General features: G+C 28.0%; 3 protein-coding genes across 10 annotated transcripts; 2 read left to right on the top strand and 1 right to left on the bottom strand.

Moving 5' to 3' along the window:
• Positions 1-2,015: 2,015 nt before the first annotated feature.
• Positions 2,016-49,743, bottom strand: LOC107444026 (pre-mRNA processing factor 40). Of its 8 annotated transcripts, none has more exons than XM_071178816.1 (27): positions 49,591-49,655; positions 47,912-47,992; positions 46,301-46,508; positions 43,119-43,225; positions 41,293-41,334; positions 39,987-40,097; positions 38,427-38,547; positions 36,600-36,630; positions 33,626-33,823; positions 32,741-32,840; positions 32,289-32,426; positions 32,005-32,096; positions 31,164-31,272; positions 30,175-30,325; positions 29,562-29,695; positions 29,368-29,482; positions 29,184-29,275; positions 25,784-25,900; positions 25,649-25,705; positions 24,387-24,467; positions 22,242-22,337; positions 21,115-21,198; positions 17,982-18,108; positions 16,847-16,908; positions 16,604-16,750; positions 6,623-6,658; positions 2,016-2,341 (listed from the first exon to the last, which is right to left on the bottom strand). In XM_071178816.1, exons 2-27 carry the CDS (start codon positions 47,933-47,935, stop codon positions 2,252-2,254), a joined length of 2,670 nt encoding a protein of 889 aa, XP_071034917.1. In that variant the 5' UTR covers positions 47,936-47,992; positions 49,591-49,655; the 3' UTR covers positions 2,016-2,251. The 8 variants fall into 8 exon arrangements, with proteins under 8 accessions (XP_071034917.1, XP_042901273.1, XP_042901272.1 ...); XM_043045339.2 differs by having other exon boundaries at positions 49,411-49,601; XM_043045338.2 differs by lacking the exon at positions 49,591-49,655 and adding an exon at positions 49,288-49,451.
• A 5,659-nt stretch (positions 49,744-55,402) lies between these two features.
• LOC107444034 (crustacean hyperglycemic hormone) lies at positions 55,403-61,844 on the top strand. Its single transcript, XM_016058081.3, has 3 exons — positions 55,403-55,427; positions 59,252-59,462; positions 61,608-61,844. The coding sequence occupies exons 2-3, from the start codon at positions 59,260-59,262 to the stop codon at positions 61,720-61,722; spliced, it is 318 nt and encodes a 105-aa protein (XP_015913567.1). The 5' UTR covers positions 55,403-55,427; positions 59,252-59,259; the 3' UTR covers positions 61,723-61,844.
• Positions 61,845-65,203: 3,359 nt separating this feature from the next.
• LOC107444060 (ion transport peptide-like) lies at positions 65,204-71,248 on the top strand. Its single transcript, XM_016058126.4, has 3 exons — positions 65,204-65,565; positions 67,801-68,011; positions 70,994-71,248. The coding sequence occupies exons 2-3, from the start codon at positions 67,809-67,811 to the stop codon at positions 71,106-71,108; spliced, it is 318 nt and encodes a 105-aa protein (XP_015913612.1). The 5' UTR covers positions 65,204-65,565; positions 67,801-67,808; the 3' UTR covers positions 71,109-71,248.
• The last annotated feature ends 841 nt before the right edge of the window (positions 71,249-72,089 follow it).

Genomic DNA, 72,089 nt, shown 5'->3' on the forward strand with positions numbered 1-72,089 from the left:
GAAGTTTCATTAACCATATGTAGCTGCAAAGTATATAAAACCTGACCTGCAATGTAACACAATACAAAGTAATGCAATTGTAAAATACCTCCCAGGAAATATAGTTTAAAAGGAAAAGAAATTATTAGGTTAGATACATAAAAAAATTTATTATGCAAAGATATTTTTCAACTCACATTTGTGTTACCAAAAGGAGCCTTCTGACATGGTATCAACATTGCCAAAGCCACAAATATTAACATTTATGAGAGAAACTTAAAGGTAAATTAGTTATAAATAGAGATCCTTAGCTATTCATGATCGAAGTTTTTTTTTTTCAAGTAACATTTGTAAGCAAACTATTATAAAATTATGGCAATATAACATATATTTAATTTTTGTACTAGTTTTTTTTTTCTCCAATGCCTGCTCGATTGACACTCGTCATTCAGGTATCGGTAGGGCAGACTTGTTGGCCACTTGTTCAGGGGCTTCATATTAGGTGGGCCAACCTTGCTCCATAGTAAAGACAGATAGTATAGAGAATGAAAGAACACCCATGTCTTGCCCGGGATTCAAACCCAGAACCACTACACAGTCCGGTCGGCTGTGACCAGTATTATATAGTTATAAATTTAGATGGTGCTTTTCTATAATTCTTGAAAAATTGCAATTTTTGTTTTACATACAAGAAAATTTTAAATGACTCTTGTTAGCACAGTCATTTTGTGTATTAAAATGATAGGCACTGCTCCAAAATATTATAGAAATTCACAAATAGTAATTGTGTCTACAGAAATAAATACTCCTCTTCATACATCAAAACTATATTTTTTTTCAAGGTACTTAAATTTTAGTATTTAAAGGGGAAAAAATTCTGGCTCAACTTGCGCACATTGTCTGTTTTTTTTTATATGAAATCCCAACTTTTGTAATTAGAAAGTATTTGGCTTCGTTATCCTACATAAATAACTAGTGGATTAAAATTTCATTCTTGCTGCTACCAAAACAACTCTAATCAATGTTGTTGTTAGTAGAAAAGTTACAGAAATTTAACGTTGTAACCAAAGTACTTAAATTTTGCCTACAGCTATATCAACCACATTAAAGTATATTAAACAAATATTTTTACATAGCAATACTAAAAAAATATATCGCTCTGCAGTTGTAATTATAAGGCAGTATTTGGATTTCTGAATTTTAAAAGTTTTTAGAAATATTTGTATAGTTGAATAATTTAATCATACCATAATAGACAACAAAATATCCTCTCGTATCCTCATAAACTAATGTACATTGATATTAACTGAATGTAAAATTAGTGTTGTGGAGAAAGCTGTGTTTTTAATTAAGTAACACTGGGAAACAAATTTTTCATTGCATTTATACAAATACTTGATCATATATGATCGTGTGGGGATTTTAAATCAGAAATTAGTTTTGCTCCTAAAGTTAGATTTTTTTTAAATGACATATTTAGTCTATTTTTTGTTGAAATATAAATTGTTGCTACAAACTTCTAAAGGATTTAGAGCACATCATCATGGTTAAAATGGCATAGAAACCCATGTCAGGAAATGCTGTCAGAAGAGGTTAGGAACACTTCCCTATTATAACCTGTTCAGAAGCACGCAAAAAGCAGTTCATGAGAAAGCACCCAAAGTGGCATAGGACAATATTCCCAGGCGTGGGTTCCTATGCAATTTTAATCCTGGCAATGTAACCTAACTCTTCTAGAAGTTTGTCACAGCATTTATGTGATCATCTGTTATACATAATATTTTTAAACTAGTACATTTCGTAAAAAAAAGTAACTAAAAATTTCATTTTAATAAAAAAAAACTGTAGCTTGGAGAGAAAAATCGATTGCAGATTTAAAATCAACTACATGAAACTATCTAAGATCAGTAAAAAAAAATTTAGTTTTTAGTATTATCTTTAAACGTTTAAGAAAAGGCTTTATGATAAAAATTAGTAATAGTGTAATTACAAGCCTAATGATTTAATACTACAAAAGATTCAACACAAAAAAATAGTTACAGAAACCAAAGATCATACAGATTTAATGATTCATCACACACATCTTTACATAATTTCCAAAATTAGGAAAAAAAATATGTTCAATTTGTGGAAGTCAGTAATATTTAAATGAGAAAATGATAATTTTAAAAAGTAAATTCTATAATTTTAAATGAGTTATTTTCTTAATGATTATGTAAGAAAAAAAATGATAGTCTTGCTTGCTATTAATTTAAGCATAAGAATCAAATGTTTATGGAATAGGGTGAGCAGCTAACTGTTGAAGCAGTAGTCTTCTACGATGTTCTAGCTCTTCTTCACTTGCATCACTTTCTGAATACTTCTAAAAAAGATTTTAGATAGTTAGAACAGATTAAACACAAGTTTTAACTCTTCATATGAATGCAAAAGGAAAAAAAACTTTTTAAAACAAAATTACACAATACTCTGTTTAAATATATAAAATTATGTACAAAAATAATCCATTTATAATTTAAAACTCTTATAGAATAAGATTGCTAACAAGGATAACACCAGTGTGTCAAGTATAGTTTTTCATTTTTGTAAACTTCGATTCCCTCACTAGTCAGAGAATTAATGTCCTATTTATTTTATAAGTATTGCTTTAAAATGTAAAGAGATATGTAGAAGCATATTTCTAAGTGAAAGAGAGTTAGAAATTCTAATATTTTATGTCACTTTTTTCTTTGAAAATAAAATATCAAAGTGTTATAGAAGCTTTTGTTCTTAACAGCAACTGGTTTAGAGTTATCTAAATTATAACTGTTTTTATAGATATCTGTTCTGACAATCTGTTTTTATAGATTAAAAAAAAAAAAAACATTAACTGTCCTAAAACTTAAGCTAAAAAGAAAATTATAAAACTGTGTATAATGTTAGCCTAAACAAATAGGCAAATTGAGAATTATTTTTAGACAAAATATTCATGCCTGCCGCAAACGTCCTGTACAAAAATGTTCCAAGAGTTTATAAATGCTCATAAATAGTCTAACAATGGTTAATTTAGATTAAAAAACAATAAGATAGAGTTGTAATTAGGAGAGTTATTAGAATTAGATAGAGTTATAATACCACCTTTAAACTATGTTTTTTATAAAATTTGAAAAGCAAACTTATTATTTTGCATCAAATATTGTTTAAAAATAATGAATCAAGGATGATTAATATTGTTTTAGCAGCCAAGAATTTTTTTGACAAAAAATACTCTCTATGTTTACATTCAGAAGCCTTTTATCTACCACTACTTTTTTGAATGAGCTTAAATTGGGTCCATTGGATATAACATTAGACATAAATCTAAACTTTCAAAGTTATTTTAAATCTGTTCAATCAGAGAAAATAAATAAATAAATACTGCAATTAACAAATTAAACAGTATAATATGACTCAATTAGGAAAAGAGCTATTGTCAAAAANCATTGGATATAACATTAGACATAATCTAAACTTTCAAAGTTATTTTAAATCTGTTCAATCAGAGAAAATAAATAAATAAATACTGCAATTAACAAATAAAACCAAAAATTTGAAGAAAATTAAACAGTATAATATGACTAAATTAGGAAAAGAGCTATTGTCAAAAAATATTGATGCAGTCTTTAAACATTAATGCATGCAAAAGATAAATTAATGGCATCAACAAAACAACTTCAATTTATACTATTAAGAACAGAAATTTGGTGCCTTTCCTTAAAGCTTTGCATGAACAAAAGATAACCATAAATTAGATCAAAAAGAATATATAGGTCACTAAATAAATTTAGGCATTCAATAAATTAGCAAGGCAACAGAATTTTGGTTATTAGATGGAGCACTCGAAATCAACCCACCAATTAAGAAAAAAATAATTACTCATTGTTTAGAGTGAAGAGCTAAACAACAGTGATTAAAACCAAGTGTCAGCAAAATTTCTAAGAGATAGATTCAGTTTTTAGGAGCCAGGATGTTATGAAATAGAAAGAAGCACAACAGCTTTTTGCTTTAGTATTAAATTTTATTAAAATATTGAGCATCGGCTATAGTGTTTTAGGAACTGTTATGTCCAGGTGTCAGGGAATTGTAAATACCAGGTCAAAAACCACTTTGTTTATTTCTTTTATCATCATGATTTACGAAAAGGAAACAAATTTTGAAAGTGGTGTGCTCTTAAATGGGGTATAAATGACATATGCTTAAAATTTCTTGAATTATCTTAACTCCAACTTGAAGATATTATTTTAATATAGATTTCACTTATGAAATTTGTCTTTCTATTCACAATATGTGTAATCAATTATTTACTTTCAACATATAGCAGAAATAAGACTAACATATACAAGTAGTTGTTTTTTCATTTCTAAATAAAAAGGAGTGATCCTAAATTGACTTAACAAGCATCAAGAGATAAAACAAGCATGATGATGATAGAACATTATTAACTTCTTTATTTGAATTTTCTTTATATAAATTTCTAATTATTCCTGATTTTAACTAAAAAAAAATTTCCTTTTATAGAAATACAACCGGTTCTCACTAAAACACCAGCAAATTTTTTTTTGCAAAAAGTATGTTTTGTTAAGACAGCGAAAAAATTTTTAAAAATATTTCAGATCTCAAAAAAAAGATCCATAATTTATGTTAAATAATAATAATGAATACTAGAAAACAGCCTAAATTTTTGGTAACTTTTATTGCTATATTATAATGAAAAATAGCACATTACTTAAAGAACTTGCTGCTCTTAGATTATTTAAATTTATAATCATGGCACAAAATAGCAGGAAAATTAAAATTGTTGCTAAATCAAAGGCTCATATTTGCACTAATCACCTAATAGAGCCTCAAATATTAGCTCATATTTAATTTAACCAGTTAATACAACTTACATGAGCTAACCACAGTTGCTATCAACTCGTATAGGGTGCCACTTAAAGGTATTATAATTAGTTTTTAAAAAATTGTATAAGTGAAAGGAAAAAAGTATTTTTGTGTTAAAATACATTTTTTAACTATTAATGAGAATTAATTTATCTCAAAAGTTTTGAATGGGGGAAATAATAATGCTTCTATGTTACTGCTTCACTGTTTCTAAGAAATACTAACAATTTTGTGCTACACAAGTGAAATAAATGCTACTCAAAATTATCAGTTCACCTTAGGCAAGCAATAACACAGGAAATAATTAAGATATAAGCTTTCTTTCTTTATAACATTTTTAACAAAATGTATCTTTATGTATCACAATTAAATAATGAAATACTTATTTAACTTTGGTTTTAGTAATTGCAAAATAAAAGCTTAACTATATAATTCATTTATTTTTAAAAATAAGAGAAAATGCAAGGCTAGTGAATGAATTTGAATAAAATACTTGTATCAAATATGCTGTATCTAACTTAGAAGATTTCATGTGGTATTCTAATTAATATTATGTTACTACCCGCCTAACAACACAACAAGGGTGCTGCCAGATGTCCACTGGAGATGAACTCTGGCTCGCTTCCTCACATCTAAATTTACCAAAACAACCTTGCACATATGAATAAATTACGTTTAATAAATACTGTTTCGGTTAGAAAGAATTTCAACATATAAGAAAGATATACTAGGGCGCTTTGATTGCTAATGCTTTGCCAACCCCTAAACAGTGCTCACTTAGTAAACATTCATGATACATTGAATATTACTTTTTACTACCAGACTAAATAAAATTTATCACTCTGTCAATTGAATGCCATAGCCCTAAGTTCGCCATACTAACTCAATTTGCATTTCGCTATCGTCAACCAGACAAGGAGTGACATCCAATGCCGACTATGTATGGACTGAAACTCCAGAATGATTAAAACAAAAATTAAAAAAAGAAAATCAAAATCTTAAACTCAATAAAAGTCATTTGACAGAAAGTTTTAGCCTCATAAAGCAAATGCACCGACACAGATTGTTATTTTTTATTCTTAATAACTGAAGCAAATGTTCGTTTAAAAGTAGAAAAAATTTTATGACGAGTTTGAGCCTGAAACTTTTTTTCAGTAAACAAGTACATCTCATCTCTAATGCCCACTCATGCACATCTGATTCCGTTCCATGGAGAACTATGGTATACAATAAGCCTGTGGAGTCAGCAATGAACTCGTATACACAGTTGCTACAATCAAAGAAACTCTCAAAGTGCAGGGATACACTCAAAATGGTGTAAACTTCGAACATCTCCTGTCACTTCCTTAATCTAGAACAAGTATCCAAACACGTACACGTGTTTTTACATTTTCCATTTATTACTCGTGTCCTAGCAGATCTTCTATCGCTATTGCCATTTTCTTCCACTCACTTTCTAGTCATGGATAGCTAAACAATTCTCAATTTTTATTATGTATCCTAGTTTGCCTACAAGCTTGTATGGCAGTTTTAGAAAACTTGCATGTTTTATCAATGATTTGTTTTCATTTTCTATAATAGCAATTTATAAGTAAAGTGCAGTGTGATGTTAGTGACAAGTTTTTGCAAGCAAATTCACATTTTCCATTGATAAATATAATGGGGAGAAATTATACTTAGTCAAAGTGTAGTAAAAAAGAAAAACAATAGACTTTCAATTAAAAAAAGTTAAGTAACATTAACTCACCCTGTTGGACTTACGCATATCAATGGAAGGTCCAGCCTAATGAATGCATGAAGGGAGAATCAATATAGAATGAATGTAATAATGAAGTATTTTGTAAGCATTAAGAGGACAAAGACACTATTCGTGTAACTAAGAAAACAAACCTAATATTTTTAAGTAATTATGCTTTTTAACTAGATATTAATGCTGAATGTAAATTACCAATTTTTTGTTGCTCTATATTTTACTATTCCACTTCTTCTGGTAAGTTTACTATATTGAATTAATAAGCAATAGATAAATTAAAAACTATTTCTAAGATTTATTTTGTTGTTACACTGACAGAAATGCCAACCTATTGCAATACTTTTCTGCAGTTTTCCATAGATATGGAGTTTATTTTTAGTTAATATTTTGAATGAAATATTATTGCACATTGTGTTAAAAAGAATACTTCGAATTTAACATACAAGCAAAAAAAAGTACGTTTGCAGAGATAAAATAAAGTTTTCTTTCAAAAATTAAAGGGTCATTCACATGACACTTTAACATGACCCTTTCACATGAGTGAAAAAATATACTAGAGTGTATAAACTGTAAGAAACCATTAAAAAGAGAGAGAGAGAAAGACAACTTTTCTATCATTTTTAAAAGTTTTTCATAAAATATTTGCAAAATTACAATCAATAGAAATTACAGAAAATGTCGTAAATAGGTGGCATAACTGCAATGAAATTGTGTTTTATGAGAATATCAATAATACCTAAGCTTCTTTGATTTTATTACAATGTTTCATAAAAAGTGTTTAATGTGTATTTCTTTATAATTGACATGTACTGCTCTAATAATGTGAAACTTAATTTCTTCCTGCAACTGTAAGAAATAGAATAGTATAATATAGTATAGTACAACCTATGTATGTATTACTACCTGTGTCATTTTTGTATTTGTTTGCACGCTTAAGTAAGAAATTGTAAAAATAAACTATTTTGAGAAAACTTTAATTCTATAGTCTCAAAATTGGATATAACGCTAGTTCACTTTTTGGAAGTCAGTGAAGTGATACATAGTTTTCAATTAAAAAAAAAAAAGCATAAATCTCCAAAAGCTTTTTTTTTTCTTTTCGTTTCATAACAGAATATTAGTTTTTGTCTAGTATTTAATATTTTTACAGCAATTTCAGAATGTCTAATTGGAAATATAATAAAGCTTTCCTATTAATGTTTATGTGTCTTATGTAAAGTTATATTGAAAACAATCAATATCAGAAGTGCAAGAACAATTCTGTTTCTGTTTTTTTCACTGAATTTGGAAAAATGAAGAATATTTTCAAGTTTAAAAGAAAAACAAGCTGGGAAATTTCACCCCATGTTTTAAATAACGTGAACCTCTTAGATTAATCAGTATATGTTGCATTGTAAAAGCCAGAGTTATTTAATTAGAAACAAAAGAAAACTGAAAGGTAACATTTTATCTTATATAGAATATGTAAACCACTTCTCTTGTTTTTCAGAGTCTATGGAAGAGCTTCTTAAACTGTTAGTTGTGCTTCAGATCCTATATGAAGTCACAAGGAGTCTACACCATAACATATATTACTAACTCGCCATACCTGTAATATTTTTTATGTATGTAGGATCACATAATAAGTTAAGTAAGAAGGTATCTCAAGTATTAATTTTAAAAAAATTTGTAAAAGCCCTAGCCTAGTGTTTTGCAACAGTTCACAAACTATGGTAACCTTGGAAGCCTCAACTTCCAAGCTGGAACATTGAATAACTACAAATCGAGAACATTTTCATTCCCATTTAATTTTTTGTGAAGTTTTCTGATTACAAATCGCCATGAGCCTGTGATTCAGAAAAAGTTAAAGTTTGACACTCGTGAAGTAGTAATTCTGATGCAAGCATTTTTAAAAGTTTTAAATGCCTTCTAGTATTTGAAACTATGGAATTTTTCATAACCTGCTTTTACATAGACTTTCTTTTCAAAGAGTGTTTGGTTTGAAATGATTTAAACACACAAAGATATAAGAATATTATCACTATCAAATATTTAAAGAAGGCTGAAATAAATGGAGAAAACAATTTTCAATAGTTATCTCCCAACTTATGTCTCAAGTAAGCAATAAATAAGGCAACAATGAGGGTTCTTTTTAGAAAATAAGTATATAATGTTAGTTTATATGCAAAAGTAAATGGGAAAAATTGAACGAGTTTTAGTAGTGAGGATAAAATAAAATTTCAAGGAATATCTCTGTATTAAAAATTGCATTAAGGTCTGTATTAAAAAATTTTTAATAATCCAAACAGATTCCATCTATGGCATAATCTAGAGAAGGAGAAATTTTTAATACAAAAAACAATGGTTTTGCTTAACATATGTGTTACATATACGTTTAAAGAAAAATTAGATATTTCAAGAAGGGATAAACAAAAAAATCTACAATGGCTCATAATATATATTTACTTAACCACTTAACTCTACAACCACAATTTGAAGTATTAGAAAAATAGAAAGAAAGAAAAAAAAGTTGGTCTAAATTTATAATTATTTTCATCATTTATTTATTGCGTCTTTCTGTATAATATTTTGTAAATAAACAAATGTTGCAGATTGTTTGCAGGTTGACCAAGAAATGTTAAACTAAAAGCAAAAGCCAGTTATTTTTTACAAGTTCACATGCCATGTCTTGAATGAAATAGGCTTAATTTCTCTAAATATAAACACCAGGTAAAGTTTTAGGTATCATGATTTCTTAATCAGTATGTACTGGTATGCATTTTAATGACAAACAATATAAAAAAGAGGATTCAAACAGAAAGTATTAATATTAAATGCAACTTGAAAACTGCAGAAGGCTAGTTTGACAATAAATACTAAAATTTCAACCACTATTGCTTTCATCAATCTATCATATTCTACCAATAATTTCTTCCTTACTAAATGTTTCTTTAGGGTTCTTGATAAATCTGGGTAACTAAGTAAACTAAAACTTTCTGGTAGTTAGTCAAGCATTTGAAAGGCTAAGTCATAATGCCGAACAGGCATTTTCTTCCAGCACAGGCATTATAAAATATTTATATTAAAAAAATGCAATTTATCAAAGCCAGCAACATTTTTAAGGTAATCAGAGAATATTATTTAGTTAACATACATTATGTTTTTCCTTTTATTCAAAGACAAAAATGTTTAGATACTCAAGGTCAGCAACAACTCAAATTACTGAAAGCTCAGATGAAGGTAATTAACTAATTAATTCATAAAAAGTGTTATTTAAAGGCACAGTGAGTTGAAAGGTAAAAAAATCTACTCAAAGTATTACAATCATAATTTTTTTATAATTTATATTTTATCATAATTTTCATTAGTATTTGTTTTTGTGTTATTTTTTGGCAAAGGTTTCTAATCAGCTTTTCAATAAAAGACACCAGCAAGTTATTTCACAGCACAAAATGTGTTAAAAACTGCAGTTCTCTGTTTCAGGGGAAAAAATTTCTTTTTTATCATTCAAACCTTAAAATTTATCAATATCTGATTCTTTTTTTTCTTTATTTTTGTTACTAAGGCAAATTGACAATTGATAATTTATTATTTTATAATTAAAAAAAGCACTATAAGACACAAGATATTGCATCAATTTAAACTTGTTGCACAGCCTTAAAGTATAAATATCTTTATATATTTGAATCACAGTTTTCCTTCTCTTTTTCAAATATCGATAAACTTCAGTAGCTATAACAAAAAAAGAAATCGTACACTTGGATTATCAGAACTTAAAAGAATTTTAAGTATTTTTCAATGGAAAATTACACATAAAACAATTATTTATTGCAAGTTATAAAGGAAGCTATAGTTTAGTAGATATCGCTCTAACAAAAAAGTTTGAACCACTCAATGATAACTTTATGTGCTAAAAATTACTTTTTTATTGTATAATAATAACTTATGAATTATAATGTATGTACAATTAATTAATAAAAAAACTTATGAATTACAATGTATGTAGAAACAGTTCAAAATTATTTTAAGTCATTATTAAATTAAATATTAAAATAATAAATAAATAAAAAGTATTTTTACATAAAAGTTTTGAGTTGGGTGTACTAACATTTTAAATTGCCTAAAATTTGTTCCAAAGAACTAAAGTAAAATAACAATAAAGGCTTTTGACCATTTTCCTGACTACACTAATGGGGTCACACCTGCAAGTTTACTATTATCATCCATAACGTGATTGTCAAAAATCTGAAATGGTCAAAAAAAAATTTATGTTTACTCTGAGAAAGTTAATTTTTGTGTCTCTGAGTGACTTCAAATGATACGACTACATATTAAAAGTAAAGTTTGATATGACCATTAGGTCCACAGTTATTCAGTGTATAATGAATTTCATTTGTGGACTATACACCATAAAATTTTAAAACAAAAAAATTTCATAGGACTGGTGACTGGAGATGCATTACATAATAGTGTTACTACCTGTGTCAATTTGTGATTAACATATTTTAAATAGGGTTTTTTTAAACTTATTTTATTGCAGCTGTTATACATGGAGGATAAAAAAGATATTAAATGAAGATAAAACTTTACCTTGTATTTAATATAAAAGTTCAACACAATATTAGACTATTAAATTTGATTAAAGTTTAAAAAAAATATCATAGAGAAAGTTAACTCTTTAAGATTTTTTTCTCAAAATTTTAAAGGAGTTTTTGAAACTTTTTTAAAAGGAATTTAAAACAACAACTTATGTTTCGGGCAGGTAGGATACAGTAATTTACTGTCAGCTATTTGTATGTCTGGGTTTATATTGATTAGAATTTTGATATAGAAACATGATTTTATTAATATAAAATTAGCAAATCATGAGAAATCAAAACTGTTAAATATCTTTTACATTGTTATTGAAAAACTTCATTATTAACTAATTATAGTGTTACTTAGAATATTTGATAGAAATCAATTAAATATCACTGCTGCCTTTATAAATCAAATGCTATGTAATATATAGATGCTAATTCACTACTTCTAACTAAATATGAGATGCAAACTCTATTTAAGGTCAACTTACTTAATGAGCAAAATGGTTTGTCATAAAAAAATTTTTTTAGGAATATGTGTTTTTGAAAATGTTTTGTTTTAATGAAATGTTATATTATTTAATTCCCAGAGTCCAGAGATATTAATCCCATGATATGTTTATTCTAAATTTGCTTTTTAAATTTGTCAGTCAATAATTCATTTTAAAATGGACAAAAGAATGAATTCACAATTTGTTAATAATGTTTATTAGCATGTTAAAATGAAATGCAAACCAAAAAAATTTGCATATAATTTTTAACCAATTTTTTTTCCACTGCATAATCATTATTATTATTATTATTATTTTATCAATTTATAATACTTTTAAAGTCTAAAAATTGAAAGGCATTTATTGATAAGAACATTTGTTTATAATTTGAAATTGCTCAGAAAGATAAAGAACAAATAATTATAATGTTTCTATTTAATAGAATAGTTGTAATTAAATTATATAAAATAGTATTGTATAAATGTATTTCTGTAAATTAAACAAATTCTGCATTTCTGTCCATACGATTACATGAACTGTAGTAAATTTTTACAAACAGAATATAATTGAGTTATAAACGAGAAACTTATTAGAAAAAACTTTCCCCCTGTTTTTAAAAACTTAATGCAATATAATAGAAATTATTTTGTTTTATTTAAAGTTTTTTACACTTCAAAGCAAATTTACTTTATAAATATATTTAAATTTTATCAAAGTAAAAATTACAAATCACTAAAAACATATCTTTTAACAGATCAACAAAAATACACAGAATTTTTTTTAACCTTAATCATTAACAGATACATTTTTTTTAAATGTTACAAAAGTCAAGTATAAAGAATGCATAGGAATAGAATCTTTCATTTTCAAGCCATTACACAGCGTTTTGTTTAAATAAGCTCTAAGCAAAACTCATTAATGACATTTTTTTAACTATCTATAGTTTAAATTATAAACAAATGCTTATTACTTTAAATTTTTGTTATATTTACATCATAATTTTAAGAGAAAATTGATATTCTTCGTGTGAGCCGTATTATATCCCATAATTCACTTTTTTTATGAAAAAAAAGCATAAGAAGAAAACATTTATTCACCCAGATCCAATTTCAGTTTAGAAAAATATGAATTTGTATGTATGTCCCAAAATCTAGAAATAAGTATGAAGTTCAAAAAAGAAAATTTTTTTTAAATCCAAGGAAATATTAAAATATCACTAGCAACTGAAATTCAGAACTGAAATTTTTTAAATTTATGAAAATTAAAATTAACACAATTAAAATGAATTTTTAATTTTACAAACAGATTTTAGATTCAATTCAATATCAATACTAAAATTTTTAAGGCATAACAATTCACTTTCTTTATTCATTTTCCTCATTTAATGAAGGAAAAATGTATTTATTTAACTTGAATTCACTTCTTCAATGATTCAAAATCTTTTTATAACTCTTTTCTTTCGTGAAAAAGTTTATTGATTAAAACTTAATCAGTCAAACATGTAGAGAGTCTACAACTTGAAGCATATTGTTGTACATAAGGAATCTTTAGACTAAAATTATTAATATTTAAAAAAATTAAAAAAATAAATTACATTTTTACCATGAACAATGTAGGAGAAAAAAATTTTGGAAAAAATACAACCAGAGGAAAATGGGCTCAATTTTGTTAAATTTTTCAAGTAATGTCAAGACATGAGTCAACAAAATGACATTTAATTTTTATATAACTAGTTAGTTTAAAATAAGTAAGACACATTGCTTTAATCTTAGCTAAGCAACTGTCTTACAATTTTACTGTATAATACACTCTTACAATCTTAGTTTTACTACGGGTAACTGCTTCAGTTTATCACAAAAAAATGATAAAATTTTTAAATAACAATATCTGAAGGCTGAACTTCGTGAAATGTGGAGTACATCATAACCAAATACTGAGGGATGGAAAATTAATTATTATATGCACTTATTTTAACATATTTTTGCACTTAATTTATTGAGACAAAAATATTAGTCAACACTTGTCAATTTCCAAATAAAAAAAAAGAAATATTTTTTTTAACTTCTTTCAAATAAAGTGTTAAAGTTTTTTGCAAAAAAAAAAATTTTAATAACTTTTTTTTAAAGTTATAAAAACCTTATGATTCAAAAAATAAGCAAGAAAATTAAGAAAAATATTTGGCATAAGTTTTGATATAATATATATCAAAATCATATTAAAAAATACATCAAAATGAAAAACCGTAACAAATCTTAATGTTCCCACATAGGTAAAGATAGTATTTTAACATTACATAAAAAAATTTGTATTATATTCAGCAAATAGCATAATTTTAACAAAGATGGCTTTATCATAAAATAATTAGCATTTTAAAAAAATATAACAAAAACTTATTTCTAAATACTACTCCAATGTTGTTAATTAACTAATTAATTATTATTATTAATTATTATAAATTATTTTATTTGATTAAATTAATTTTCCTTCAGTTTTTCCTTTAAATAATTAACATTGCAAGCTCTTAAAAAAAATAAAAAATTTAAAGATCTTAACGATATTGAGCCATGCCTAACATTCTTTATAAAATATGATCAGACACACCTAATTAATAAGGCTTTTGATTATCTCCCTCCCCCCTCCATAAGTACAAACTTCTTAATGCTGGAAAATAAGGGGTTCTGAACTATTATAAAGTATAATCTAAGAATTAAAATAACTAAAGCTCAATCTGTAATTATTAGTAAGCTAATCAGTGAAATGTATAAATGCACATTTATACATGCAATCAAAATATATATACATTAACACAATAATTATTACATAAGTACTATAATAAATACTGTATTTATAATAAAAAGCTTGAAATATTTCAACAACTAGTCAGGTCCTTCCAGCACAAACTCCCATAATTTACAGGGATAAGATTGGCCAAAAGGCAAAAAAGCTGAATTTTCATGCGATGAAATCGTGATTTATAGCAAAAATATCAGTAAAATATTCTCATACAGTTTCGCTGATGTTGTAATGCCTACATATAGCAATAATCGTCGATAGAAAAACTGCCATTTATAGGAACTAATTCAAAAAAAAAAAACTTACTTTTTACATCTTGATTTTTAAAATCGCGTGAATATAAATCACGATATTGAAATCACGGGAATGAAACTCGATATTGGATTTCAAAAATGTGAAAATACAAATCATGATGCGTAATTTTCAGATCGTGTAGATACGAACTACGATGCATAATTTCTAAATGGCGTGAATACGAGTCCAAAGGCTAATTTTTAAATCATGTGTAAATACAAAAATAGTTGTTGAATATTACAACCGCAAAAACAAATCACGACATTGGATAAACTCGCTGTGAATACGAATCGTTACATAGAATTTTAGAAATGCCTCAATACAAATCGCGATATTGGATTTTTAAATCTCGTGAATAAGAATCGCAATGCGCAACTTTTAAATCAGGTAAATATGAAAATCGATGTTTGATATTAAAATACAAGCTATCTAGCGGAAGGGGGAAAATTAAGAAAATCTTATTTTCTGCTCATAAAAGCTAAAATAAGCAGATATGTAGAAGGGTTAGCAGCTACGTAGTTTGAATCTTCAATATATCTTTCGATATATTATATCTATATATCAAATCAGAAATAAATATAATTATTTTATTTCAACGACTGAATTTTCAGAAAAGGCGAAATATTTATTAAAAAAAACTGAATCTTTTAGAAAATCGGAGTTTTGATAATAAGGCTGAAATTCAAGAGACAAAAATGAAAAAGGCGGAAATCCGCTAAAAAGAGGAAAAGTCTCATCCCTGAATTAAAAAATTTCAATCAATTCCTATCTTTATCAAATCAAATGAATAAAAGGAAGATGAAAATTTTGAATTGATGAAGGCAAAAAATTAGACAATTTTTAGTTGGTCCCCTATATCAGCAAACATTCAAGAGAATTTCGATTTAATTTCAGAAGTTGAAAGGAGCATTGAAGTCTGAAATTCCACATAAAATATGGCAGAATTGCATGTGAGAGTGGGAAAATCCAGCTCAGTGTTTGCGCATGCGGCGCCCCGAATATACATATGACTGCACCCCAAAATAGATAGTGGTTGAATAAATTGTGAGAATGTTAAACAGAGCATTGTGAAACACTCACTTTTTCTGTAATTCATAATGACAATCAACAAGACAAAGATAAAATCTTGTTTTGGAAGAGAGAAAATTAAGCACTTTTAACAAACACCCAATAAAAAGTAACTTAACTGGCTTTTAAAAAAAAAAAATTAAAAATAAGCACCTTTAAGCACTTTATAAAAATGCTACAAATCCTGATTGTGCAATAAAAATTCCTTTTTTTTTTAATTATGAACTCTATTCTAAAAATCACATAAATAAAACAATATGTATATAGAGATTTATTATATTTTTAAATGCTAAATCCGCAACTGTTGATGCTTTTAATATCAACAACATTATAAATTATTTTTTCCCCCATTATTTTTTAAGTTGAAGTCAAATGAAAAGAAAAAGATGAAACTTAAACTACTGAAAAACCAGTAATCTAGTTAAGGATAAAGTATAAATTTTAAATAATTAATCTTTGTGATCAATTTGAAATTGGGTTATTAGTGTTATTACAGATAATGCTTGTTAACCAATATAATTTCACAAATGTTTTGCATAATGGAATCAAACGCATCCTATGCATTCCACTTCTATTACCGACTAGTATAAAACACAAATGAAAAATTGCACGATGCAATGAAATTGTGAATAATATAGTTCTAAACTAACATATGAAAAAAATATGATATTGAGATAACAATTATTATACAAAGGTATAGACAACATGTAACTTTAATCAGACAACCTTCTTTTATGAAAATAATAAATACATTATCGACTTATACGACAAACCTTGTCACTAGTTTGATCAACTTCTCCCTCTTCACGAGATAGGCTACTACTATGACTTGGGCTGCGATTATGGCGGCTGTCCTTTTTTTTCTTTTTCTTATCTCTACCCCTACGATCATTATCACTCTCAACTTCAGAAGATGATGGCTGAGGAGACAAACAAAATTAATAAAAATTTCAACAAATTACATTATTCAAAATTAACTACTGATATTTGTCACAAAATCACAATATAATACTTACTGTAGGAGACCGTCTTTTATCTTTCCTCCTGGATTTTTTCCTGTGACGTCTTTGATTTTCCTCTATTAAGAAAATTTTTAGATTAAAATCAAATAAATATCAATTGTTCAATGCAATAAGAAAACGTATCAGCCATATTAAATCAAAGACAGCTTATTATAACTTATCAATTCTTTACAATTGAAAAATTACGGAAAATAATTAAGAAAAATAGAGTATAATAATATATAGTTTATAGAATTGAATTATTAGTTCAAAATTTAAATTAATATCTTAATTTAAAGAAAGAAGTTACTTTTATGAGATGATGTGAAGCCAATTTATGTGGCAGAAATATTTTTTGCAAATTAATGAAGCTATTACGCTATAACCAAACAATATAGATGGAAACTAAGGTTTACACCAGCATAGCGACATAGGGAGAATGCCACCAAATATGTTTGAAATATTAGACTATTCCACCAATGATATTATTCAATTTAAAAAATAATAATAAGGATTTTATTATTATGTGAAAAAACATGACGATATTGCTAAAAAAGCAATCGTCAAAACCACAGGCATTTACCATATTTCTGAACTTGCGATTATTCCACAGCAGATCAAAAGCATCAAAAATTATTATTCAATTAAAAATTTTGAGATTCATTTGCGTAAATGTGTTGCATTAAAAAAATTTGGGTATAAAAGATTGTGTTGAAGTACATAGCCAATAACTATCCATAACCTATCCAAAAGATTGAATTTTTTTTAAATGGTATGATATCTTGAATCTAGCAGATCCAATTAAGATTTTATGAAAAATATTAGGATCTTGAAAAACCATGTGGAAATACATAGAAATAAGTAATAAAAAAAAATAACCAGAAAATCATGCGAACTTAAAATGGAATTCCCACCTGAATAGAATGATTTATCAAACGATCGATTTGAAAATTATGTATTGTACATATAACGTAAAAGAAAATTAATAAATAAATAATAAATTTGGAATTTTAAAAACATGTAGTTATTGTTATTCTAAGATCTTTCAGTTTGTAACATATTTCATTGAAATCATTAGATTTGATGCTAGGCTATGATATGATACAATGTAAACTATTTTCATAGTATATCGATTTTAAAAATATTTTACCATCGTCTGATCTGCCTCTGGAATCTCCTGATGATCGGCTTTTAGATCTGGACCTAGATCTCGATCGAGATTTGTGTTTCTTTTTCCGACTGCTTTTGTGCCTGTAATCTTCTTCTGATTCTGAGCGCTGCAAATATAACAGAAAACCTTCCATTAGTAAATATACATACACACATATATATACATATATATATATAGGGGAAAGTCAGGTAGCCCCGCCCACTTAAGGATTATTGCGTATATTTCTGAATAATATTGAGTAATAATCAATATTTTTGTTGGTGCAAGTGGCAAAACATGGTTTTGGAGAATCTTTGGAGCAACAAAAAAGCAATTTTGGAGCAGCGAAACAAAGATTTGGAGCATATTTAATAAAAAGAATTAAAATAAGAATTTAATAACAAGAATTTTTAATTTCGTTCATTAATAACATATTGTGACATTAGGTCACAGCCTAATTTATAAATATCCTGTTTTTTTAATCAATAATACTAATTCTTTTGACTTAATTTATAATTTTGTAATACATTTTTTATTTCATCATCTTTCTTTAGCCCCTTAAGCGGTAGCGCAATTTGGACATTCTCCCCCTAAAATTCCTTACCAGCTCCTTGAAGAGCCCCTTTCTTTCGAGATGTTTCCACCCTTTTTTTTCTGAGAATTCCACNCGTAATGAAGAATAAAAAAAAACGTAAAAATAATGACCTAATAACAGTATAATAAAAGAACAAAACAAAAATAGACTTAAAAAATCAAACTAATGTAAATCTTAGTTTTATATTCAAAATTCTCGAAAATCGCATGGAAATAAAGAACAAAAAAATAATCCAGTTAAAGTTACAATCAACTAAAGATATTGTAAAGTTGAAATTATAAAAAAAATTTTAATGGCTTGGTAATAGCACATGCAAAAAATAATGAACATTATAATGTTTACGAAATCGTCAGTCAGAAGTGGGCGTGGCATGGGTGTTTTCGGTTTGTTTACATTTTTTAAATTAAGTTTAAGTGCACTTCTACGTGGATTTCAAACAAAAGCAATATATCGTTAGAAAGCTAATAGTTTCTAGTTTAATTATTGATCAAAATCTCAATTCGATTTTTTGAAGGTTTTTAGGTACTGAACCCCCTAACTAGAGACACCATTTCATCATACAGCAAGTAAATCAATGGTGTCTCAGTTTGGAAAAGACCTAAAAATTTATTTAATATTTCTTAAAAAAGAGCTTTTGGCAAAAGCAATTTAAATAAATTCAATATTGAGTGGCTCATACTATTTTTTAAATTAACAATTACTTTATTTAATTCTGTAAAAGGTAATTCAAAACTCGAATTAATTTAACTATTATTTAAGGTTATCGAGTGCATTTTTCTTAAAATTTAAATAAATGTTATTTGTAATAGTATATTCAATAAAACATTAACAGGACTAGTATTGATCATACCGAATTTATAAAAATATGTAAAGAATTAAGCCAATTAAAAAAACTTTAATTTATATTACAAATGTAAATTAGTGAATGGCCCCTAATAAATTTTTATTAAAATTGGTTACCAAGCACAGTATTTTATTAATGAAATTATTTAAAAAAATTAAATAATTTTTAAATGCAAATACAATGAGTATTGAAGCTAAAAAAAAAATTTCAGAAGTAAATTATTATATTGTCCCTACACTCATAAAATTTAGCAAATCTGTGATAATTAGAATTTTTTATATCAGTTGCTTTCAATCAAATCATTAAGAGATGAATTAAAGTATTTTTGAATGACAAAACTGAAAAACATAAGATTTTTTGCTGCATTTAAAATATTGAAAACTCCTCTCTTCATACTTATTTAAAATCTTGCCTCTAAATATTATTAAGTTTTTTCCTAAAACGAATTAAGAGCACTTAAAATTTGAAAGTAATAATACAATTATAAAATGCAATAAGTAAAAAAATATATTAGTAAAAAAAGGTAATAAATTAAAATAAATGTTTAAAAACAATATACAATTAGTGGATGGTCCCTCAGATAAAAAATTTACGTTTAGGAAACTCAATTAATTCTTATCTTTATTAAATTAAATGAACAAAAGGGAGATGGAAATTTTGAGGATATGAAGCTTTGTGGTTCTTGACTGCTCTGAGGATCAACATGAAAATATGTACTTAGTGAATGGTCCCTCAAGTTAATTCAAAGATCATGGTACTAATCTATAAATAGAATAGCGTAAGAAGGCCAGTAGCTTGCCATTGACGAAGACGATGGCACTTCAATAACGATGAAATTAACAAGAGAAATAAAATTTTCTTTTGCTATTAAAATTTGGCAATGTTTAGTTAGTCCCCGAAAATTCGAGAGAAGTTTCGGTTCCATTTCAGAGAGTGGAAAATGAAGCCTGAAATTGAGAATATCTTGCAAAATGAAGCAGAGTTGCAAATGAGAGTGCAAGAATCCTTCCTTCCCACTGAATCCAGAGCAACCCTCCACATGGCAGTAGTTTGGTTGCCGCAAAATTGAGACTCGGCGATACCCAGGGGAAAATATCCTTTTTGGCGCAGATCGGCGCAATTTAAGCCAAATATTTCAATTTGGAGCATGTAGGCGCAGGTTTCTAGAATTGGCGCAGATCGGCGCAGCACTTGCACTACTGTATGTTTCTATTGTTTATCATCTAATTAAATAATGCAAAAAGAATAAACCAAAAAAATAATAGTTTAACTTAAAAAAATAGAAATTAAAAAAATTTGACTACTGTATTCAACCTATTTTCAAAACTATTGTTTACCATGTTACCAGCTGCATAAATACTTGAAACTTTGAAAATAATCTTTCTTTAATATAACAATAAATGTTCGATTGTCCATTGACTTGAAAAAATATTCTATACATATGAAACTGACAGTGGGCGGGGGTACCCGACACTCCCCTATATGTCTAAGAAATGGCAAAATAGAAAGTAGCTGAAATTGGGAATCATGGTATAAAGCATAGATAGTAGTTACTTTTCTTTATATGTAACACAAAGACATTTTTCTTAAAACTAAAAAAATTATAAAATTACTTTCTAAAAATAAGTTTTCTGGTGACCTAAAAAAAAAAAAAATTGAAGCACATTGCTAATCAAACATATAATTATACTCACAGATCTGGAATGAGACCGATGCTTTTGTTTCTTTGACTTTTTGGAATGCTTTTTAGGTTTACTATGATGATGACTGCAAGCTTCCTGCGTGAAAAAAATTACTATGTTTAAACAGAGTTTCAGGAAATGCAAAGAAATAAAATCTGAATAAAAATAAAATAAACTAATACAATTTTAATAATTAAATTATTTTTTTTAAATAGTAAAATATTAAAAAAATTCTGGACTATGGAAGTTCTTAGAATCATAGCTGCCAATTCAAAAGAAAGAAAAGTTTATTTTTGGAAAAAAAGTTCAATTCGATTTAATTTTTTGTGACATATAAAAGAAATGCAAAACTTATATCACATTAAAACTATAGAAATGATATTAAGTAAATAATGATAAATATGAAACACGGAATACAACCGTCAAAAGTTTTAATTTTTATTATTAGATTCTAAAATTCATAATTTTGACTATTTAAAGATAATACATTAAACCTCTTAGCTACAACATATTTTTAAATAACATGCAGACTGAAGGCTTCAGTAAGAAATATCAGTAAAAAACAATAAAAAGAAACAAACTACTTTGTAACTATTAAATTTATTTAAAAAAAATGTTGACTTTCCTCTTTCATTTCAGTCACTTTTTCAGTTTGAAATATTACACATGTAACTTCTAATATGATAAGCAGAATAATAAATCAATTTTAGTACATTGTTTATTTATGCATTTTTTTCTCAAAATTTTCAATTAGGAAATTTTCTATTAAAAGCAAGACAAACAAAGAACTAACATCAGGGTCCAGGCAAAAACAATGCAACAACATCAACTATGTGTTGTTGTATTGTGATGACAAAATTGTATTGTGAAAAACAAAATTTACTTGATTTTACAAAATATACAAGAATACAAAAAGAATTTAAAACATTTTCACTTTTTATGACACTTTTTATCATTATTGTCTAAAATTAAATTTTATTGTAAAAAAAATCAAATACAATCATAAAAGTAAATATAGATCATTAACGAATTATAATAAAAAAGCATTTTACAGCTGAATTCTTCAGCTAAAAATTTATCTTATACTATAAAAAGTATTTTTAATAAAATGTTCTTTATATATAATAGAGCAATCTCACCTCAAGAGTTTGTTGATATTCTTTAAACAGTCTAACTCTTTCGGATTCAACTGTTATATTTTCAAATGGAGCTTCATTTTCAAATTGTCTTCGAACCTAACATGAAAACAAAGAATAACTTTTAACTATGAAATTAGCATCACTTTTAAAGTGTAAAACCCTGTATGTCACGTAAATTTAAAAGAAAAAAATACTAAAATGAAAAAAAGAAAAAGAACATTAAGCAAGCTTTCAAAAAAATAAAAACTATGTATCATTTTAATTAATGATACTAAGCAGACAATGATTTTAGACTAATATTAAATTAGTTTTAAAAAAATAGCCCATGAACAAAAATATTAAGTAATGCATTCATTCCCACAACAGCCCATTATGGGCCACAGTTGTGATGTAGGTTAAGGCTTCACAATTTTATGGCCAATTGCAAGATGACGACAGTGTGATACAGCACGAAAAAAGTTAGCAAGATAGTTTGTCCTAAATAAAATTTAACTCAGAAAAAAGAAACATGGAGATCAGAGAAAAGGCATGTTTATTGAACACAAATTGCAAGAAATTTTCAAAGTGACCTCCATTAACGCTTTTACAAACATTGGCACATTTAACAAGGTAATTTAAGACCAACACTTGAGGGAAAACTTTTTTGATCCCTTGTTCAATTTTCGACTTTAGTTGGGTGATGGAAATATTAGTATATAGACTAGAAAATAGTCTGGAGAATAGTCCCCATAGAAAAAAGTCTGGAGGTGACAAGTTCACACTTCAGGGAGGCCTCAATCATTTTGAAATCAGGCAGTCCCCAAAAAACTCTTTAAGGAAAGACATGACATGGTTGTTGCAGATGTATGGGAAGTAGCTCCATTCTCCTGAAACCACCATCTTTCTGCAGGTACAAACAAATTAACAAATTGCATGAAAAGGTATGCTAAATTATTAATTGTGCCATCAAAGAAGAATGGCCCCATGATTTGTTTACACCAATTTCCTTGTCTTTTGTGAGTAGTCTTATGACTTGGGACATACTGTATAATTTTAGGTGGCTAATGTAAAAGAAAAAAAGTTTCTTTATAGATCCTGTAAATGAGACAACTTAGCTTTTCAAATATGTGTTGTTGTACTGTTCTCAATGTTGATCCATTGTTTGATGCTAAACAAATCATTTTGTGATTGAGAATCCTTTTGCAAGTCCCTTAGATACAATCTCATAAAAGCTAGAGAAGTAATTATACTCTAAGTAAGTCTAACATTTCATATTTTAAAACAACCATGAAAAACTAGAGGCTTCTTTGCATCCCAAGACCAGAGAACCTCTAAAAGCAATCTTTGATTTCAAAAAATTCTATTTTCTTCATTCTTCTTCTATTATGGCACTACAGCACTCTAAGGGAATGGATGAGCTAAACAATGTTCTAAATTTTCTTGTTCCAAGCCTAGAATTTTCAGTGGGTTAATTATTCTATTGCTTAACATAAATTTAAATGATCAACAAAATGTTTTGTTATTCCTTTATCTTTACTTTCTTTTTCATTTTATAAAAAAAAAATTCAAAAATATATCATATACCCTGACAAATATTCTGTTATATCAGAATTTGTCATTTTGTTTATTATTTTAATGAATTCAGAGACGTAGCTGTCATTACATTACTTTTGAGAATTACCTTCATCCTAAAAAGAGTTTTGTTCTGACCAGCAATGGGAGCAAAGGTGTCAGGCCTAAGATGTCTACATAGTGTTTTCCTATTTTGTAGCAAATGCTGTTAAGTTTCTTTTGGGAGTTTCTTCAATAAGTCCATATCAATTGAACCACAATTACTAAATATTCTTTGTGTCAGATTTCCATGTGAATCCATGTTATATCTTTGTTATCTCACAATTTTTTCTCCTAGTTGAAATAATTTTATCTCTTATTCTCAATTTGTTCATTTCAAGATGTTTCAAAGAAATATTGCTTCAAGGGAAGAATATTGTAAGATTTCTTTGTTGAGCCTTGTTTACTTCTAAATCTCTGATACCAAACGATCATTGGGCAATGATGAAAAAATAAATTGATTCACAAAATATTAAAACTCAAAACAATAAAAATAATATTTTTTCTAAAAATAGGTAGGTTGGAACTTACAGAAGAAAAAAATCAAATATTTACCTGGCTCCATTCAACTGTTGAATCTACAGAAGGTACAGCATTCTTAAGCATACTTCGGAAAGCATTTTCAAGTCTTCTTTGCTGAAAAATAAGAAAGAAAAATTATTTACTTTTTTCCTTAACACTATAAATACTGTTTATGTTTGAATTAACTTAAATAACCATTATCACTAACAAGTTAACATATACACTATTCAATGTTAGTATTAAACAAGTTGATAAGTTTAGTTGAGGCTGAAAAAAAGCAAAAAATGCACTCAAATATGTAAGTTATGCAGAATTAAAGATTTAAACATTTTTTACAACCAGAATAGCATATCTCATTTGGTTCCAATAACCAAAACGAAAAAAAATGATATAAATAGATTTAGTTCTATAGTTTACATAGTCATATAAACAATTGAACTAAAATGATTTTAGAATGTATTTACTGAAAAAAACTTAATGCGTACAACAAAACTTTTTTTTAAAAATTGTAAATAACATAATTTTTAAAAAAATGTATTTTTTGATAAACTTAAAATAAGCATACAATTCTTTTTCCTTAAATCGGTATCTGAAGGGAATACTGGATTTACTTTTTCCCTGACTAATAACTTAATTTATGCATTTAAAAAAAGTAAACACAAGTTGCAAAAGTTTCAAACAGTGCCATTTAAAAAAAAGAAAACTAAAACAAAGTATAAAGAGCCCAAAGTATACATTTTGTATTTTAATGATGCACCTTCTTCAGTGACAAAACAGTGAATGAATGAGGAAAACACAAAGAGGAAATGATAAGGTTACAACAAAGAAAAAAATAGTAATAAAAGATATTAACCAATAGGGTAAGGACATACGATCTAACAAAAATTGATAGATAAGGAAAAAGAAGGTTAGTGCAAAGAATATATAAAGGAGAAGTTAAGCTCTTCAACTTCCTTTCAAAAGTCCTTTATACACAGGGACCGCACCTAACCTTGGGGAACAGGTTTACGTTTTGTCAATGAAAGCTAGACTTCTTCAACTATATACATTCTTCGGTTTGGACATAGGATAAAAACATAAAATGTTGCAAGATTAAGAAATTAAAATAATTAATAAAATAGTGAAAAAAATCACTTTAAAAGCCAGGAAACCATAATCAAAACTAATAATATTAGATGCAATTTTTATTTTGTTTTATGAAGAAAATATAAATATTTAGTTGGAGTTAGCTAGTTTGTACTTCTAAGAACTTAGAAGCAAAACAACCAAATTAAACACAAAACTTTCTACTTTACCTTTCTGGCCTCTTCTTTCTGTCTCTCTTTTTCTCGAGCTTCAGCCTTTTCTAAAAGCTAAAATTATAAAAATATTGCAATGAAAATTTAAGAATAAATACATTTATTACAGGAACATAACTATATTGTACTTACACTATTGTAGGTAAGCTTTACATTGCCTGCATCTAGTGTTGCTGATCGTTTGTCTTCACTAACAACTGTAGCAAATTCATCGAAAGTAGTATTAACTTCAACACTAAAGCCTTTCTCCTACAAAAATGAATATTTTTGTAATTGAATTCCAATAAAGGATGTATATTTAATTTAATTCGGAAAATGCTTACTGTAAACTGTAAAAAAAAAAAAAAGAAGGGAGAAAAAAAGGACACTCTGTAACATTTGTACTTATTACTAAGTGTCAGACATGGAATTTTATGACAATATTTTTATCACTATGGAATTTGTATTGTTATTAAAGAAAAAAAATCAGTACTAACTTGTCAGAGTAATAAAAAATAAAAAAAAACTGATTTTTCAATCTTTAAATTAGAAAGAATAAACAATCATACTATTTCAAACAAGAATTTTCTTTCCCCATTACTTAACACAAACTTAAACATATTCCATTTCGTAGAATTCCAGAAAAACACAAGTTCATTATAATTTATTAATGTAAAATTATAATTCATAAATATATTAAAATGGAATAATTGTTGTATTAAATTTAACATATAATTTTATATAAGAAACTTATGCTTCATTTCCTATTCAATTAAAATCAAGCAAATATATTTTTTCTATGCAATAAGTGAAGAGTGAAATTGAAACATTTCAAAATAGAAATATTTTGAATATTTTCATAATAGGTTTTGCATATTTAATACACTCTTCTGACAATAAATCAAATGTATCTTTTCTAAAACCAGTTTAAAATGTTTGAACACTTATCCCTGTGTACAGTTCTTAACTCCCTTACCTACGTCAATTTAATGTACAGATATTTTTTTTCTGGTTGATGTTATTATGAAAATCTTATATATATTATTACATTTATGGAATAAAATAGCTTCAATTACAGCCTAACTATTTGTGATAGTATTTTGTTGATACTTAATGAAAATTGGTTGCTGAGAACTGCTCTACAATCACAAAAACTAAATTTATAAGTAAAAACACTAATTTGATATTTACACTAAATAGAAATTAAAACAAATAGAAATATTTCTAGTACTTCATGTTCACAGATATTATTGATTTCTTCCCTTTTTTTTATTTACCACAAGAGCTAAAAATCAGTTATATAATTTAACCCTTTAAGCCATGAGAAAGATGTACGTTAAAAATTTAAACCACTTTAAGTAGGAAGTAAAAGTTTGTTGCTGATTCATTTTGAACCTTTCTTTTGAAAACTAGGAGACCTTGCACCCTGCTTCCTCTGCTCACCAACATCCCACAATTGTTTCACATCCATCATTTTTTTCCCTTAAACACCAATATTTTCCACAAAAACACAGAATATTTTGTTTTCCAAATGTACAATGAGTGTAGCTTAATATAAGAACATTTTGTTAATATGTCCATAATAACAAAATAGACGATTACCTGGCTTGGAAAACACTATCATCCAAATTTAAAAATAAAGAAATTAAAGAAAAATATGAACGTGCGACTCAAAAAATAAAGTAAATAAATAAATTAATAGTAATTTTTCTTCTTCACGAAACTTACAATTCAAATAGAAAGTTTTTAGCTTTTTATTAAGTTTTTTTATTTTTAAAAATTTCATAAATGTTAAGATTTACGTCAGGCAACAAGTAATCTCTCTTCTTTTCTTTCTTGGTAACCTTTTTTTTATTAACATTTACTCAGGCACGAGCTTCAAAAATAAATTAAATCAAAATTTTGTGAAGGAAAAATAAATTTTCTACATTAATGGATAAATACTCAATATTTAAAACAAAAATGCTGAAAAAAATCAAGAAAAACCACTTTAAATTTCTTCCACTTTTGTTGGAAATTGGAAGAAAAAAAAACTGTGTTAAGCTTATAAACACATATGGCCCTTTCAGCACATCAAATTTCCACTCTGAAGTTTCATTTCAGCAGCTTGTGAAACAGAGTTTAAGGTAACTTTCACAACAAATTTAATAGCAAATAATTCTCTAACTAATTATCGAATGCTAATTTTTTATTTCATTATACTTTCTGTACATTTTTCTACATACCCTCGTAATTTAAAGTTTTATGTCCCATAGATTTTGCACAGCAAACAATATAACTCTAAGTTAAATACCCAAAAGAGTGGCAGCTATTTCACAAAAAAAAATATTGCACTGAAAGATTGGTTCTAAGTAGAGAAAATAATGATTCACTTTGCCTAGAATGTAACTCTATTTTTCTTTTACCATACTATAACCATAGCTGTCAACATGGAAGAGAAAAAATCCAGTAGATTCCAGAAATCATATAGGAGAAAAATCGCACGATTTCCATACCTTATATGTAGGGAATTGTAGGGAGTTTTTAAAAATGTATAAAACAAGACAATCAAAACACCAAAAAAGGCAATTAAAATTTTGAATTACAGTTACTTGCATACAGTTAAATAAATATTTATTCTTTAAAAATTATTAAAACTAAAATCATATAGTTGGAAAATGGAACAAATAAAACTTTCATTTAATGAAATAATTCAATACAAAATTCTTGATTAAACCACTACATAATAGATGTAAAAATTTTACTATGTAGATGGATTGTTTTAAATGCAAGTTGCAGATTTAGCTTTTTTCAAGAAATCATTAGAAAAAGTTGAAAGGTAATTTATTAACCATATAATCACATACTTTCACATAATATGATCTAATGTTATCATAAAACAAAGTAAACAGTCTTTATAAGACTGATAGTATTTTTTATTTCTTCTTAAAGTCATCTATAATGATATAACCGACTAATTCACGAGTAGACTTTTCTACCGCCTGCGATCGCAAACAAAACAACTCTTAGCATTGCCAGATTTCAAAACATAACTTTACCTTCAAAATCTCAAACCCAAAAGAAGAAAAAAGGCCAACCACTTAGAAAAAAGGTAGGCGGAACCGTTTAAACGTCATCATTTAGAGTTTACGTTTAACTGGATCAACTTTGGTGTTGCAAATATTTTGTAATGAATAGTTGCATATTTTGAGATTATTGTATTGTTTTTAAATATAAATTTAATGAACGAAAGCAATTTAAAAATATTGGATTCAATCAGCCTGTTTCAGATCCGATGGAATACTATTTTTCCTGTTATAGGGATTTTTAAAAAAATATTCCTTAAACATAGGGATATTTTGATAAATGTTAAAAAATCGGGAGAAATTAATCCGGGAAACCGGGAGATTCGAGCGAAATCCAGTAGTCTCCCGGAAAATCCAGTAGAGTTGGCAGCTATGTATAACCATTTTATTAGTTCAACCTCAAATCATAAATCCATATTTTCATCATCCATATTTTCATTACATATTAATGTAATGAAAATAATACAGAAATAGACAATAAAACTTACTTTCAAAAGCTCTTTAATTATTTTCTTTTCATCATGGAAACGGGCCTTCAACTCTTCGACATAAAATTTAAAAAGATCAAGGGGAGTTGATCCTGAAAAATAATTACTCAATATACATTTCAACTTCTTTCCACAAAAAAAAAACATCTTGACAAATAATCCTCAGCAATAAATAATAAATTACCAGGTTGATTTAGCATATTGCTGAAACGAATATCAGCACTGATAGTAGGATATAATTCCACCCACAAAGACATAGATGTCAACTTTCCAGCTTCATGCAATTGATTTAAAAGACGCTGAAACAAAATTTTCAATCAGAAAAACTTAAGAAAAATCCATGCTACTTATAGCATTAAATATTTCAAAATATTTTACCACAAATGCTTCACGATTTTTACGCTGTTGCCTTTGTATTCTCTTCTTTTCTCTTTCTTTCTCCTCTTCCTCTTCTTGTTCTAATTGTCTTATATGTTCTTCAAACACAATAAGTGCATCGTCTTTATCCATATCTGCAATAAAATCAATTCAACTCAATAAAATTTAATGAAAAAAATTGCTCAGTAAAAATATTTAAAGCCACTGTTTAATGCATTAAATAAAAAATTATAACATTAATATAAAACAAGATTCCATGCATTTTTTTTAAGTATGTTAAAACTTGCACAATTTATTTTGCTTTATACTATTTGCAATAAAAAAAGTAAAAAAAATTAAAGATATAAAAATTAGAATACTATTCCAAAAAAAAAATTTCATGTATAGAATCAGTTGGCAACAAATTATATTATTTCTCTATTATATTATTTTTTTAATGAATATATTCAAAAAAAGAAATTTTCTTAGACTACATATTTTTACAGCTTTTTTCTTTTTAATTTTTACTGGTTTAATTAAAAATATTGGTAGTAGATTATGGGAAGCATGTAGAATGAAATCATTAAGGGAAAAAAAACAGTTTAAATAGAGTAGAGGTAGAATAAACATGTACTTAATAATTCTGGATCTTCAGAAAATTGAGGATTATCTAGGAGCAATTGTTGAGCTTCTGCCCAGGTTGTTCTGTAAGTGACACTGGTCATTGAATCTAAAACACTACTTAGAACTTTCATGTTTCTTTTTCTCAAAGCTTTAGCCTCTTCCTGAAACAACATAAACAAATAAACATAAATTATTCATTAGGAATATTAAATAAACTTTTGTATTTAAAATTGGTGTAAAAAATATGATTTCTTTTCTTTTATTTAAATTAGATTTTTTCCCCATTAAATTGAAATTGTTGACAAAATATCAAGCTTTAAAGGTTTTTAAAAATATAACAACTTTATTATACGTGAATTTTATTGCAATATTTTGAAAGCCAAAAGTAGATTATTAAGTTTTTTTTCCTCACTAACACTAAATTTAATTTCTATAAAGATTACAGTTAGAATAGTAAAATATTTTAGCAACTATTTCATGGTTATTTTGATCAAGTTCATTTTATAAGTTTGACTTTAGTATATATAAATATATGAATACCACAAATAATTTAAAATAAAATGCCAGGTTCAAAAATAAAAAATTAAAAAAAACTTATATTAGCACAGAAATATCTACACAAAATTAATGAAATAAGAAAAGAAAAAACATGAACCTCATGCATTAAATGTAATCTCCTAACTTATGTGATACATTAAAATAAAGATTTGATAGATGATACTCACAAGTTAAATACATAAACAGAAAAGTATATTATAAAATCTATAAAAATACATGAAAATAGCGCATAAGAATAATTCAGGAAATTTCAGTAAAACAAATGAAATTTTTTTCTGTACTTTTTGAAAGATTCAATTCCTTCTGAAGAAAGACATTATTATCTTAAAATGGAAAAAAAATTATACCTAGATAATCTCCCTAAAGCATACATAAAATTTCAAACTTATAAAGACAAATTTCATCAATTTGACTTAAAAACCAAAAAACTAAATTTATTACCTTTTCTCTTTTGGCAACAAAAAACACAACATCTTCATATAATTCTTTTCTTTCTCGATCAGGAACAGCTTTCCATACTTCTAAGTCCCCAAAAATTTCCAAAGCTTTTCTAAAAAATTAGCAGAATAATTCAAAATCTGAATTTTAAAATACTCAAATTAAAGTAACATCTTCAGAAGAAAATTTTTTTTGAATTTATTTTAAATTTCTCCATTTTTTAGGTTTTTGAACTTTAAAGACATTTTATGAAATTTTCTTGATGATTAAGAGTAATTTGGAAGGAGGTTAATTGTAAAATGTTAACCTTTTCAATTTAACTAAATTTGCCTGAACTAATATAACAAAATCTGACAAAAATACTCCTCAATAAACATATTTCTCGCACTGCATAAGCTTCATGTGCAAAAAATTAAACATCAATGTCAAGTTGAAACAAATATTTCAGTATTTAAGAAAATATTCAAAATTGTCTTATTCATAAAGGTAAAATTTGTATTAAAAAAATTTGTGTAAAATATTAGCACTTACCACCATAAAATGTACTGAACTAAATAGCAGTACTAATTTTTAAAACTATGTAAATACATTATTTTCACTTAGAGTTGATTTTATCCCTTCAAAGAACTAAGAAATTTAGAATAAGAAAAAGTTAATATTAAAAATTAGACAAAAATAACTTTGCACTAAAAGTACATTATACAATGCAATAATCATCTTATATGCCAAATTTGTATCTAAAAACATTTAAAAAAAACTACTACAAAAAGAAAAACAGTTTCTGAGTAATTAGTTTTTCTAAAAATAATATCCTAAACAATGAAAAAAAATTTTTTTAACTTACTTGTAACGAATTGAGGAATGCATTTTATCACAGTTTTGTAAAAATACTTCCAGCTCTTCTTTGGCTTTTTTAGCTCTAAGTCGCTGTTCTTCCTTTAAAAAATATTATAGCAAATTAAATAAATGTTAACAGTAACTAATCAAATATGAATTTCATTAAATGATTTCAGCAAAAACATTTGACAAAAATATAAAAGAACATTTTATCATAAAAGTATAAAAATGTAATAATACGATAGTTTCTTTAATAAAAACTTTATATGCAGTCCTTTATTATTTACTCACTTTTTCTTCCTTGCCCCTTTGAGTCTTATAAGCATTGAAGGCTTGTTTTTTCTCATTTAATTTTTTTAGAGTACCATAACGTGGATCATTGACGATTAATTTTAAAGCTTGCTCCCAGGATGAATTGCTTGGAACACTCTAGAAAAATAAATAAAAAATTATTCTTTGGAAATAAAATCATAATATTTAAATAATTCAGGCTGAAACATTTTACTTAAAAAGTAAAATTATATCCCTTTTGGGTTTTTTTTTAAAAAAAGAAAAAGAAATTAAAAAAATATGAGAAGAGAAAAAAACAGCTATACATTATTTAAAAAATAAATAACAAAAAATTATATAAAATCAAAAATTAATACTATTTAAACACTTCACTTAAAGTTTATTTTTGAGATTTCAACTACATAAAAAATGTTAGAAAGTAATTTAATTTATATTCTGCAACAAATCCTTACTTTTTCTCTTAACAAGTCTTTAAATGCTTCAATTGCTTCTTTCTTGTCTTTGAAAACAAGTGGTTTTGATGGGTCAGTTTCCTCTTCATTGGCATCATCCCTAAAAGAAAGATTTTTCTGAATCAATCATAAAATTAGCTTAAACGAAAAAAAAGATTTTCAATCAAAATGGTCAAAACAATATTGATACAAATATTCCCTAAGGGATTAATCTGATTCCAGAGTATTTAATTAATACAAGTGTTTCCCTACTCTTGTTTAAGACATTCCTTTATCACAATACAAATTTAATTTACTTCTAGCATTATTTTCAGTCATTCAGGAGTTACAATCAGGATAATATTACTGGAATATTGATCACTATTTCTCTAAGCACAAGTGTACTGAATTAGATCTTATAAAATTTTACCTTAAAAGGACGCTATACTACAGGTGAAACTTTTCGTCAGAGATTCTGTTTCATCTCCTTAACTAATTTAAAATTTTAAGAATAGAAAAAGTTAGTAGGCAAATCTAGAGTAGTAAGCCATTAAGTTACTGAAAAATAAATATCAAAATGTAGATAAATTATTGAAAGTAAATTTCCCCATTGCGCAATCTTAAGTTATCATCTTATGTTTTTATTTTGATAATTAAATTTTTTTTCAATATTTAAAACTTCATGGCTTACTTAAGAATTGCCTGAATTCACTTTTCTTATACGTTACTTATGAAGGTAAAAGAGAATTTGTGCTGAAAAGTTTCTCTTGTGGTATGGTGTCCTCTTAAGATTAAATCAAATCTGATTAAGATATCATTAGAGTGAGAAGATATCAAATTAAAATCTTAATTAGCTATTAATTCAAATTTACTAAAACTAAATATAAAAAAGAAAATTAAACATACTTATCGTCAGCATCTCCTTGATCTGATGGAGTACCAACTGCATCATTTTGCCCTGCAGGTCCACCTGTTGAAGGCAACTGGATATTAGCAAAGTTTTGACTGCCATCTGAAAGTGGAGAAGCAACAGCTGGAGAACCAATTTTTGAGGGTGATGCTGTAGCAGATGTTGGTGCACTTACAGCACTTCCACTTTTAGAACTAAAACAAAATAAAAATATCAATTAAACTATAAAAGATCATAAAAATGAGATCCAGCAATATTTCCTTCTATCACCAAAAAGTAGTTTAATGTGCAAATCAGGGTTGGGTTTTTGCCGGCAAAAACTGGTTTTTGACATGACAGTGGTAAAAACAGTGTTTTTACCGGTAAAAACTGTAAAAAAACCTACTGATTTCTTTAATTTGTGGCATATAGCGGACAATATATTATTTTCACATAATTGCCTTCATAAATGAATGTTGTAAATGATTGCTATTGATTTTGCAACTAAATACATGTATTCTTATTGAAGGATGTACATTCATATAGAAATATTGTAATATACTTATTGAAAATAGTGATACTTACTTTTATCATTATAGCTTGATTTGCAAAGGATTCAAAATTTTGCACATCTTAATTGTTAGAAATAAACAGACAAACAAAAAAGCTTGGAACTATTAATAAATTCAAGAACTGAAAAGAAGAATTTAAAATTTGGCATTTCTTAAATGTTAGAAATAAGCTAAACAAAACTTTCAAAACTAACAAACTCTAAGTCAAGAATGACTTGACATTCTTCAGTAATGTAATATGCCAAACAAAATGATGCTTGGAAATGTTGAAAATTTTGTTTAGTATCCTAATATTTTACTTCAAATAGTATGTTCTGATATAACCATGCTGGGAAAATGCAAGAATCTGTTCTTAAATATCTTATAATAACTTTTTTTCTAATTTTATTGCCCAAAAATGAATTAATTTTAAGTTTTAAGCAGTTAAACTCAAATAAAAATACAGTTTCACCAAAACTATGGATTTTTGACAGTTTTTGACATGACGGTAAAAACCATGGTATAAACCGGTAAAAACCGTCATATGTCAAAAACTTGCCAACCCTGGTGCAAATATTAAACACATTCAATCAATTAGATCACTTTAGATTCCAATTTAAGTTATAATTTTCATATAAAGGGAAAATGTTGAAAAATAATAATGAAAACCAACAGCGGAATGGTTAACTCGAAACACATTTTGAAAACACATATTACAATTTTTTCAGAAAAATTATTACAATATGCTAAAATGTCACAGTAAAATTTTTAATATGTATGCAATAAATACAATAAAAAAAATTTCCACCATAATGTATTGGGGAATTGAATTTTTTTTTTTTTTTTNTTTTTTTTTTTTTTTTTTTTACCGTGTGGAGATGTACTTTATTCTCTGCACATAAATAAGAATTAAGAACGTTTTTTTTACTTTATACAGACATTAAAATTTATGTTTAGTAACTTTAAAATTATATACATTAAAAAATTATAAATATTGTTTAATATTTAAATTCTGAAGATAAGAAACATTGCTTTGATGTAATTAAATTGCGAAAAAAGAAAGTTAATTTGGGTTCCTCTAAATCAGTGGTTCCCAACCTTTTGTGGATCATCGCCCCCCTCTTGGAGTTGGCTGACACATATCGCCCCTTTCTCATTTTGCTCAAAAAACCATTCATNTTAAAATTTTATTAAATTTAATAATTATACATCTTCTTAAGTTTATTAAGTTAAAAAAAAATAAAAGACTATATATGACAGTTGTCGCTTAGTTTCAAATTTTAAAAGCTATTGAAATTAACTGCAAGTAAAAAAAAATATTACATTTTAGAAACAGAAACCAGCAAATGCATTGTTCAAAAAAAAAATTCAAAGGGAAAAAGTTACATATTCTCTTATGGTTAATTAAAATTTCAAATGCCCTTTTTCCCTCTATTAAAATGTATAAAAAAAAATTAACAAATAATTTTTCCTTTCTTGTATGATTATGTAATACAAGATAAATACATTATGAAATTAATTCATAGTAAAAAACTTCTTTTATTTCCAAATATATTTCTTATAAATTATTTCTTATATATTTCTTATAAATAATATTTCAGCTCTTGCAATTTTAACCCCTTGCACTATCTTCATGAGTCATACTCGTGACGAAAATTTTAGGTTAAACTTGAATATCACAAGTCAGGCTCGTTGTTTAATTTAATGTCAAATGTGAATATCACGAGTCTGGTTCGTAATTAATATTTCGGGTCAAACATGAATATCACAAACCATACTCATGGTCTTAATGTTATGCTAAACCAGGAGATCTGAATGGGCTTTCATCTTATTGTTTATTTACATTGTATTTTTTATTTTTACGCCTGGTGATTATGACATAATCTGAAAATTTATTTCAATTCAAATATTACTCCTGTAGATTCGCTTCAAATTATTAGCATTTTGCTATTAATTCAGCATATTATTATTAGTTATACAGAATTTGTTGTAATAATGTGTAATAATTCAAATACTTTTTAAAAGTTTTTGATTCAAATTCATTTAAAATTCACAAGAGTAGCATCGTGTGAAGTAAACACCAGCACGGCTATCTTGCACGTAGTCGGGTAAATAAGTTAGGCATGGCTTGTTTCGAATTTCAGAATAGTGCAAGGGGTTAAATTAAAACAGATAGAATACACCAATACAGATTTAAATAACAAAAAAAAAATAAAAGTTCTAATAATTATAGTAATAATTGAAACATATTGAAACATCTAAATACTTAAAATAAATTATTCATAATTGAAACCTATGAAAATTTTAAGCTTAAATAACTTCAGAAACTTAAAAAAATTAATAAACATTTTTTTCTCCTTTTTACTTTTTATTGCATTTATAAATTTAGTATGACAAGTAAAATCACATAACCAAAGAAAAATTCAAGTAAATGACATACCCATCTGAATCTTCCTTAGAAGCAACCATCACTAGAAATAAAATCAAAATATAATTAAATATGAATCGGGAAAAAAAATTATAACAAAATTGCAAAACATTTAAAAATGCAAAACTTTAAGAAAAATCTTAAATAAGCTATACTTGAAATTTTAGAGAAAGTAGCTAGCAATCCAGGAGCCAAATTAAAATTATTAATGTCAGTGTTCCCTTCTATTTCAACTTACAAATAACTTGAAAATACCAACAAGAAAATTTCAAAAAATTTACCTGCTTCAATAAAACTCAAAAACATAACAAAGAAATGCTAATTTCAATCAGAAGTATGAAACATAAAAAAATAACTTTTTTAATCATATTTTAAAAACAAATCTACACAATTTTCTTCACCTTATAAAAGAAAAAAAACTTACGTGCTAATGGTGCTATGTTTTTCTCTAATAAAATTTTTTTTATCATAAAAATAATTAAGTTACTTTTATTTATCCTGATTTACATAGTGACAGCCCTTAATTCTATTGTTTAGCATGGTAATCCTCTTAAACTGGTTGTGCACTGCTATTTTTAGTCTCCTAGGTAATGGTTTTCTAAGTGTGCATCACTATAACAAATCAAAGTGTGATCTGCGATTACTGTTAAATAAATTGTGGGGTATGGAAGGTGCCTATAACTTCAAGTTTAATAAGTTAATTCCTTAATATTAATTCTTTAATAGTAATCTTCTGGTATTAAAAAGTTATAAAGCAGGAAATGTTGGAAAGAAAAGGTTTATTGACAGAGATTTGGATATAATATTTTTCTGTGACAAAAAAAAAACCCAACTTGTTTCTACCCTGTTATTCAATGTTAATGTTATTCAAAGTAATGCTCAGAACAGGAAAACTCCATTTAATTTTGCCCAATACTAAAACCCTGGAAAAGTTTTCAAATTAAATTCAAAATATAGAGCAGGGGTTTCCAACTTACATGAGGCCGGGGGCCACAATTAAATACACAAATCAAATGGCGGGCTGCAACTTTGTCAAAATTTTATGTAGGACTCTTTTTATGTTTGAAGGAACATTAAATATTACTGTCAGATTTTTACCAAATCGTACAAAACAAAAGTATTGAATTACAAATTAAAATAAGAAGTAGATTTTTAGAAATATTTAATTCTTATTAATAATATTTTTAAAAATATTAAATAAATAATAAAAATTCGGGCTACAATAACTTAGGTTTTTATTAAAACTTACATAGTAGCACACAAAATATTCAATGAGAAAATTGAGATTTGTCTGCTACAACCACCAGAGAATAGATATTTACATTTAAAATTTACAAATGTGTGTGCAAATATTTTCGTCCAAAATGANTTAACATTTAAAATTTACAAATGTGTGTGTGAATATTTTCGTCCAAAATGAGTAGTTTCAAAAAGTTAAATCGGAGAATTTCTTCGAGAAAATTTCTAATACGCACATGCTAAATTATATTCCCAAAATACAAAAAATGGAATAAAAAAGAGCAACATACACGATTATTTTTGTATTTGAATAAAAATTTTCTTGGGTGTAAAATCTGAGAAATAAATTTCTTTGCATCGTTGGTGTGTTAAATTCCACAGAAACGAAGAAATTAGGTTTTTATTAACGAAAAAAGTATTTCAAACCCACATAGATTTTTTACGAAAATCGTCCGCAAAAAAATGACAAATAATATATTTTAATTCGCGGGCCACAAAAAAAGGCTTCGCGGGCTGGATGTGGCCCCCAGGCCGCCAGTTGGAAACCCCTGATATAAAACATTAAAACAATATTACTTAATGAGATGCTACTAAGCTTACTTTTCAAAGTTTCTAGTTCTTTTGGAATAGTCCATTTAGATTCCTTGGTTTGAATATTGTGATAATAAGTTCTGCCTGTTTCAGATTTGTATTCTTTCCAAGGACAACGTGACAATAAAAGCTGAAAAAAATTACATATTGAATAACTGAACAATATAAATAAAACAATTTTTCTTTTTTAAAGAGAAAAAAATTTTATTAAACTGTGTTTAATTGCCAATTTTGAAAATAGAAAATTTATTGCCTATTTATTACAGGAACTGTTTCACGAATTGTAATAAAAATGAATCAATCCATTTACATTTTGTAGTAAATCTGATCTTAAAAAATTGAAGGAAAGTAAATTTAATCATTTCAAAATCAAATTGAGAAGATTTTTAAATTAATTGCATGACATAAATGATATATGTAAAATATAAATAATTTTCAAAAGAAATTTGAATTTTTATATGGACAAGATATTTAATAGACATAACTCTCATTGAAATAAAATTAAGGTTTTAGTAAAATGTTCAGCCTTACATAAGAAATTTTTCATTTCAGATAAACTTTATAATGTAAAGATAAATTTATTTAAAAAAAAATGGTACATAAAAAAGCAAAATCAGTAAAAATTGGTATATAATAAAGGAATTTTTTAAAAATGCGTTAAATTCATAACATAAGTTACGGATGATAAAATAGGTTTAGTATTATTATTCTTAAATGAAAAGTTCTTAAACGAAAAGTTAAACGAAATGTTTTTTTCCGTATAACAAAAATCTCCTCACAGAGAATTTACATTTCTTTCTCTTAACTAGTTAAAAATAGGAAGATATGTAGAGTTTCAGAAGAGCTCAGAAATAGACACAAGAATTAAAGAGTCTCCCTTGAGTTGTCACCTCATGTTAAAAAGCACATTTCTTTCTCACAAGGAATCTATTATCTGATTGATTTATCTTATATTGACTGTTTAAAAAGTAAAGAAATTTTTGTTAATCATTTCAACTATATAATGGTTTTTAAGATAAATGCAAAATAATGCTAAAATGGTACTGGTATATACTATCAGGTATAATTATTCTAACACAAATGAGATGGCACACTTTTTTATAAAATGAGTATATTTAACAGCATTATAATTTAAAAATAATCAAGTAGTTCATTCAACTCTTGCTATAAGTACCAAAGTTACTCTTATTAATTTAATTATTGCAAAATTTTAATACAAGACATTACTTCGTAAAATATATCCTAAATAACACACTGTACTTGGTAATACACATTTTAAAAAAAAATTTCTAAAAACTAAACTTTAGACCTATTTTATAAGATTAATTTCTTATCAAAAATTTTATTTTAATACAACTTAAATTTTGTATTAACTGCCTCTTTAGCAATGCATAATTTAAATTATTTTTTTTAGTTCCCTATTGAGCATAAAATGAAGAGTATTGTCTTTCTACTAATTACATGTTACACATAAAATCAAAGGAAATATTTACAACATATGAACATGCATGTTTAAGACAAGAAAATGGACATGAAAACACTGTATATTAAGACATGAATTGTATTTACTTCAGACTGAGATTTCAATTCATCAGGCTTTTCCCAACTGGACTGCTTTGTTATGTGATTATAAAAATATGTTCTCCCATCCGGTGCTTTGTGTTCAGTCCAATTACTTTTCTGAAAAAAATAGTTGCAGAGAGTATAGTCATTGTTTAAAAAAATTTCACTTTAAAATTAAAGCAAAAAAGAAAAATTTTCCCATTCAAAGGAATTATAGTAGTAAATATAATTAGAAGATATATAGTCTTTCTGAAAAAAAGATGTCTGCATATTTGTTTGAGTCATGTTCATACAAATAATCATGACCAGCAACAAGACATGAAGGTAAATATATTTATTTATTTATATTACAGGATTTGGATAGGATGCAGCATTATGATAAAACAAATCATATTCATGCAAATAATCATGACCAGCAGCACGCCATGAAGGTAAAATATATGTATTTGTTTATATATATATTATAGGACAGGATATCTACCAGTCATGAAAATATTGGAGACCTTAATTCCAAATTTGAGGATATACAAATCAGCTAATTTTTAAGATATTATTTTTCTACAAATCTGATTTTGCAGAATGGGAATCTGTCTTTTTTTAAAAAATGGTGATTAACAGAACGAATAAAAGAGATTTTTGATTGAGATTTTCGTCAACAATAGACATTCTGTTAGAACAAACAGCATCATGTACAACATATCCTAATATCATCCAGTCTTCCAGCATAAATAAAAAAATATTAAGAAAACTTTTAATTATATAAAACCATTCTTGAGCTTATATTTGCTGTTGAGGTCACTTTTAATAAAACATCTTCAATTTAGTGATTCAAAAAGTTGGTGACAACACTAATTTTGAATTTGTTTTAAAAGGCCAACATAAGCACAAAATGTTGAAGAAAATTTCATTATAATCTAATGATATATTAAGTCTTTTAAAGTAGGCTTAGTTTTTAATGTCGGTTTCTCTTAAATATCCTATTAGTATCTTTGTAAATAAAATTTACATAGCGTTTTGTAATGATTATGTTAATTGTCATGACAAGTTTATAACATTTTTTTCTCTCTATCATCAGCCCTATTGCTAATCCTAACGAAAGTTCTGAATAAAACATTAATATCGAATGTTTAAAACCTTTACACCTTTGATAAAGTAATTATGGTTCAACACATTCTAAAGAAATATAAAAAGAAAATGTAATCTTGTAAAAAGAAACAGCAATCAGCAGTTTAAATATGGTACTAAATTTGTGATTAGTGACTAAACACAAATAGATATTGGCATGTCTAACGTAAAAAGAATTAAGGCTTACTTTATCAGATGAGGACTTAGCAACTGGTGAAGAAACTTCATTCTAAAAATAAAAATCTATTTTCAGTACAATTTTTCTTATTAATCTAAAAAGAAATTTTTAGTCAAAATTTTAGTATACCATGTTTTATAGAGAAACATTCTACTTTTTGATGAAAGCAAAACAAGGTGAATAAAACACAAAGACACAGAAAGCTTGCTATAATTTTGGTTCTAGGCACAAAAGCCTTCCTTAGTGTCGTAACATAAAAATACAACACAGAGTAAAGTTCTGTTCTTGCTTATAGAACCAAAACTTAGTATATCCATTTTTGTGTTATTATTTCAATTATAACCACATTGCTATTTGCTTTATTCAGGTATAGCTAAAAGTATGTTTTTTCTTCATTTGAATTTACTTTTTCATTAAGCTATTAATAAAACAAATAGAAACTATTCTTAAAATATAAAATGGAAAGTTCAGGTTAATTTTTAACAAATTCCTAAAATAATTAAAATTCAATAAATTAAAATATATACCTAATAAGATAATAACAATTGTGTAAAAAATTAAATAGTCCAATCAATCATTACATGAAAGGATACAGTTTCCAACATTTTGAGATTGTTTATTGTCAGAAAACAAATTTGAAAAATAGTCAATCTAATGATGAATTAATAGAAATATACATTCAATAGAGATCAATGTTGCTATCTAAATATTTATGCTTTACCATTAAACATAGCACTAATTTTAACACAAGATGAAATGATTTCCATTTTAAAATAATGTTTCAAATGTTTAAAAACATTAAAACATATACTTAGAATGTATATAGAAATGCATCTATTTACAAAATATGAATAAACATTTAGTAAATGGGTGCAGAAAACTTCTAGGATGTCAATAGAAAATTGTCAGCCTAAAGGGAAAAAACAGCAATGGAGCAATCCAGGAATTGATATTATCTAAACTGAGGACATTTTTTTAAAGAAATTAAAATATTTTAAAGAAATTAAAAAAAATTTTAAAGAAATTAAAAAATATCTGCAGGTGTAAAATTTATATTCTGCAATTGAAAACAGTTAATTTGATTAAATACCCCTTATAATGAACATTATTAAATTAATTAAAAATTATTAAATTGATTAAATCAAATTTTAGAATAACATGCAAGCAATTTCTTTGTGAAAATAAACATTTAAGTTCTTCACAACTACAATATGCTGCTTCACACAAAAATAAGCTTAGCTGTTACAAATATTTGCCAGAATTGAATTAGACATATGTTTGACTAAGCATAAGAAAACAGAAGACAGTTTATAGCATAACCTCATTATCTGCAAAACTGACATCACTTATTTGACAAGACTATGAATTTATTATTAACAAATATTCGACAAATAATTATGTATGTAGTAGGAAATAAACCTCTAGAATACATATACCATATAGAATATGATCATGAGCCATTTTTTAAAACTTCTTAGATGTCGACAATTTTTTCAACAGCGCAGAAGCATGTTAAGTAAATAAATGCTGAACAATTCTTAAAAAGAAAAACTTTTTTGAAAGCATTAAAATTATTTCTCTAAAATTTCAATAAATATTCTGAAAAGTTTTTATTCAGAAAGATGTTAATAAAAGTAGAATACAAAGAAAACTGAACACAGGCAAATGATGGAATTAAGCATAAAAAAAGCAAAGTTATATGCAGAAATATGCTGCATTAAATTTCTCAAAATCAGCAAAACAAACTGTCAATTAGAATTAAAATAATTAACTCTTAAAGAATCAAAATATTTATTTCATTTAAGAAATTTTAATTAACAGCACAATACACTCACCTGAATTTCTTTTGTGCTACCATTTATAACAGGTGAAGAAGATCCACTTGAAGTAGTAGTAGGTGGAGCTGAAATAACAGCTGGTGAGGGAGTTGGTACAGTAGTACCTAGTACAAATAAGATAATTTCTGATCAACAAAATTTATTGTCACATTTTACTAATTCTAATCAAATCAACTAGAGCTAAAAGAAATAATAGCATAAATATGGCAGGGAACTAGTTAAAATTGCTTCAGGATGATATTTTGAATTCAAACGAACCTCAAAATTTCACTACTTACTTTAATTGAAAGCAACACACTCTAGCATATTAATTGAGGTGATGTTCTATATAGCTGAATTGATAGCTGAAGTTGCTTTTGAAAGCAATTTCAGCTTCAAATTTGAATTCGTACAAAACATTTTTCTTTTGCTGAATAGCAAAAATAAATAAACAAGTTACAAATATTCTGACTTTCTCACAAAATATTAATGTTATCGTGTAATTTTGTTGAATTTGAAATTAAAACCTGTTTTAGTTCTTTAATATATTGTTCAAAAAAAAGATGCATAGTTATTTAGGTAGAAAATAACTTTCTTTGTATTCGTATTTTGGCTCTTTAATTTTTTTTTTTTAAATTTTATATCACATGAATATACTCAAAGTGTGGAAACTTGGTTTCGATACTTCTTTTCCATGATCTAGGAGTATTAGTTCTCTCTGTAAACTATCTTTAAGTTAAATTTGAAAGAAAGTATATTTGGGTATCAAAACAGATTTTAAAACTTAAACCCCATTTTAAAGAAAAATTTATAAAACATTTTAATTCCTGAGAAAAAATTTATTAAACGACATTTTTTATAGAATATGTTGAAAAAAAAGCATTATTAAAATAACTTATTTTTAATGCTACAAATAATTTAAATACTCAATAAAACATGACAAGAAAATAATATTTCAAGTTCATTTTAATGAACTAATATTTTCAAAATGTAGATTTCATTCCTAACACAAGACACTATATTATAAATTGCAGTATAAATTACATGGGGTGAAATAAGTCTAAATTAGATGCTTTCTTTCTGTTCACATTACCTTCAATATTTCCACTTGACGACTGCATTTTAGAATGTTTGATATTGTCATTTGCAGCTTTAAAATTCGTTTAAAACGAAAACATACCCAATTTGTCATTTGGTCTGACACTTTTTACGAAATATATTTTTGTAAATTGCTTAGTGAACTAATTGTATGTCTTCTTCATTGTGTGTGCCATGCGATAATGTGGTGTGTTTACACTAGATCTAAAACCGAAATAAACACTTAACAGTTAACCGTTAATTTTCATATAATTAAAATATTTTAACTCAAACACGCTAGATTGAAGTTTTGCAGCAAAGACAATATATTTTTTTCATCTGACAGTTTGGGCAATTTCTTTTGAGATGCACAATCAAAATGCGTCAAAGGTACATTCTCAGTCTCATTTAGAATGAATAAATGGTGAGTTGCTTATCTTTGCTTGCTTTAGTAAAACAAGTATATTAAATGTACTTAAAGTATAAATACAAACAATTAATTAACTTTTTTGGCAGAATTATTGAGAAACTGATTTCTACTTTTGGTAGAATTGTTAAGGAGATGGAGTTTTTTATTTATCAAATTTTTGCCATCGTTGGGATTCAATAATTAACTTTGACAATGATGACTTAGCACTCACTATCCTATGTTCACTGAAAGCAAAAGTGTGTCTTTGTATTTCAAGGCTACATTAGGAAAATTTTAATTTACAGTACAACCTTACTTCCANTATTGCTCTTTTGGTTAGAAAAGTGAAGAGTAACAATTATTTTATATTTGTAAACACTTCTATTAGATTTTGAAAAGCGTTCGCCAATGTAAAAGAGAAAAAAAAATGTATTTTAGTCTTCAGAGGGCTCCAGCTCCGAATAAAACTTTAAAAAAAAGAAGGAAGAAGTTGGATCTGGGGGCCCTTGCCATATCGGAGCCCCAAGCTACAGCTTATTTAGCTTATACGTAAATCCGGCCCTGCTTACTTCCAGAACTCTCTAAAATCCGGATACTTACATCCAGTTTGTCCAAAAACAATTTTCCAAATCAATTTAAAAAAAAAAAAAAAGCTTAAAGTAAACATTTAAATGTAAAAGCGCAAAATCGCAACTCTTCTCCAACAATGAAGTAGTGGATGAAGAGATAGGGGTGGGGAGTGAATGAAAGCACATAGCGGATAAGGAAATTCCAGTCATTCTTATCAGCACTGTATACATTAGGAATGCAGGAGGATTTCTTCTCCTCCTACATGATTGGCAGAATTTGCAGCCTTCTACAATTGAAAACGAAATATTCTGCTTGAAAATCAAAGTGAAAACAATTTTGAAGGTTTTAAATCTTTAAAATTTATAATACTTGAAATAAATGAACTTCTTGAACACGCCAAAAAGTGTCTATTAAAAATTTATGAAGATAACGTTAAGGAGGCAATGAGTTCTAACAATGAATTATCCCTTATCAATCACGTGACTGATGACGAAATAAAAGTGGCCATTTTAAGTAATGGGCTTAAAGAAAACGACAGTGCTACAGAAATGGAAACTCCAAATGAAGAAAGATCAGTTTCATTGGATGAAATATGGAAAGTGTTTTTAAAGGTTGCTAAAGCTCTGTTTCATTTTTAATGCCTCTTATTTATTGTTTAAAGCGTATATTTATGTTAAGTCATTAAAATTGAGACCAGAGTGAGTCTAATCGTGAAATCGGCCAAGTGAATTCGAAACTTCGATAATTCTATCAATTTAAGTAAGGTATTTAAAATCCGGAAATTTTGGAAATCCGAACATTCTGAACACTCGAGCAATGCGGATTTTCAAGGTTGCACTGTAGTACAATTTTTTTTCAAATACTTTAATTATAGAGTTTGCTGTCTTTTAATTTAGGTTATTTAAAATTGTTTTCAAATTAATTTGTGATTTTGAATTAAAAAAAGTAATCTTTAATTTGTATTTTATCTTACACAAATTATATGCATAATAAAATGATCAGAAAAAAATAAAGAATACTAGGAAAAATAAATTTTGAACAGGGAATTAAACTTTAAATATTAGATAATTGTTTAAACACCAAAAAATAAATGTTGTAATACACATAAATCATAAAAGAAATAATTCATTTCTAAAGCATTTACCTGGAGGTGCCATTGCTGGAACTGGTGCCATACCCCGAAAAGCAGGCATTGGAAATCCAGGTGCAGGCATACCTGGAGCAGGAAATGGGCCAGGGACAGGCATTCCAGGAGTACCAGCTGGGGGCATCATCATAGGTGGTCGCATGCCTTCAGCTCCTGGTCGCATAGGTGCTCCCATAAAATTCGGAGGCATGGGTGGAGGTGTCAGCTGCAAAAGTATAAGCCGATTTAATATAATGTACTATGCATTTTAAATGGCATATTTATAAAAAGGAATATTTAAAATAAAACTTAACTACATGCCCATTTAATATATACTACTACAGATATATATTCAAAACGGAAAATATTCAATTATATATATATATATATATATATTATGGAATTAGATATATATTCAAAGCGGAAATGGACGGTGTGATTGAGAGGAATTTGAAATTTCTAAAAAAAGACAAAATCAACAAATAAAGTTTTTTCAATGATACATAGGTAAAATTTAAGTAATAACATTACTTTTATAAAAAAAATGGAAATAAATTAATTGTAAACAATATTTTCATAAATCTTTTCAAAGTCATTGGTGCTCTTCTGCTAAATAATTCCCCTGCCCCCAAAAAATTTACTAGTAAAATTTCCCTAATATTGTAAAAAAATTTTAAAATACACATGAACACTAATACAGTACAGAACCAGTTATCCGGAAATCGGTAAAAACCAAAAAACCGGAACAAAATTCGATAAATTTTCTCGCAATTTTAAAAAAAAAAATTTTTCCTCATAAGATTTTACGAATTTTCTTTCCTTTTTTAAAGATGTTTACCTTACCATCATTTTGGAAATAATCATTAGTGTATTACTTAATCATTTTTTCTTACTTTTAAGATTATTTCCAAATTTTTTTTTTTAGTTAGGTTTAACAATAAAAAAACTGCTTTTTGTAGCGATTCAAAAAACCGGAAAAATCAGTTATCCGGAATAGCGATGGTTCCGACAGTTCCGGATAATCGGTTCCCTACTGTACATATAATTGCAAAAGGAAAAATTTTAATAAACACAAACATAATGAATGCAATTATAAATATCTACAAATTTTACTTAATCAAAACCTGTATCTTAAATTTACAATGCATATTTGATTATTCAGTTTAAAGTCTGGAAGTTATGTCATATTATACAGCTAGTTTAAAATCTTCGCAACTATAGATAAAGGGCTGAAATATACAAAATCTAAAAGTACCATCCTTCCCTAAAATTGTCTTCTTTTTTTTTTAAATTGCTATGAACAAAAAAAATATCTCTAAACTAAAAGTGTGATGTTTTTTTTTTTTTTTTTAATGATCCAGACAGATTTAAAAGAAATTTTATATCCACTCACTAATAATTATCACTATTTAAATGTGAAGATGAAAACTTATAAGAAAATTACAGTCAGATTTAAAAAAGTTGATTTTCAGATGCCTTCAGTGCCAAGACATTAGGTTTAGATTATAGAATAAAAAACACAAACATAACATTGTGCAACTTACATTTATTTTAAATCTTTAATATGCAATTCATAAACTCAATGGTATAGTATTAGCATAATATTTTATAATTTGATCAATTACTTACACCAAATGGTGGTGGAGGAGGCATTATTAAAGGTCTTCCACCAGGTGGCCCAACCGGTAAAAGCTTAGGACTATTTACTGACTGAAAGGAAACAAAAAGATTTAAGATAACTGAAACATTACATAGTTACAATTTAATAATTTAATGTAATTAAGTTTAGCAAAAATGTCTAAGATTGTTTTAATGTTAAACTTTAAATAACGAGCTATAGCAGTTACTAGTAAAATAAGGGTTTAAACAAAAACTTTTCATTTAAAGAGAGATTAAGGATAATAAAAGGCAGAAGTATGAGGTGATTCAGAGTAAAATAGATACAAATATCAGTGAGAAACATTAAAATTTAGAACTATTTCATTGCAATATATAATGAAATAAACGTGTTCTTCATAGAATAGTTAATTTTTTTCATTCATTTAAAAATAAGCTCCATAAAGGCAAACAAGAATTTTTTCTTATTTTCTTTATGTCTATAAAATATAGAAATGTCACTTGGCAAAGAAATATTTTAAACAAATCAGGTATTATTGGTTAAGAAGGGGATATTTCCATAATGTGATCTGTTGTACCAAAAGGTGCAAAATGAATATTTTTACAAATTTGTATTTGGCGTTCAAGGAGTCAAAATACTAATTATTGCCAACTTGCAAGTATTTTTAAAAAATAAAAGCTTTAAGTTGGTCCTATTTGGTGAATTTTTTTAAATTTAAATTTATTCTCTAAAACACAATAGTGTTTAAAAAGATCAAGTCATCAAAAAAATTGCACACAAGGACTGCGAATCCAGAAGGACATTGTTTTTAATGTATACAAAATTTCTACTAGATTATGGTAAAAGAGAACAGTTTATATGCAATAAAATTAATTCATATTTATTTAAATTATAAATAAAGACTAAAGAAAAGCATCAAGTATGCCTTTTAAAGTACTTCGAAACAAAAGGTAAATTGTCACAACATTACAAACGATAAAAATGATTAAATGAATGAGATATATCGTCTAGGCAGAATTTGTTTAATTATCTTTATTATAGCCAATAAAAAATTATTCTTAGCAATCCTCATAAGATATAATAAGTTTATTATTAGTCCTTCAATTGATATCGAAGCAAGTTGATCGACGACCGGCTAATTTAGTTACACTCACTTAAGAAATTCTACAGAAAGAAAAAGAATATGAATATAAAAAGAAATAAAATTCTTTCTTCATTAAAATGAACAAATGATAATGTAATCCCGCATACCATATTTTAAAAAATTCCGAAGACATAAAATTACAAAACTATCAACTAAAAACCAATTTAAAAATCCAAAACATTCAATTCGAATAGAAATGATATTCTAAAATTTCAATGATTACAGAAGCTTAATATTAATTACTTAATGAAAGCATCAAAAATGTAAAACACGCCACTAAAAAGAATTGCGAATAAAATGTTGTTATTTTTCAGCACATTATGGCTACTGAAGCTAGTTGTCGAAATAAACTCTAGCAGCTTATACCTTTCAACGGGGTTTAAAAGTTTAAGTCAAGATCCTTTCCAATAACATAGATAATATTTCAACTTTATAATCTTTTTCAGGTTTAAACGTTGAATCCGAATATCCCGAATTTTGAAAAAAATATTCTTCCGTTAGTTGTTGCCAAGTTTTTACTGATTGTTTATAAACTTGGTTTTTTACCTTTCAAATGCGTTGGGGCTTCCGTAGCCAAAGGATTTTACCCTTCAGTTTGTTGCTGTTGCAGTTTATTTACGTCGCACTAGAGCTGCACAATGGGCTATTAGCGATGATCTAGGAAACATCTCTGAGGATAATCCGAAGACATGCCAACACAATTTTGATCTTCTGCAGAGGGGATGGCACCCCCGCTTCGGTAGCCCGAAGACCTGTAAGAGAAGTCGAATACTTTACGGTAGAAAAGTTTAACGAGGACCAATACCGCACACCCTCGGTCCCTACGTACACTGATCCAAGAGGTCACCCACCCGCACACTGACAGCAGCCAGTGATGCTTGATTTCGGTAATCTGCTGGGAACCGTGTCTTAGCGATGAGTCCACTGCGGGACTTTACTCTTACGCCAAATGCTTGTAATTGTAAAAGTAGCAAGTTCAAATCTCTAAGGACCATTCACGCTATATACGATTTAGTAATGTAGGCGAATTCTGGGGGCTATTACATTATTGCGCTTTTATTGACAATCAGTGGACTGATCGTTAAGACACGGTTCCCAGCAGATTACCGAAGTCAAGCATCACTGGCTGCGGTCAGTGTGCGGGTGGGTGACCACTTGGATCAGCCTGCGTAGGGACCGAGGGTGTGCGGTATTGGCCCTCGTTAAACTGTTCTACCGTAAAGTGCTCGACTTCACGTGCAGGTCGTCGGGCTACCGAAGCGGGGGTGCCATCCCCTCCGCAGAGGATCAAAATTGTGATGGCATGTCTTCGGATCATCCTCAGGGATGTTTCCCAGACCGTCGCCAATAGCCCATTGTGCAGCTCTAGTGCGACGTAAATGAAGAACAACAACAACAACAAAAATGAGATTATTTTGCTTTGAAAAATAATGTATCATAAAGTTCTATAAAACAAGGAAATCATTAAAAAAAAATTATTTTAAAATTTTATTTATTTATTTATTTTTTTTTATTNACACCAAGTACGAGATTACGCGAGAACACAGACAGGCGTGCACAAAATTATTGAAATTTTTATTTTAATTCACAATAAACGCGATAACTTCCCAAATTCTTGCAACCATGAGTGATAGTCAACAGCCAATCACAATGCGAAAAGCCCATTGATCCGACGTTATCATTTCCTTGTTGCCATTCTGTAGTAGAAACTATGGTTTAAAATTAGTTACCAATTCCTTAAAAGATAGAGACCCCAGTACATTTACGTCGCACTAGAGCTGCACAATGGGCTATTAGCGATGATCTAGGAAACATCCCTGAGGATAATCCGAAGACATGCCAACACAATTTTGATCTTCTGCAAAGGGGATGGCACCCCCGCTTCGGTAGCCCGAAGATCTGCAAGGGAAGTCGAATACTTTACGGTAGAACAGTTTAACGAGGACCAATACCGCACACCCTCGGTCCCTACATAGACTGATCCAAGTGGTCACCCACCCGCACACTGACAGCAGCCAGTGATGCTTGATTTCGGTAATCTGCTGGGAACCGTGTCTTAGCGATGAGTCCACTGCGGGACTTTACTCTTACGCCAAATGCTTGTAATTGTAAAAGTAGCAGGTTCAAATCTCTAAGGACCATTCACGCTACATACGATTTAGTACTGTAGGCGAATTCTGGGGGCTATTACATTATTGCGCTTTTATTGACAATCAAAAATGAGATTATTTTGCTTTGAAAAATAATGTATCATAAAGTTCTATAAAGCAAGGAAATCATTAAAAAAAAAATTATTTTAAAATTTTATTTATTTATTTATTTATTTTTTTTTGAGGAATAGGAGGAAAAAAGAAAACTCAACAAAATCTAAATATATAATTTTAAAATTTAGAATAATCCTCGATTGAGTAATATTTTAAGGCTCAAATACCCCTACTTATTTAATATCTTTTAAAAAGATAAATTTTTTACTAAACACATTTACTTTAGCAACAAATAGCGCAATAGTATTGTATACAAAGCGTTCCTAATGGCCACTTTTAATGCATATTTTTTGAGTCTTTGCTGAAAATAAAAAATAAAATATAGTATCTATATTGACGGTCACAAATAAATATTTAATTGAGGAAAAAACGAGAAGCACTGGATTAAAAATCATCAAAACCTGTTTGATTATCAAGGTATTCAGAAAGGAATTAAAAGCAGAAAAGCTTTGAAATTTCAACAAGCAAGTGCACGGGTTTTAAGTTTTTCTTCCCACGTTTATTAATAATTCGATAGATTTCTATAAAAATTTTATTTTTCCACTCTCAAATATTAATTTGCGACCTCTAATGAGTAGGAGAAGATGGAATACAATGAAACACGAGATACAATGATACTTTCTATCAAAAATAATTTAAATTTGTCACAGAAATTTGTTGGTTAAATGTAGGTTACACAACTTACATTTGATTAAGCTTCATTACGGCCGTAATTATCCCGGGGTACGATGAAACATTTGTTTCTAGACAGGGCACAATAGAACATGTTATATTGTCCTCCGGGTGAATGCATATAGTTGCAAAAATACGTTACCAATCGCTAACGAGTCATTTCATAACCAGGGTTATGATTAAATAAATGACCCTAAGAAACTAAAGCTGGAAGATATTACTTGAAAAAATATGTTGATGGAAATTAAAGTCGAGATATTGCAAGCGCTCAAAATTAAGCACCCATACTCTGAACTTGTTAGACGTGAATGACATGCTTAGGGCGATCAAATATGCGTGCGTATTCTCAAGACTTGCATTACGCCTTTTAAGTCTTGAGAATAAGAGCTTATTTTTGATCGCTTGAAACATGCAGACTTTTATTTTCATCAGCATATTTTTGAAACCAATGAAGTTTTTTAATCAGATATCACGGTTATGGTTGTTTCGGCCGGATTTCCGTTTCCAAAAATGTTTTTAATGTGTGTTTATTGATTAGTCGTACAACTATACCGAAGACATTTTTTATTTTTCCTATTTGAAATTAGATGTTTTTCAAATTATTTTTTTTTTAATTCCACCGTTATAATCATGTATTTGAAGAACAAATTGAAGAAAAAAAAGTCGATACAAATACATAATAGATTGATAAAATACTGCATTTAAAAAAAAATTCTCTTGCGTAATTTGCATTATTCATTGAACCCCAGCGCGGTCGGTTAATTGACAATCCAGCTGCCTTTCACGACCCTCTGTCTTCTTTGAAACAAGAGAGTGGATCGTTGGAGGCCACAGGATTGAAAAATAGCACCCTTACCCCGTATACGGATACAATAAAACTCTTCTAGACTTTTACTTTTTTCTTCTTTTAAAAAAAAAAACACATAGATAATATTTATAAACTGAGAAAAGTTTATTTAGTTGGAAAAAATCCATGTCAAAAGGTATGCAATTCTATTTTTATTCATAGAACATTGTGGAAAGGAAAGAAAAGCTACTGCAAAATCTCGATGCCTGTATACAATAACGTCAAGCTTCTAAGTCACTTTCGAAATGCAAAAGTATTAAAAATATAAAAACTTTATGTTTACAATGAGATAAGAAATTGCTATCATGCGCTAATTCGGCAAATTTTCTTGAGAGAAAGACACTTTCCTGCTGATTGAGCAATATTAAGGAAAAAATATAAAGGGAAGACATTTTATTTTATAAATAATATTAATACAGAAAAGCGTGCTCATCATGTTTATAAAGCAATCATGTTAGGGCGAACACCGACTAACTTATCTTTGGAGGCATTTTTCAAAATGAAGGACCTTTGATTGACGACATATGTACCATGATTCTTTATTTTTCTTGGCATAACAGCTGACTATTGAAATTAACATTCAGTATTATTAATGACATCAGAAGCTATTTCACACTATTACACTCGAGTTTCTTATTGCAATTTTAACATTAAATATGCGTATAACGACATGCTCGCTGTAACGAAAATTTTATGTTTTGTGTTGATTGTAATTTACCACAAATATTATCAATATCACAAATTTAATCTGCATAAAAGCAGTCACACAATATGTTACTTTTGTGCAGCATTACATTGTCGTAAACCTTATTCAGGGTGTTACGTAATGACCACCTTAAATATATATTGCATCAGAAGATATTGTATAGTTGTATTTTGACTTCAAATACGTATACTTTCACCTTGACTACATTTTTATCAAGGATTCTAAAAATATGCATATTAAAGGTGGTCAAAATGAAAATCCAGTTTGTTTTACACATATATAATAAGATTCATCTTCAAAACCGACCAAAAATAGACCAGTCTCTTTTCTCTACCAATTATAGCAGTGAGGTGACCAGGTTCGAATCCTAGCGTTGGCTGGTCGATAAGAATTCTGTTCCCGGTTCGCACCGACCACAACGCTGACCTAAAATATCCTCTGTGGTTGAGAGGTCATGGGCTAGAATCTCCTTGCCATCGGGCTAATCCAGGAAGTTTTTTGTTTTTTTTTGGTTTTCCTCTGCGTGTAACGCAAATGCGGGTCAGTGCCACCAAAAGTCCTCCACAAAGGCTAGTTTGTCCCAATGTTTGATCCAGGAGCTCTCTTGTCTTCTGGATTTGGTTCAAAACTACAAGGCTACAGAGTTAAACATTGATAGTCGTAAACTCAGAATCGGGTTGGCTGTTCAACGCCGGTTATGTATTAAAATATATACACAGTCGAACTTCTATATAACGAACTTCAATTTTGCGAATTTCTTTATTTTGCATTTTTTCAAGGAATCAAGAACATTTTGGAAATTTCTTCGTAAAGTAACTTCCAAATAGAGAAGTGAATTTTATATTTAACGAACTTTTCTTTGAGATCCGCTTTCCCTATTTCCCAAAATATTTCAGAACATTTTAAGCTTCGAAGCCACTTAACTTTTAGAGAAAGCAGTAAAATCACTTACTCTTTTTGCTCGCATTTCTAACGAAAAACTCTAACATAAAATACAAAATTAACGGATTTTGTCAGTAGCAATTAAACTTTGAAACGCATGTGGTAATGTATGTTTAAAATTACTTTTATGCATAAATTTAGCTTTTTTCAGTTAGAAATGTATATAGCATGATTGTGTAACACTGGATAATGTTTTGCTTTATTCTTGCTTTCAATGCAGATTTCTTTTATGATTAAGATTTATAAAATATATAGTAGATACTACTTTACAATATAAAGGTGTATCCATTGCTATTTTAATTATGTCTAGCGTTTATGAATTTGAAACCAGTTTTGTGTCGCTTAAGTTTTTCAGAAGATGATTTTCTATTTAATGAATTTTCCATATAACGAACTTATTATCGGGATTTAGCGACTTCGTTAAATAGAGGTCCGACGGTATATATATTTTGCAAAATAAATTTGGTTTTCATGGAATCATGACTTAAGAATGAAAGGAAGAAAAAAGCATTATTTTATGTATGATGCCATTTAATTTAGTAACAACTTGGAGATTTAAATGTTTACTAATTGTTGTACTTTAAAATATTGCTGCCGCATTTAAAAAAATGTTGGAAATGAAAAGAAAATATTTAAATGAAGCTTTTTTCAACATTTTCCAAAAAAAGACATGAGAGGATGCTTTTGCTTCAGTCAGTTTATACCAGTAATACATTTTTTAAAGCTGTAAAAATATTTTTTTAAGTGTATAATAAATGCAGATTCTTGAGAAAAGCGCAATCCTTTGAAAGTGGTATCTTTTATTGTCAGTTTAGGAATAAATTATGAATAAATATTGTTATCTTAATCTCGGAGAAAGTAAAAAGAATTTGATTATGGAAACCACGTAAACAACATTTTTACGATCTTCTTTTTGAATTAATTACACTCCCAGTCAAAGTAAACTCGAATGGTAAGTATGATATGTGTCTGAAATTTGTGTGACATTTTTCATCCTTCTCTATAAACATATGTATCTAAAATTGAGTCTATCGCCCCTGAGATACATTTAATAGATCGTTTTCTCTTATATTTTTGGAAAAGTAATTTCAGCTTTTGACTTATCTCTAAAGGCGAGGAAAAATACCAATGCCAATAACATAATTGGAAACTTTTCCTAAAAAGTTATTAGTTCATCTTGTTTTCCCTCTCCATAAAAATCCCTAAGGTCAGCTACTAAATAATCTGTAGTAAATAACCACATGTCTTAACTATACATGCCACGCAAACGCGTGAGGTAATTATCAATTTTACCCATAGGGAAATGAAAAAGTATATATATAATGTTTGATAGAGATGATAAAGTCATTCAGATAGTATTTTACTAATAAGGAAAGTAAGTTATCATTTACTTATATGATTTATGACTTATATGACTGCATAGTTTTATTTTATTTTTTACAAAAGCTGTAAGTTAATAATGCATACAAATTTTAAAAGTATTGTTAACTTAGCTGAATAAAATTAAAATTAATTAGTATTAAAAATTGCCCTTTTATGGTAAATGCGAATTCATAGGGTATGTTATATCGATGACAAATATGGCAATTGACAAATAATTTTTTCGACTTTTATCGAAAAAAATACTTTAAATAAGTTAATTTTATTTAATTATTCGACAAATTTATATTTAATTATTCGAAAAATTTACTTAAATATTTATATTATATAAATATTATATTATATAAATATTATTATATAAATATTTATATTTATATATATATTTATATTATATTTATGCATTAAAGAAAATTTATATTAAAATAATAGACAAATATCATGTCCCAAACCTTTATCAAAAACAGTTTTTTTAAAGAAAAACCATGCGTCTTATATAAGAATAACAGTTTACGAAATGCTTTCATCACTTTTAATTTATATGGGCACTAATGAAATGAAAAAAGTTACGTTCTTTAAAGGCTTAATTTGTTAAAAAAGTAAGAATCTTTATTTCTCGTCTTTGTAATATTGGAAGCTATGTGAAAAATAATTTTTTATATGTTTATGATAATGCATTAATTTTATTTTCTTCAATGTCTTTCTATTTATTACTATATGTTTAAGTCGAAGAAAGATATTCTTAAGCTTTTAAAAATTTTAAAAATTCAGAAATTAATTTTAGGATAAAATTAAGTTCTTAAAAAAACAATTTTAAAACAAAGCTGTATTAAGTAATATTGCATATATTATTAGTTTAAATTTCGCATGTATGCATATATATGAATAACATTATTTTTATAAAACTTCTGCTTTGATTTGATTGTTGAAATTTCCGAATTCTGTTTATTTACAAATATTTTTCAGACGTGTTTTGAATGTTCCTTCTCTAAAAAAAGATATTCCATTTTGTTTTCGCTTGCATATTAGAAATATATAGATTCCTTTAAGAATGTTATAGGAAAAATATATATTAATTATAGCAAATACTAGCATGCGTCATTATTAAAAAGATATAAAATAAATTTAAATACGTTTCATATTAACTTACATTCATCTTCACATGTCTATGTCATCTTAGGTTTTAAATTTTTCGTGAATAATAATCTATATCACATATCTGCATTCATTTCTGAAATGACCTTTGAATAAAGCATTATTATGAAATAATCAATACACTTTCTTAGTATTGAGATATTTATTGATTTATCATAAAATAGAAACCATTTGTTTGTAAAAAAAACAATAAAAAAATATCTAACCTATTATATTGATTTACCTGAATCAATCTGAAAAGTCTGTCTTTCACGCAATATTACATATTGCTTGAATTATTTCAGTAACAATATGAGTTTTAATGTTATATAATAATTTTTTAGTACCACGAAATAGAAATTTTTTATCCATATTCATATCCATATTTTTATCAATATTAATTTCATTAATACCCTTCATAATGTATGCTGGATTTCCTTATCTTATGTAAAATATTAATTTTTGTTTGACATGAATCTTAACAGAAATGTGCATTCAGGTGCATCCTGTGCAGTGTTATATTCAGGATCTTCTGCAATAAACGTTTTTTTTTTTTTTTTTTTTACATATTTTTTAAAGAAGAGTCAAAATGCAGGGGAGATTTCCGTATCGTGATCTGTGGCAAAATAATCGCCACGTCTTGGCAACTTCCGGGCAGCGGCCCGAAGAAAAAACATCACAGAAAGGGATCAACTCAAAAGGTATAACTCGTAGCCACGATCCCCGGTGAAACATACGAGTATATATATATATATTTCTTTTTTTAAATTGCAAGTTTAAAATCTTTTTGGCACCTTGGCGATTGTAGTTGGCGCGACAGATCACGATACGGAAATATCCCCAAAAAGTATACATTAGATACACACACATAAATTAAAGAAATATCTTATTCTTAGAATTAGTTTTCTCGACCGATTTCATAAGATTTTATTCAGTTAATTGAAATTTCGTAGTTTGAAATGACGTGAAAGTTTATACTATTCAAAACTTTTCCGATCATTATTTAGCCTAAATATAATAATAAATGATTTAAAAAATAATTATTTATGCTGAAATATATTTGCATAAACGAGTTTTACTAAACGTTATTATTTCGCTTCAATAGTTCCAGACGTATGATGAAATATGCAAAGAGTAAAAGCAACTTTAAGGAATGCAAATTTTTGGCATTTGGCAGTTCTTCAATATAGGTACTTGCAACGCGCGAAGAAGAACGCTATTAAGCCCAACCGCGGGAGCGCTGAAATCACATGACTGGGCCTAATCACGTGCTTGTGCTTGGTGTATTAAAGTTGTAACTATTAGACTTGGTTTATTATCACGCTTAATGAATTTTCGGATCAGATTTGATTGGATACCTGCAAGCGACGTCACGCGTGTGTGTCCAGCCTGGTTGTCTTTTGAATCATGACATAAGCGAATCCACGATTAATTACACGATAAATTTTCCTTTTCTTTTCTTTCTTTATTTTTATGCATTGTACTTCCCAGAAGTTGGCATTAATCGATAATATAGCATTTATTTTATAATATTTTTTCCGATTCTTCATAATTTTAACTTCAGTATACTAACAAATTTATACAAAGAACTATTAATATTTCTAAAACAGACTGACACGAAAATACTTGCACTCTGGTTTCGATATATCATATATACCTACAAATTCATACAGATTATTAATATTTCTAAAACACACTCATACAATTATTTCTAAAACACCCAGAACGCTTGCACTCTGGTTTCGATTAAATTTCAAGACACTTTCATTTCTGTAACATACACACACAAGACATCTTATCTTAATTTCGAAATTTTAGATTTGAATACTTTATGCACACTGATGAGTGAATGAAATATATCGTTAATATATCGCGGTGCTGATATTTGTTTCTTCTCTGTTTTCGCATTATATTTTTTAGAAGTCGACATTTACCGATTATTATATTTAACTATTTTCTCCCCGATTTCTCACTATTTCAATAGTAGCATGTCTGCAAATTTATACAAAGAACTAACATTACTTCTGGAAAACTAACATTACTTTTATTCTATTTCTAAGGACATTGATCACGAAAAAATGTCACCCTGAAATTACTTAGATTACAAAACTCTGCGATTTCTGTAAAATATAAATCCCACCTTTGAATCTTTTCGAATTGAATACATTACCTAAATTATGCACAGTGGCATCCAACTTGAAAATATTTCTTAAACTTTGAATATTTTTTTTAGTAATTAAGTTATTTATTTATTTATTTGTTCAGACAGGACCATGAAATATATTTTCCTGCCCTCCATTTTTTCCGTCCTCTTCATCGCAGTGGCTATTACAGCCGAAAGAGATGTCGACAAGAGGGGTTTTTCTGACCTTGGCTGCATGGGCGTCTATGATAAGTCGAAATTCGCCAGACTTGACAGAGTTTGTGAAGAGTGTTATCAACTCGTCAGGGAATCTGACGTTCACACATCTTGCAGGTATGGTCCACTCTTTGTTTCTGCAATTATCAAGATATAAGGTAACGGTGACAGTATTAGTTGTGATTCGTAAGTACATGAACCTAGAATCATTTACTTAAGAAAAACTAACTTTTTTAAAATACATTTTGAGAACTTTTATGGAGATTTCACACTCTTTTACGTCCGGCCACCTTCATTCTTCCACTAAAATAGACCATCACCGGGCAGTCATCAACTGGCCTCTTATTACTTCCCCCACGAGAAACTTTCTAATCCAGGTTCTCATTGGCATGCGGGAAAAAATTGCATCTAGTGAAAATGCTCTTTACTTTATGTCAAAGTTAACTAAACTGAAAAAGATGCAAAATCTTTTGACTATCGGAAATAAACTAATTATGTTAAGATTTATTTTCGAAAAAGACAAATAACGAAGTCCGAAAACATTTTGATTTCATCCGAAAATTAAAATGACCTTAAAAGCTTATTCACCTATAATGTTTGTCCTTTTTAGTTAATTGACAGATTTTGGCAATAATTTTTCTCTTAATAGACTACTCATTTATGACTCCTTCATCCATCACAGGGGCCTCCCAGACCGAGCGCTATCACTCGCCAAACGCTATGCTAAGCGTGGAGGTCGCGGGTTCAAATCCTGCTGTATGTACCCTGGATGTATCTTCAAGCTGTTCTTTGTATTGGGCTTTATATCCTTCTATTTGACAAAGGTTTATAAGCCTAAATTGATCACACAAGCCTACAAATGTGTGCAGTCCCGCAGTGGACTGATCGTTAAGACACGGTTCCCAGCAGATCACCGAAGTCAAGCATCACTGGCTACGGTCAGTGTGCGGGTGGGTGACCACTTGGATCAGCTTACCAATCCTTGGATCCTTGGATCAGCGTACCTTGGATCAGCGTAGGGACCGAGGGTGTGCGGTATTGGTCCTTGCTAAACTGTCCTACCGTAAAGTGCTCGACTTCGCGTGCAGGTCGTCGGGCTACCGAAGCGGGGGTGCCATCATGTCTGCGGAGGATCAAAATTGTGATGGCGTGTCTTCGGATCATCCTCAGGGATGTTTCCCAGACCGTCGCCAATAGCCCATTGTGCAGCTCTAGTGCGACGTAAATGAACAACAACAACAACAGCAACAAATGTGTGTAAATCCAATAAACCAATTCATCTATCATATTAATGATTTCTTTTCAACAAGAACGCTAGAATTATGTATCAAAATGTTTTTTTTTTTTAAGAACTATCAAAAATTTTGAAACTTTATCAGAAACTTTGAAACGTACAGTTATTTTATTCGGATTTTCGAATGTAACTTTATGTGTTTCAAAATATTTTTTTTTCATGCCAGTTTTAATATGCTCATAAAAGTAGTCACTCGATAGGAGGGCAAGTGACTCATAATTGGGTACTTGCATGCTACGTTACGCGTGGGTCAGCCAATCAGGTTCGATGCACATGCGTGACGTCACTTGCAAGTTTCCAATTTTTAATCCGAAAATTGATTAAGCCTGATAATAAACCCAAGCCTTAAAGCTGTAACGTTAACGAGCCATGCACAACCACGTGATTGGACACAATGATGTGATTAGTTGCAAGTATCCAACTAATATTATTTTACTCGTATATAACTATTGTTTATGAATGCAATATTTTAATCAAATCATTGACATTATCAAGTGACTGAACATAATCAAAAACGTTGGTGATTTGAAAAAGCTACTAATAAATTTTTCTTCTCAAATTAATCAGAAAGTTTTTTAAGTTTTCATATTGCAACTGAAGATATTTTCAATAAGGCTAAATCAGTATTATATATTTACAATGAGACAATAATTTAAATAATGTGGTAAATTTTAACTACAGAATTAACTTACATTGCCATAAGGGCAGTGTCTATGATGTTTGAGGAATTTCCTGCTGAGACTAGTTTTAGTTGTTTAGCAATCAAAGATAAAAATTTGGTATTCTAAAAATATGCATCAAGGGTGGTCTTTATGAAACAGCCTATACACAATCTTGTAAAGTGAAAATATATTAGTAAAGTTTAAACTTCGTTTTCACTTTTTAAAATGCAAAATACATTTAGATAAACAGTACATTGTTTTCCAGATGTGATATGAAATTATAATTCAGTTTACTTTAATTTTTAGGTCCAACTGTTTCAAGAATGACTTCTTTACTCAATGTGTTGACGCATTATTACTGCGAAAAGATCGATTGCAATTGGATTACATGGTAGATCAGCTTTATGGAAAGAGAAGATAAATATAGCTTAGAACAGCTATGGGATGTTGAAAAAATACTGTTGATGTTGAATGATAAGCAAAATGTATAACAAAGCACAAAATATTTTCTTTGAATAAAAATGTATGGTGCAAATTATTAAATTTGTGGTTATTTGCCTCAAGGAACATAGCATTCTACTTAATGTAACAACTTAGAATAAGACCTTGATAAGTCTGTCAGGTCAAACAAGAGGATTGTTCTTAAAAATATTTTTAAAATGAATGTTTTTGGCCTCCAGTTTTAAACAGATGGTCAAACCTGCTATTGCGTTAATAAGAAGGGGTTCAGAATTAAGCTGTGTAAAGCAAACAAATTTCATCAGTCTATTTGCTGCACAAGTTTCATAAATTTAATTTTGCTTGCGAGCCCAAATAGACCGAGACAGTGGTCGGAAAAATTACGTTATTTTTGCAGTCTACAAGAACTACTTTGTTACAAATGTAGTTAATTACAGCTACGTTAATCTAGTGACTGCAAACTACTTTGGAATTTCGTAACTACTTCACTACTTTAAGGAGATGAACTTACATTAAATGTAAGGGAATAATTAAGGAATATTTATCAATTTTTACTTGAGAAAGTTTGTTATTCCAAAAAATTTTATTCGAATTTGTTCATTTGATCTTCAACTTTCTTTGCTTTTCTCGACAGCGAATATTTAATTTAAGAAATGCGAAATTATTAAATATTTGAAATCTTTTAATTGTTTAATGCTCCCTTATATCCTCAAAAAAATTTAATTAGAATTAGGTCACTCGATTCCCCGAAAAAATTAATCAGCTTACACTAGAAGAAAATGGTGAGATTTTAAAAGAGTTATAATGTTAATTTTGCTTATATGAAACACTAAACATACAATTTAGCCCTTATTAAATGTTTTAATACAGGAAACAACCTAGACTAAAGTAATTCTTCTTGACGATTTGGTAAAATGATTGGTCAACATTTTGGATCCTTCAGGTTCCATCAATTGTTTCGTTATTTCTTGCTCTATAGTCATTAGAGTTAATCCAGATCAGAAGTGAAAAATAGATTTGAAAACACAGTTGTCGCATATTATATTAAATTATGGACTTTAATAGTTTCGAAAATAAGGACGCTTTATTAATGTATTATTATCATTTTATTAATATAACAAAGGATGTAAGAAAACTTAATTTTAAAAGAATACAGCAATATCTATATAATTTTTTATTGACATTAGGAAGTGAATGAATTAAAGTAAGTGATATTAAGTCATACAATTCAAAACTAAATATTCTAAATAAAGAAGAAAGGTATTTTAAAACGAAAGTATTTATTTAAAAATAAATATAGAAAAAAAATAATTATTTACTTTGATTTTTAGACAATTATGACAACTGATATTTATGCGCATAAGAATCAAATTATTCAAAAATATGCCAAATGCTTAAACACAAAGCATTAAATGTGTGCGTTTAAATTATGAAACTATTAACTTTTTTTAAATTAAAAATAAGCATTACCAGAGAAGTCAAAAATTATAAAACTTTGTTTAATAAATTCTTATCTAGATAATTAAATTCAATAATATTTAGGTCTTATCAAATATAATTGATTTTATTTATTATCTTTCCCTTGATTTCTTCAAAATTTGAGGTGAGATTAGTCAGTATTTCAGAATATCACTGAATATTTCACATGCTTACCCGGGCATATAAGGGTAAAAATTGCATATTTCGGCACGTCGGGCAATTTAATTTTCGAACCGTACTCAAAACAATATTTCCCAAGCGATTTTAAATATACGCTATCATACATAAGGTGTGCACTATATATATAAAAATGAACTTTAAAAGACTAAAAATAAACAACCAAAGGGGAAAAAATGTCGAATAAACAAAACCCTAACCAAGTAAAAAAAAAAAGCCGAAGTTGAAATTACGAATTCATTCCATTCTTTATTTTAATTCAAACATTTGGCTAGATTAGTGACGCTTAGATTGAATTATAAAGTATTCATAGTTAATTATACCCTTTTATTTCTCCTTTAGGTAGAAATGATTATATGGTAATGAATTTCTCTCACAGAAGCTTTAATTTTTAAAGAGTTTTATGTAAATATATTATTTTTTATACTGAAAGGACAGAATTTTATTTCATTCCTACCATCTACAAGGTTATTCAGAATGAAAATTATTATTTTTCTTGTTTTGTTTCGTTTTTCGTTTGATTTAACATCTGAATTCGAAACATGTGCTAACTAATGTTTTATCCAGATAAAATAAGTAAGTATACCGGTAAAAATGACTAGTTAAAAAAGTAACTATAAATTTGCAAAATAAAGTTATGTTTTATTACTAGACCTTAATGTTATTTTTAAAAAGAAAAAGAAAGTTGGAATTAAAATTTTAAATGAAGCAAACGATCTTATTTTGAAAGACCAAGCTTTTAGCCGAGTACATTCCAGAAAATGGGTGCATTACCGAAGTCTTAATTAGTACACCTTTTACTCTTTTAAAAAAACAAACCGATATTCACTTCACCTGCTTTTTCAAACAGCTGCTTTAACGAGCACCCACGAGTTAATACATGGAACAAAATTACCCTAATAGTTTCTTAAAGCAGACGATAATTAAGTCAATAATTTAAAATATTTTTCTCTTTTTGAAAGTGACCTTTTGTCTCTGATGAAAGTATTAGAATAAGCCTGACTAATTAAAAAAAAATAATAATAAAAGCGGGAAAAGATCTAAATAAAAAATACAATAGTGGATATAATAACCTTAATTTTTGTTCAGTCATTAAAAAAGAAAGTTTTTTTTTTAATTATGCAATCAACTGCGAAAAAATTTGCATTGTGGCAAAATATTGGCTGTCCCCGCCGCTACTCCTATATTGTATTGGTTTGTAATTGAAGATCTTAAATGTCAAGGAAGAAGGGTCCATTCGACAGGTGTGACCCACAAGCTTTAAGCGACTTATTTTGTTGTATTTGTTGGTATCAGCTTTCTTGAATAGCCTATATAGATCAAAATTATGTCATAGTCTCCATAAGCGATCGAAATTTATAGCACCGAAATTTTTTTCCTCAAGCCTCAAAAACAGCTAGCCGGTCTGCTTGTGATTTAATTAAGGATCATGTTTCAGATCCATAAGTTAACCAAGATAAGTAAAATTATTTTGTTTCCCAACAAATATAAAATTTTGGGCATGTTTAATAGTGAATTCTGAAGATGAAAAAGAGTAATATATGCTTCGATTTCAAAATTTGCAAATCTTCTTATAATATCCTGTATCTAAAAAATGTTATTTATTTGCAACTCTTGTACCCCTTAACAGTTCATATTTGTAAATATTTAAGCGAAACTTAAATTTTATTTACATTTGGCTTATCTCTAAATTGCGAAACACAAATAAACTTTCAGATCAAATCCTCAGAAGATATACCGTGGGTAAAGTCTTTCTGTTTCTTCTTTTCTTCATACTTCAAATCACAAATGGCCACTTCCTTTCTTCACGAAGCCACAGAATTCCGTCTGTCCAGCAAACTTAGCACTGAATTCCCTAGACATTGTCCAGAGATAGTGTTATTAATTCTCAGAAGCATCTGCAATTATTATGAGATATTCTCTAAGGTTGAAGTTCGTCGTATAATATGTACTCCAAGAGAAGAAAAATGTCACGTAAGACGACAATCGATGATTACTCCAAGCACATACGTGATTTGTAAGATGGATGTAAGTCTCAAAGGAACTGTAAAGATATTCTGATTTAGAGTATATATGCCTTATTTGGTCACACAGAAAACGGCAGAATATCGCTTTTAGTCAAGTAACGAGAACATACCACAATCAGTAAGTAAGTTCTCAATAGATAAAATTATTTTCTCAAATAAATATGATGCTTATTGAATTGAATAGTTTAAAAAATCAACATTACTGATTTAAATGCAAATTTTTCCGATTTAAATGTAAATGTAATGATTTAAAATTAAAAAGAATCGTAAAAACGTAAGCTATTCATTATTTCATTTTTTCTTCGGGCATTTCTCATTTTTTGTTCGAATTTCTCAAAAAAAAATTCTTCGAAATTAAACTAAAGTACAAGTATTTTGTCTTCTTCATGTTATTAAACGCTAGAAATCAAACCAAGAAAAGTTTTATTTTTCAATCGTTAATGTAATGATTTATTAAACAATATTGAAAAAGTGTAAGCTATTCGTCTTTGTTAATATTTCGCAGAAAGTTCTAAAAAATTAAACTGAAGTTTTATTTTTCTTCTTTTTGATTTTATTAAATCTTAAACTAAAGAATTTTTAAGATTTATCTGCAAATGTAATGATTTGAAATAAAAAGAATCGTTAAAATGTAAGTCAAGCTTATAAGCGCTTATTTAAGCATTCGTCGAAAATAAACTGAAATTTAGATTTTTTTGTTATCTTAACGTATCTTAAAAAATTAAAGAAACAAAGTTTTTTAAGATTTAATTGGAAATGAAATGATTTAAAATTAATAAAAATTACATTGTTAGAAATTCTTTTTTTTTAGCATTTCCCAAAAATTCTACGTAAATAAACAAAAGTTTAAATTTTTTATTATGCTAATATTATTAAAATATAAAAGTTTTATCTAAATTAAATGAAATAAGTGCTATCTTGAGACTGGCGTAATTTTTTTTAATCAGACACCATATTCTTAATTTTCAACAGCTTTTTTTTAAACATGTTTCGGTCAACAATTAGTGAATGTCAACATGTCCTGCGGAATGTCAAAATTTACTATTTACATAGTCATTTTGGTGCTCGAAATATTTAAGAAATATCATTATTTCTCATTTACATCTACAAACGTCGACATTTTAGAATGCACTGAACGTGAATGTAGAGTAAAATAAATCTGTTTTGTTTATCATTATTTGTCACTTAAAAATCTGCCATTTAATTTAATAACAAAAATTTCAATCCAAAATAAAAAATAAAAATATTTTGCGTCTATTATTACCATGCATTTTATGTAATAGTTTTGTGGGCCGAAACTTTTATTAAAAAGTAATCAGTCACAAAAAAAAATGTCTGAAAACAGTTAAACATATTTTTTTCTTTTTGCTGTTAGCTCGGTAAGCAATAAAATTAGTTAAGCTTCCATGAGCTAACAAGATCAAAACTACCTTTCCATCATTGCTTAAAAACTCTCTTTTATTCCCTACTTTCAACGAATGATGCAGTGAATTACAATAGGTTAAAATTCCACGCGCTTTTGGTAAAACATCTGTTTCACTTTTTTAAATTTTACCGTTAAAAAATTGGTATCTGTTAAGTCAACGAACATCTTTCAAATTATCAAACAAAATTTCTTCAATCTTTTGAATTAATCAAGGCATTCAGCCGGATGTAATTAAATAGCTCAATAGTAACCTTTGTTGAACAGCCGACCCAATTTTGGGTTTACGACTACTATTGTTTAACTCCGTAACCTTGTAATTTTGAACTCAATCCAAATGATAAGGGAACTCCTAGATCAAGTATTGGGAGAAATTTGTCTTCGTAGAGGGCTTGAGATGGAATTGACCCACATTTGTGTTACATGGAGAGGAAAACCACGAAAACCTCCCACGGTAAGGCTGACGGCAAGAGGACTCTCACCCAAGATCCGTCTACCACTGAGGATATTTTAACGTCAGCATCTTGGTCGGAGAGAACCGCCTGCGGAATTCGGTTCAGCCATCATCGCTGGGATTCGAACCCGGTTCACCTGATTGGAAGGCGTATCTTCCATCCCCTTAGCCACCACGGCTCTAAATAGCTCAATAATGGAATCCCGTGTTTCTTATATTATTATTTTATTTGTTTGTTTATTTTGCCGCAATGCTTTGTTCTGTTTCTACATTTTGCTCTTTGTTAATAATAATAAAGTTTACAAGATTAAAGGATCAAATTGCACCCCAGACAATCTTGCAGCAAATAAGAAGTTTTGCGAAAGAAAGTGGTGAAAAAAATGTTTACAGTTTCTGTTCTGAGAAAGAAATCTAACTCTGAACTATTATATTTCAAAAATAACGTCTAACAAGTTTTTATTTATTTTCACTTTTTTTAAGCTGAAACAATGACTAGGTTAGGTTTCTGTCTTCTGTTCCTGGCCATTTTATTCAGATCGTTTGCAGCTCCGCCTGAAACTGAAGTGAAAAGGAGTTTTTCAGGACTAGGATGCATGGGAGTGTACGATAAATCGAAATTTGCTAGACTGGATAGAGTTTGTGAAGAATGTTACCAACTATTCAGAGAATCTGATGTTCACACTTTATGCAGGTGAGAGGATTTAAATTAGATTTGTTATTATTTTGCTCAATCCTTAGTGTTCCGCTTTGTAAAATAGTATAAAAGATATTGTAGAAAAACCCAAATGAATTTCTTTTCTTCATCTTCTCAAATTAGCCATTTGAAAATGTACTAGGTTTTGCAATTAGTGCCATTGCTAATATCAAAAACTTCTTTTAAAAATGTTTATGTTTCAATTTTAAGCTGCTTAGTTATTTAACTAAGCAGCTCAATATTAATTAAACTAAGCAGTATTCGTAATTAATTTGTTAAATCTTAACATATTTTTGGAATCCTTTGTCAAAAATTACGTAAAAAAAGGTATGCAAGTTTGGAACAACAAGTTTCTTTTTAATTAAGAATAAACTAATAAACTATTAAAAAAGAAAAAAAATTCGAGTCACTAGAGAGGAAGGCGGCATAAAAAACATCAAAACTTGTTCGAATGTTTGATGAAATTTCGAGGTTTTTAAGAACTATCTTTCAACTCTTCTCTGTTTTTACCGAGGAGAAACATGTTTTTCTAACTTACCTCAGTAGTGATTCGTTACATTTTGATAGCATTTCCCCCTCATTTTAAATATCAATTTGCATTCCCAAATGTGTATATTTATTTTACTTCATTTTTCAAAAGTTTCTTTAAAATTCGCATTAGGCGTGGTCATCAGGAGCCATACTTCATTGAACTTATTAAAAAATATTTATCTTTTACATCATTTGAAAATTTATTTTTATTTGTGAAAATTAATTTTTTGCTGTTTTTTAGTGTAATGAATAATTGTTTTTGAAACAAAATATTGATAAGTGTCACTATTACTAGCTTAATTTTATTAGCATATAAAAATTAAGCTAGTAATAGTGATTGTTGAAATAAAATTTTACTGTGAACTTAGTGAAGTTGCAATAATGTATATTTATTCAAATTCTCTGCAAAGTCCCTCAAAACGCAGAAAATATTGACACCCTCCTGAAATCTTGATGGAACACGATAAATATAGTGAACTTCTTTCTTCTATACTATAATTCTATACTATATTCTATACTTACCTTTAAATTTCACAGGACTCGGTGGATGAAGTTACTGCGCTAAGGTAACAGTCAATGTAAGTTTTCAGAGTGGAATATAATTTCAAATATTTTTGGCTAAAAATAGTAAAATGAGGAATAACCCTCCTTTCTGCAGTTATGGAAACGCTATTACAAAAATATTTTAAATGAGTCTGTCAGATCGAAAGCTTTCTCTCAAGAAATATGTATATTGCTTCGCCTCCATTCATTGTACCGTGCAGGAAATGATGGTAAACATTAATATTTATTTTTTATTGTTATAGTATAAACATTAAAGCTAATGGATAACTAGTCAAATTTTTATTTTGTGATGTAGCTAAGTTTATTATCAAGCCTAAAGCCAAAGCGTAAATATTTTCTTAATAAAGGCTTCATCTATTCACTGAATATAAACAAAAACCGATTCTGAGGCATGCGAGAGCTTTTTCTTTTTCAAACACATATGAATCAGAGCTTGTTACGTAATAGAACCCGTGTTTTTACTCAAATTCACTTAAAGGTGGCATAATATCTTCTTCCACTCTGTTCTTCAAATGCCTCGAGTGACTTATGCTCTAATAATGATAGCAGAAGAAAAAATTAGCAGCAAGAGCAATTGTTTAAAATGCCTCTTCCATGAGTGTTAGATTTTGCCAGAAAGTAATTCTTATGGCAAAACTTTTCATTATAACTTCCATCTATTAAAAATTTTCAACGAATGCATATTTATGTAATGTTTAAAAGTAATCAGTTTTCTAAGAATGCATATTCATGTAATGTTTAAAAGTAATCAGTTTTCTAAGAATGCAAAATTTCCTCTGACTTAACCAATTTTTACTTTTACTTATTCAAAGGCTCAGTTACATCCAAATCTATGTCCACCCACTTTTTAAAGTAAAAGTGCACCAACAAAAAATTCGTCAACCTTTTGAAATCATAGCGCCTATTCATATGCTAGATTATATATTTCATTAGTAAAAGGAAATATGCTATCTGCAAATTCAAAAACTTTCTGATTTTATGCAATAAAAAGCATACAATTAACATCAGAAATAGAAAACCATGGCTGTATGCTTTACTCATGATCTGTGTCAGAATTAGATACCTGCAAGTGACGTCATCGGGGCTAAATAAGGGCATTTGTAGATTCAGAAACTAAATCAGGTTCGACACACTCCGGTGACGTCGCTTACAGGTATCCAATTAAATTTGGTTTAAAACACATGGTCACGGATAATCACTTCACTTCTTCTCAAGTAGTAAGAACCTAAATAAAATTATGCTATGATGTATGGGGCATTGGACTGATTGTTAAGACACGGTTCCCAGCAGATCACCGAAGTCAAGCATCACTGGCTGAGGTCAGTGTGCGGGCGGGTGACTATTTTGATCAGCCTGCATAGGGGTCGAGGTTGCGCGGTATTGGTTCTCGTTAAAATGTTCTACCGTAAAGAGCTCGATTTCGCGCAGGTCGTCGGGCTACCAAAGCAGGGGAGCCATCCCCTCTGCAGAGGATCAAAATTATGATGGCATGTCTTCGGATCATCCTCAGGGATGTTTCGCAGACCGTCGCCAATAGCCCATTGTGCAGCTCTCATCATCATCATCATCATCATAGTTGGCCAGACAGTCCAACGTGAGCCAATGCCTTCCTCTGAAGATTAATCCATGACGACTTCCGATTTACTTTTGATCTCCAATTCTTTTCATTAATTGCGAGAAAATCAGACTCCACTGAGTCAGCCCATCTCAACCGCGGCCTTCCCCGCTTATTGTGCATCTCTAGTGCGACGTAAATGAACTACAACAACAGCTATGATGCAAGCTTTTCGGTTAGTCAAAAATAGCTCGATTAAGAAGAGGAAATTATTTAAACTCTAACTGTTAAGTTAAAAAAAATCTATTTTTAATTATTTTTTTTTCCAGATCGAATTGCTTTAAGAACAGTTATTTCACTCAATGTGTAGACGCCCTTTTGTTAGAGAAAGATCAGGAGCGCTTGGATACAATGGTGGAAGAACTTTATGGCAAAAAAAGATGAAACACAAAAATTAATTGTGTCAGTTGTTTGTTGAACTATTTGCAAAATCTGTTCGCCGTTTCGACTTTTTGTTTGTTGTGGAAATGAAGCAAAATGTATTTATTGTTTACTAATTATAATAAATTTGATTTGTCATAATATATGATGTTTCTGTCAAGTTTTACAAAGCTACTGAAATTTGAAAAGTTGTAGAAGTTGATTAAAGAACATGTTAAAAGGCATTAGTGAATTTGAGAAAAATAGCTTTAAAATCTATAGAAATATCTATGAATTTTTTATAGGGGTTTTAAATTTGGTAATTGCTTTTTTTTTAAAAAGACTTAGATTTAATGCACGATTTAAAACCAATCATAAAGTCTTCTTAAATACTGAAATATTACTGTTTTCAGAATGAAACTTAACATGTTCTTTTAACTAAACACATCGATAAATATCCTGAGCATAAAAAAACGACCAAAAAAATTCATCAAAGAGAAACGGAGGAAGATAGAAATGTATGATTTGTTGCGTTTAGCTTAGGTGGCAAAGTCTTAAAAAGTTGCGAGATTCATTATAAAATATTCCGTATTTTACTCATTTCAATAGAAATATTTGTTTGCTTGAATGATAATTTTGTACACAGATTGCACCTATTGCTGCAAATATTAGTCATTTTAAAAACACAGCTTAGTTATTAATTCACAGAGCTATCTCTAAACTCTGTTAGTTTTATTAGCTAAGAGTTATCTTTAACTTAGTGAGAATAAAAACTTGTTCTCTAAGCAGAATGCAGCAAATCGTTAATTTCAAACTCCTCCTGTACTTAGAGATCTTAAATTGTCGGTCATTTTTTGGAATTTTCGATTAGAAATTAAAAGAAATAAGATTGCATTTTTAGATTATTATTTATACAGGGGAAAGAAGCTTAGAACGTTTTCAGTTATTTTGGGTGTTTGTTTGGAAACAAGGCCTTCTTATCAATAGGACTGGACATCACGGTTT

This window comes from Parasteatoda tepidariorum, chromosome 3 (genome assembly GCF_043381705.1).
Source record: "Parasteatoda tepidariorum isolate YZ-2023 chromosome 3, CAS_Ptep_4.0, whole genome shotgun sequence".
NCBI lineage: Eukaryota > Metazoa > Arthropoda > Arachnida > Araneae > Theridiidae > Parasteatoda > Parasteatoda tepidariorum.

What these genes read in the sequence shown, in the direction of transcription:
- LOC107444026 (XM_043045336.2), bottom strand. An exon ending in AAAATCGTGAAGCATTTGTG is followed by an intron (nt 29,483 to 29,561) that starts GTAAAATATTTT and finishes ATTTTGTTTCAG; the next exon opens with CGTCTTTTAAATCAATTGCA. An exon ending in ATATGCGTAAGTCCAACAGG is followed by an intron (nt 2,342 to 6,622) that starts GTGAGTTAATGT and finishes AATCTTTTTTAG; the next exon opens with AAGTATTCAGAAAGTGATGC.
- LOC107444034 (XM_016058081.3), top strand. Translation starts at nt 59,260, where the DNA reads ATGAAATATATTTTCCTGCCCTCCATTTTTTCCGTCCTCTTCATCGCA. An exon ending in GACGTTCACACATCTTGCAG is followed by an intron (nt 59,463 to 61,607) that starts GTATGGTCCACT and finishes TTTAATTTTTAG; the next exon opens with GTCCAACTGTTTCAAGAATG.
- LOC107444060 (XM_016058126.4), top strand. Translation starts at nt 67,809, where the DNA reads ATGACTAGGTTAGGTTTCTGTCTTCTGTTCCTGGCCATTTTATTCAGA. An exon ending in GATGTTCACACTTTATGCAG is followed by an intron (nt 68,012 to 70,993) that starts GTGAGAGGATTT and finishes TTTTTTTTCCAG; the next exon opens with ATCGAATTGCTTTAAGAACA.